Genomic DNA, 72089 nt, shown 5'->3' with positions numbered 1-72089 from the left:
AACACTCCTGTCCCTGAACCCAGGCAAAGTTTTCTACCAAATGGAAAAGGATCTGCAGTTATTATTTTTTTTATGTGAATGCATCATTCATGTTTGTCTCTTTGCGTATTTACTGCCTGTTTTTATCTCTTTACTACCTACTTGAATTTTTTTTTTTTCCTTTGCTTGCCAGAGTGCCCTTTATGGTTTCCTTTTAAGCCTCTCTAAACAAGCATGCCTCTGATCTTCTTCTTCAATGCATTCCTGTATTGCAGGCATATGAAACATGATAATTTATCTGTGACTCTAGAAATGAGTTGTCTAAGTCTGCAGGATACCAGTCTAATAAATGAAATAGTCTTTAACAGATTGTAAGTAAAGTAAAGGATTAAGCATGGTATATTAGTACGATTTCCTTGTCTACCTGGTTAGACATAATACACGCCTGTAGTCATGGGTCTGGTATTTTTGGATATACAGATAACTATAATTATATACTCCTTACCCAACATTACGAAAGCCAGTCTCTGAAACAGACTTCCTGACATGCCGCATACTGATTATCCTGTCACCCCAGACTGCATTTTTTCCTTCTACCATTCTCATTGCCATTTTATCTTAAAACATTAAATGAGATGCTTGGAAAATAGAGATTCTCTGAATGTCTTCCTGTATCAGCGATATTTTTTTCTTCTATTTTAGAGTCTTAACCAGTGACTGGTAACCCTTTTTAGTCAGCTAATCACGTACATAGAGATGGCAAACACTTTTCTATCCTGCGTACGTGTGTTTTATTGACTCACTTATATCCCACTCTCATTTAGTGCTGTTGCTCTTAGCGATAAGGAGAAAATGAGTTTAAAAAAAAAGAAAAAAAAAGGAGGCCTGCAAAAGCAAAGTAGAATGTTTGTTTTCAAGTATTTCAAGCACATAAAAAAAGGGTATTTATTATAAATATTTTCTGAGTAAGAAAAAATGGGCAGCATGTACCTTGAAACTAAACAGTAAAAGCTTTTTACATGAGTTTATATATTGACTCGACAGCACTGGGTATACATATATATACACATTTTTTTTAAACTCTCTGGGAAAAAAATAGAGGGAATCTATAACTTCTTTTCATCCTTCGACATTCGTTACCAAAAAATTTCAGAGACATCAATGTAGTGGTTTATAGCATTGACAAAAAACTTTATTAAGCACTCTTTCAGCCACTTACTTGGTATTTATAAGTTCATGTCAATCAGCATGTCTGCTTTGTTCTTCTCCCCTTAAAATTACACAACATATGAAAAGTCTGCGTTGCTATATTTTAAATTTTTCTTTGATTTTCTATACTCTAATTATGCTTGTTCAAATGATAGTACCGTAGAACAGAATATTTTATCAATGCTAGTTTCTTATTTTGACACTGAAACTTAACTGAGTCCTGTTGTTGCCATTAGTAGCCATCTAGCATTATACAAACGATGTGTTCCCCACTTCTTTGTGGCTCTTTTCCATTCCCTTTTCATATCATTTTTGCATTCTAGAAAGGCTCTTCTGTATTTCTAAACTGTCCAGATACCCCTTTTTAAAAGTTCATAGAAATAGTTCAAACCACTATTTTAGATATTTGTAAGAAAAATGAAAATAGTTGTCAATAAAAAGCATGATTTTTCTTTTCTTTTAGTGAAACTGGCTATATTGTCTGACATAATACATTTTGATTACCAAAAAGCATGAAATATGTTTATAAACTCCATACAGAATTAAATAGTCAAGGAATATGACATATGCTTGCAAACTCATCCCTCGAGGTCTTTTATTCCACTAGCCAGGAAAGGAAGTGTTTTGAAGATAGCTTCTTCCTAATGTATTTATGATGTTGTATTACCTCCTCCACTCATTTCTTGTGTCTCATCATCAACACTGTGATCATTCATTCATTTAACTTACACATATTTTAATCAGTTACTGTGTTTTAAGCCCTGGATATACAAGAAAAGACATGGCACGCCACCTTCTGCGATTTATAATCCAAAAAGGTAAATGGACAAATATTAGTATATGTTTACAATATAACCTAAAAGGGGAAGTAATTGTTAATGTAGGAACATATAAGAGGTGTAGATAAGTCTTGATAAATCAGAGAAAACTTATGAGAAATAATGCATATATAATCTAAGACTAAAAAGAAGAGCAAGATGTGGACGTTTAAGTGGAAGATGGGTTATAAGGAAGGAAAAAGAAATATTCCAAGCAGAGAAAACAGTTTATGAAAAGGCACTGTCATAGCACCTCAAAGTGAAATCTATGAGCTTGTGGTAGAGTAGTCCTAAACACTGGTTCTGAGAGAGTGCATTACAGGAACAGAAAGTAGAGAAAAGATACGGGAATGAGATTGAGAGATAAAGGGAGCCAAATTAGGATGGTTTTAATAAGACATATGCAGATATTGGAAGAGAATAACATCGGCCAGTGTACATTTGGGAAAGATTGTTCTGGCTGTAGTGTGGAGAATAAAGAGACACAAACTTGTCACAAGGGAGACTACTTAGCAGGTAATTATATTAAAACAGTTGAGAGATTATTGTTGTCTGAGTTAGGTCTTGGCAGTGAGAATGAACTGAAAGAGATGGAGATAAGAGATATGTAAGAGCTGGAAGACAGCACTAGGTGATTGACTGGGGGGATGAAAAGATAGATGAAAAAGAGAAAGGATTTGAAGATGATATCCTGGATTCTGGCTTGAAAAACTGGGTGGGTGTGGATTATTTCTACTGAAATAAGGTAAACAGAAGAACAATAATTTTAGAGAAGCTGATGAATTAAATTCAATCAATCTATCTATCCGTCCGTCCGTCCGTCCTTCTGTCCATCTATCTATCATCTATCTATCTCTATATAAATATATGGATGCAAAGTTTTTATTTTTTATTTTTAAGAATCTATCAATCAGGCAAGTGTAGATCAAATTTGAATATGTTTGGAAATTGGTGACTGTGAAGAATTCAAGGATAGATGATTAATACCCATTTTAATACATTGGTCCAGAGGTAAGGAGAGAGATCAGTGCTGTAGATATGAAATTGACCTAAAAATGGTACTTAAAGCACGTTATTGTTGTTGTTAGGTGCCATTGACTCATAGCAACATTTCAGATAACAGAACAAAATGTTTCCTGCTTCTGTGCCTTCTTCATGACCATTTCTTTATCTATATCTATTTTCATGGCTATTGTGTCAATCCATCTCACGGAGGGTTTCCCTCATTTTTACTGACACTCTATTTACCAATCATGATGTCATTTTCTAGAAATTGATCTTTCCTGATGACATGTCCAAAGTAAGCAAGCTGAAATCTCACCACCCTTGCTTCTAATGAGCATTCTGGTTGTACTTCAAAGTATAACAGAATATTAACTGAGTTTTTGTTGCTCTTGTTGTTGCTGTCTCTGAATTAAAGATGAGGACTCATGATAAATTATCATCAAGGGACTCCAAAAAATTCATTAGTTGAGTACTGGAGATACCTGATAGAAGGAGATAGTGGCATTTCATTTTCTATCTAGATTGTGTCTGAGCTGGGTAAACCTGAAAATCTTCCACAGTGTCACCATAGAACTACATGGAGAAGAAGTTCTTTGGAGAACTTGACATGCTGCCTCTTTTTTTCACTGAAGATTTCTTAAGATAGTAGTCTTGCTAGAGCAGGTCCTGTCAAGAACTGAAGAGGTTTAGAATGCCAGAAAATAAGATTCCCTTTGCTTAGCTTTCTGTAGTCCATTAATGCTATGAAAAAGGATGCCAGTGTTAGATGTGACAGAAGCTGTGGAACTATCCATTCAGCTTCTAGAAAATCAAGGTGACTCACAACATTCAGAGGCTTGGGACATTTCTCTATATCTTTGAGTTCATCCATTGAATACAAGCCATGAAATACTAGATTCTCTAGCTCCTAAGGAAACATGTATAGTGATGTCTAGGTCCTAAAGGAACATCCTAACACAGACAACCAATATAGAGTTAAATATTTTCACTCTGTCTTTTCAGAAAATTGAAAGATGAATATACACACAGACAAGGACATCAGAGGCAGAAGGAATAGCATGGTAGGAGCCATATAGGAGTAAGAAAGTATATGTTGTTGTTGTTAGCTGCCGTCAACTCAGCCCTCGACTCATGGTGACCCCATGCACGAAATGTTTCCTGGTCCTGTATTGTCACCATGATCATTTATGGATCAAATTGTTGTGATTCATAAGATTTTCATTGGCTGATTTTCAGAAGTAGATCACCAGGCCTTTCTTTCTACCCTGTTGTAGTCTGGAAGCTCTGCTGATTGCTGTTCAGTGTGAAAGTAATACACAAGCCTCCACTGAAACATGGGTGTTGATGCACATGAGGTACTTTGGTTGGGAATCAAACCTGCATCTACTGCATGGAAGGTGAGAATTCTATTACTGAGCCACCATTGTTCCCAACAAATCTTACAGAAGTAATATAATAAGTCTTCTTGGAGAATGGCAAAGTGCACAGCATGCCTAGAGAGGAGGAAAAATAAATGGGTAGGAATAAGTTCAGGAACTGCTACCCCTTTTCTCCTAGAGTCAAGAGTCCATATTTATCTTCAAGAATAGCCCATTAAATAATCCTAAGAAATGAATTGTTAATATTCACATAATATTTACAATTGAGAAAGAGTTCCCTGGAAATGTTAAAATGTAAAATCTGAAGCAGGAAATATTAAAGTCTAAGAGACCTCTGCAGAGAGGTAAAGGAGGCAGGGAACTATTGTAATAATTGTGGGAGAAAAGATAAATAGGTGGATTGGGTTGGCAGTGGGGAACAAGAGGAAAGAACAGAAAAAACAACCTTGCTGCAATGACCAAGTTGAGTAAGTGCGACCCCATGGCCTGCAAAACTAAACACAGGTTTTGCACTTCAAGAAAAAGTTTGTTGACCCTTGGTTAAAGCTAGAGTTGTAGAAATAGGGGTAGTAAGTAAAGTTGCTAAGTGCCATAGAGTTTGTTCTGATGCAGTTACCCTATATACAACAGAAGGAAACACCACCTGGTCCTGTGCCAAACTCACAATTGTTGTTATGTTTGAGCCCATTGTTGTAGCCATCTTGTCAACTCATTTTGTTGAGGGTCTTTCTCTTTTTCACTGATCTTTTTCTTTACCAAGAATGATGTCTTTCTCCAGGGACTGGTCCCTCCTGATAACATGTCCAAAGTATGTGAGATGAAGTCTTATCATCTTCACTTCTAAGGAGCATTCTTGCTGTACTTCCTCCAAGACAAATTTATTCATTCTTCTAGCCGTCTACGGTATATCCAATATTCATCACCAACACCATAATTCAAAGGCATCAATTCTTCTCCCATCTTCCTTATTCATTGTCCAGCTTTTGCATGCATATGAGGCAATTGAAAACACCATGGCCTAAGTCAGGTGCACCTTAGTCCCCAAAATGACATCTTTGCTTTTTAACACTTTAAAGAGGTCTTTTGTAGCAGATGTGCCTAATCCAATACATCATTTGATTCCTAGAATGCTGTTCCCATGGGCGTTGATTGTGAATCCAGGTAAAATGAAATCCTTAACAGCTTCAATCTTTTCTCTGCTTTTCATGTTGCTTCTTTGTCCAATTGTGAGGATTTTTGTTTTCTTTATGTTGAGGTATAATCCGTACTGAAGGCTGTGGTCTTTGATCTTCATCAGTATGTGCTCAAAGTTCTCTTCACTTTTAGCAATCAATGTTTTGTCATCTGCATATCACAGATTATTAATGAGCCTTCCTCCAATCCTGATGCTGTGTTCTTCTTCATATCGTCCAGTGTCTTGGATTATTTGCTCAACATACAGATTGAATAAGTTTGGCTAAAGGATACAACCCTGACACACACCTTTCCTGATTTTAAACCGTGAATTATCCCTTTGTTCTGTTTTAACAACTGCCCCTTGGTCTATGTATAAGTTCCTCATGAGAACAATTAAGTGTTTCGGAATTCCCATTCTTTACTATATTATCTGTAATTTGTTATGACTCACACAGTCGAATGTCTTTGCATAGTCAATAAAACACACATAAACGTCTCTTTTTGGTATAGAGAGAAGAATAACCTATGAGATCTTCTGTTTTAGAATGGGATGTCAGCCCTTTTGAATCTAGGAGAAGGAGATATTAAAGATATTGGAAAGAAAAGATAAATATGAAAAGAAGTTCTCAGAAATGACAGAAGATGGAAGAATTAATTTTGATAAAACCCATTGCCATTGCATCAATTCCAACTCATAGCAACCCTATAGGACAGAGTAGAACTTCCCCATAGGATTTCCAAGGAGGGGCTGGTGGATTCAAACTGCTGACATTTTGGTTAGTAGCCATAGCTCTTAACCACTGTGCCACCAGGACCATTTTTTCCACAGATAGAGGTAGCAAAGGTTAAGGCCTTGATTTGTATGGAAATACATTACCCATAGAACATTCATCAAAGCACCCATTTCTAGTGACTTTATTTTATGCAGTAAGAAACAAAGCCATTTGCTGAGAATGAGGTAGCTGCCTGGGAAGGAGCTTGGGAGAAAATGTGGGGTCTTTGAGTGTCTACCCTGGGGACTGACAGAAAGGGAAGAATTAGTAAATATCCTTGCCTTGGTTAATTGTCCCTGGTATAGGAGGAACCTGGAGACCACAGGCCCGTAGTGTCATTTACCAGCCCAGTTACAAGACAGCTATTAGTTTTCTTTCCATGTACCTAGAGGAATAGCCATGACATAATCCTACATTTAAATTTATTACAGTAAAAAAGATACATAAAACATTTACAAATTCAACATTTTTTTACATGTATAATTCAGTGATTACAATTACATTAATCATGTTGTGCAACCATTACCAGAATCTATTGCCAAGTATCTATTCCAACACCATAAACAGACACTCAGTGCTTTCGAAACAATGACTCCCACTCCCCCCCCCCGCCCCCCCGCCCTGGTAATGACTAAGAAACTTTGGTCTCTATACATTTGCCTATTCTAGATATTTCATATAAGTGCAATCATATGCTGCTACAGCATGGATGGACCTAGAAATCATTATGATGGTGATGTAAGTCAATCACAAAAGATAATCCTATTTTTTTACATGTTAAAATAAGTATTAACTCCAACCAATGATTTTAACGAGGATATGATTTTTTTATGATTAAAAGGATTAAAAAATTACAGACTAGAAATTATATTTATAAAGCCAAAATAAAATAATAATAATAACCAAACACATGCCATCAAGTCAATTCCAACTTATAGCAACACTATGCTACAGAGTAGAACTGCCCACCTCATGGAGTTTTCGAAGATATAATCTTTTACAGGAACAGATTGCCACATCTTTCTCCCATGGAGCAGTGGGTGAGTTTGAACCTTCGACTTTTCTGTTAGCAGCCAAGTACTTAACCACTGCACCACCAGGGCTCCATATATATGCTCTTGATTAAATATATATATAAGTAAATATATATTATATATAAATATATGTGTATTCATATATATATTTAATCAAGAATTTAATGACAAAAAAAAACTGAAAGTCCCTATTAAATCAACATGAGACTTTAAATTTATACCCCAAAACCTCCAAATGTTGTCTCTGACGATTCCATATAATTCTATGTCTGCATATATTTCAGATATACTTAAAATCTTACGTGCTTATTTAAATAAAATTGATTAATTTGAGTTCTTAGATTTCAATATTTATTTTCTAGATTATAACCTTTAGGTAACAGTAACACTGTCTTTTACATATTTATAACTGTGTATATTGCTTTACATAGAGAGTTTCAGAAATCATAGTTGAATTCATGATGCTTTTTTCTACTTTGATTTTTTCATTTTTCTTAATTGTACTAGAAAACATGTACAGTGAGATGTATTAAGAGTTCTAATTTTAAGTACCCAACTGGGTGAGCTATCCAGCTGTATAACCACAGCCCAAATCTAAAAATAGAATATTACCAACATTCAAAAGTTTCTCTAATGCCCCTTCCCAATCAATATCTCCCTCAGAAGTAAGCACTATTTTGATTCCTATTATACTGCCTTTAAGAGTACACTTTGATAGGAAATATTTTCTGTATAATTAATTTGGTAAAATCAAGTATTTATATTCTTAGATATTCATTGCCTTAGTAACCTAGTGCTGCTATAACAGAAATACAAGTGGATGGCTTTAACAAAGAGAAATTTATTCTCTCACAATCTAGTAGGCTACAAGTCCTAATTCAGGGCATCAGAACCAGGGGAAGGCTTTCGCTCTGTGTAGGTTCTGGAGGAAGGTCCTTGTCATCAATCTTCCCCTGGTCTAGGAGCTTCTCTGCAAAGGAATCCCGGATCCAAAAGATGTGCTCTGCTCCCAACACTGCTCTCTTGGTTGTATGAGGACCCCCACTCTCTGCTCACTTCCTTTCCTTTTATCTCTTGTAAGATAAAAGGTGGTACAGGCCACACTCCCTTTACATTGGATCAGGGTTGTGACCTTAGTAAGGGTGATACAATCCCACCCTAATCCTCTTTAACATAATTACAATCACAAAATGGAGGACAACTACACAATACTGGGAATCATGGCCTAACCAAGTTGACAAATATTTTGGAGGAACACAATTCGATCTGTGACATTCCACCTATTGGCTCCCCAAAATTTATGTCTTGCTACATGTAAAACAAGTTCATCGCATCGTATAGCAAAAGTCTTAACTCCAAGTCCAAAATTCAATAATTCCTCTTCATCTGTGAAATCTAGAATGTAAGCTATCTGTTTTCAAAGGTACAATGGTGCAACAGGTGGGCACAAGCTAGAAATTTCCATTACAAATGGAAGAAATTGCAGGGAAAGAAGGCATAGCAGGTACCAAGCAAGTTGGTAGAACACATTACATTAGCCCTCAAAGCTTTGAAAATAATCCTCTGTTCTCTGAGACCATTCATACAACAGCCCCACCCTTCAGACTCTAGGTATTAGCCACACTCTGAATTCTGAGTGGAGGCCCCTCAGCCCTGGTATTCAGCTTCACCTTCCAGACCTACTGGAAAAGCCAACTCTGCTGCCTTGGCTTTTGGTGGCCCCATTCTCCTAGTCCATTTGAGTGGTAACTCCACCCTTAGAAACACCAGAGGCCATGGCCCCACCATTTGAGACCCCAGTGGTAGAGGCCATATCTTTTGAGACTGAGGCAGCTCAGCTCCCTGTATTCCTTGCCTCTTCAGCTTCTGCTTCCTGGTTCCTTGGCCTCATACCCTCATCTGCCCTACTGGGGCAAATGTTCCAAAGCTCTGTAGATCCACCGATAACTGCCTGGAGGCAACCCTCTCTGCTGGTAAAGTTCAGCCAGAAGGCACTCAGCTTTCTTGCTATGTGGGCTGGCAAACCTAGCTCTGGTGGTAAGTGCCCAGAGGCAACCCATGCCATTAGGAAGCCTCCTGGGCAAAGGTACTCAGCTCTCTATCTTTGTGAGTTGGCTCCAGCACTGTCTCACACTGGCCTCCTGACTCTGCTGCTGCTGGTCCTCTGCAGCTGCCAGTCTTCTGTCCATTCACAGTTTCAAAACTGCTTTTACATTTTAGGTATCTGTTAAAGCAGCACTTCACTCTCTCAGTTCCAAATTCTGTCTTAGTCATTTAGTGTTGCTGTAACAGAAATACCACAAATGGATGGCTTTAACAAAGTGAAATTTATTCTCTCACAGTCTAGTAGGCTACAAGTCCAAATTCAGAGCATCATTTCAGGGGAAGGCTTTCTCTCTGTGTAGCTCTGGAGGAAGGTCCTTATCATCAACCTTCCCCTGGTCTAGGAGCTTCTCTGTGAAGGAACCCCGGATCCAAAGGATGCACTCTGTTCCCGGCACTGCTTTCTTAGTGGTATGAGGTCCCCCACTCTCTGCTTACTTCCTTTTCCTTTTATCTCTTGTAAGATAAAAGGTGGTGCAGGCCACACCCCAGGGAAACTCCCTTTACATTGGATCAGGGTTGTGACCTTAGTAAGGATGTTACAATCTCACCCTAACCCTCTTTAACATAAATTACACTCACAAAATGGAGGACAACCACACAATACTGGGAATCATGGCCAAACCAAGTTAATAAATACTTTGGGTGGGCACAATTCAATCCATGACATTCAGTCACAATAAAAGCAGAAGTTTTTAATGTAAATTTTTCAGTCTGACTTCCCACAATGACTAAGTTCACTAGTTAATTACAGCAAGCATCAGCTCATTTTACACTGTGTTGGGCGTACCAAGAATAAAAAGCTTCATTTGATGACAACGCTTCAAAGGCATTACTCGAGAGTCATGATTGTGTTCTAATTATTACAGCATGCATACTGAATCTCAAATAAATTCAGAGACTTTGAAGGCAAAAAAAGGCTACATTTCATGCCTTTAAGTTAATGAAGATAAAAATTCAGTGTTTGTACATTGATGGCAACTACAGAAGCTTTGTTAAAATAAAAGCTTTACTCTCTTCTCACGTAACAGTGATGCTTCTGTCAAAGAACTTTAGAGAAGCTTGACTAATTGAACAGAATTGACGAATATGACTTTCAGTCAGTGGTGCGAAATAGCAAAGCCATTCTCTTCATACCAGCATAGTTTGTCATACTTTCCAGAGTTTTTTTTTTTTTTTTAAGACCTCAAAACACAATCTTCATGTGTACTGTGTGACGTAGTATTACATTCTCATGGAACAAGTGCATGGATGGTGCTTTGCACGTAGAGAATGCAGCTCTTGAAATTCTTAACAGTAAATAGCAATTTTTACATAGAATCTACTTCAAGATTGAGAAATTTCAAAGAAAGGCAAATAGAATGAGCTTGGTTGGTTTTGGGGGAATTGTGTACAAGTGGCAGGCAAGAGGTTGTGACATTTGTATTGCTGGAATTGAATGGGACATTCGTTCATTCTGGAAGTATTTATAGAGCCCCTACTAGGAGGCACCGTGATATTTATATACCCTATGAGGGAAACAGAGCCCTGGAGACGTAGTGATTAAGAGATAGGGCTGCTAACCAAAAGGTCAGCAGTTCAAATCCACCAGCCATTCCTTGGAAACCCTATGGGGCAGTTGTACTCTGTCCTATAGAGTCACTATGAGTTGGCATTGACGCCACGGCAATGTTTTTTTTTAAGAGGGAAGCTAAGAAAATGAGACTTTCTGACCTCAATAATTTTGCAGTCTAGAAGGGAAGGCAACACATTCAAATAAGCATACACAATGAGGTTTTACCATACATCAAGGGACAGACGCTAAAATCACTATTTGTCAAAAACTGGATAGCAAAACTTGAAAGTACAATATTGGAATAGCAAAGAAAGTCCTGGTAAAAAGCACAGAAATATCCTTATCTTAGACTTCCTATGAGTCTTCATCATAATTCTTAATACCATCCCCTCTGCTGCCACCCTCTCCACCATTCCTAAACCACAATACCTTCAAACCTATTTGTCACTACTGCCCAACTAGACACATCCCCTCTTTGAGTGTCTTACATATCCCAGCTTCCTTCAATATGTCTTTCCCCTGTTTGGATAGCATTTGTTGCTCCTTTTTCTCTCTTTTCCTTGTTTCCATCAAGATCTGGCTCAAAAGTTAACTTCTCTAAGAACACTTTTCTAATATGTGCACCACATGTATTTATTCTTCCTCCATCAACATTTCCTTGGTATTTAAGTGTAAATCTCCTTTTACACTGTTGCTACCTGTTTAGGATTGCTTTTGTCTTTACAAAAATGTCAGAGAGAAGGACTAAGTCTTATTGGGTTTGCTATTCATTGGTATTTAATACTTTAAATAAGAACTACTCATTGCTGAATCAGTAAATAGTTGAATGGAGGGATAAATATCACTTTGGTGTAGAGGCGGCTTGGTGTAGTGCAAGTCTGGAGTGAGGGTGAAAACCTTTAGGTGTGACCCTCAGATCTATCACTGAGAAACCAACCCTGAGCAAACCAGGTATGAAGGTATGGATACTCAGAAGGTTAAAGAGTAATAATCTGAGGTAAATGATGGAGTTTAATTTGCTATCAAGTGATTACTATTTAATAGTAAGGAATTAAACTGCACTACAATTTTTTTTTTACAACATTGCTTAATGAAGAATAAGAAAGAAAAACAATATTTCCTATTACCATTACATAAAGATGATATAATCAAAATAATAAATTTTCAAAAGAGATTGGAATGTGATCAGCAAGGTCAAGAAGGACGAAAATTATGAAATAGATTATTGGATTTAGTTTTGACTTTAGAAGAGATTGATTTCTATGGCTCAGATTTTAATCTGTTGAGGAGTAGTTAGTTTAAGGAAGTAATGACCCTGACTGCAGTTTGTGTTTTCAAGGTTGAAGCAATGAAGACAGGAAACTATAAAGAGTTGCACTGTGAAGGTCTATAGGTAGGTTAAGTCAAGTTTTTGCTTTGTTTGGCTTGTTTTCATTTGTTTGGTTTTTCTGGATAGGGCAGACAATATAGTTGCTCCCAAAACTATCTTAAAAGAGCCATGCTGACATCACTTACTTTGCTTGTTCTAAATTTTACAACAGCAGAAATATGATTTTTCTATGCAATGCTTATGATATGCAATCTTTTATTCATGCCATACTCAAGAAATGAAAGCATTTTATACTGTCATTTTTAGTAAGCTGTTTATAAATAACTGCATTCTTTGAGTGACTTTGAACTATGTTTAGGAAAAGTTTTTCACACAGTGTGTTATGGCAATGGTTTGATTGTGTTTGATTGCTTTTGCTTCCTGTGCATATTAATATGTGGCTTCCATGACGCTAGAATGAAGTCAAAACTTCAAATCTATGCCCAGAACCGTCCAAAGAAGTCTGTATTAATATCAAGTGCATTACCCCTCTTGGTGTCAAAAAATAAAATGTCAACTACCTTTTTAACCGATTAGAGCAGAAGTTGAAAAACCATAACCTTCAGGGTAAACTTGGCCCACCACCTCTCTTTGTAATTAAAGTTCTATTTTTTATTTGTTAAATATAATTTATGGTTGTTTTTGCACTACAACTGCAGAATTGAATAGTTGTGACAGAGGCCACATAGCCCGCAAAGCCTAAAACATTTACCATCTGCCCCATTTCAGAAAAAGTTTGCTGACCATCCCTGCATTATAGGTCTATATATCTATTTTGAAGATAACTCTTAAATAATCTCTAAAATAGATTTAAGTTGTACTTTCCCAGATTATATGTGTACATATATACGTATATGCATGTATACTTGGAAAAAGTACAGCCAGACTGCTCTTTAGAAGTGAGGATGGCAAGACTTCATCTTACATACTTTGGACATGTTATCAGGAGAGGCCAGTCCCTGGAGAAAGACATCATGATTGGTAAAGTAGACAGTAAGTGAAAAAGAGAAAGACCCACAATGAGATGGATTGGCACGATGGCTCCAACATGGGCTCAAACATAATAATGATTGTGAGGATGGCACCTGACCTGGCAGTGTTTTGTTCTGTTGTACATAGGGTCACTATGGGTCAGAATTTACTTGACAGTACCTAACAACAATGAATATATACATATATGTATTTCTACATTTCTTTCCATTGATGCTATTGTAACCTGACCCTACAAAGCCAGTAAATTTCCATTGGTCAGAATAGACTGCCTTAAACGTGCCTAAGCCAGATTTGGCCTGCCTTGTAGGGGCAGAAGAGGCAGCTGTGAGTATTAATTGACCTCAACAGAGGACACAGCAACAGGTGGAATGAATAAGGAGGAAAATCATCACCTGGATCCCATTCTGGAGTGAGAGGTCTGACAAGAACCACGTCACCTCCTGTTTTCTGGCCACCATAAATCCTGCAACATCTTCCCTATGTATTCCTTCTAGAATTTTCTCTCCCCAGTACAGTTGTGCAGCCACCATCTTGCTGCCCAAATCACATATAAGCCCTGCTTCCCCATAGCTGGAGAATTGGATCTGAGGAGCTTCCTTCCGGTTCCGTGCTCTGGGCATTGCAATAATGTTACTTTCTCTTTCTCGAAGACTAGTGTCCAGATCACTGGCAAGTCTGAGCACTCTGGACAGGACCCACCTTCCCAGGTTTATTTCGGAAATGTTTATTTAGCATATTCTGTGAGGCAGGCTATGTACTGGAAATACAGTAGTGAATAAAACAAACCAAAATCCCAGTCCTTAGGAACAGCTTACATTCTAAGGCAAATAATAAACAGAAAAAGAAAGATGAAACATTTTTTTGAAGTATGACAGACATATATGCTATGGGTAAAACAAAGAAGAAAAGGGAATAGGGAGCATCAGGTATTGGGAAGATTAATAGCGAGCATACTTTTACCATTACACATCATTTATAATGTCCTAAGATTACCTTTTAACAAACTAAAGTTGTCAGTCATTATATATCGTAAAACAAGAACCACTCCCTTACTTGAATACCTGTGTCCTAAGTTTATTGTACTCAGTCCAGACATTCCTTAAAATACCTTTGCTGACCTTCACTTCGAATTTGTACACAATTCCCAAACAAGGAGAAGACCAGAAAATAATCAAATGAGGCGAATTCAATCTCTACAGAACAGGCCGTCAAATTAACCGACCTCTGTAATTCTTCACAAGTACAATCCTTAAATCCATTGCCAAACCCCTCTACAGTATTGTGTGAGAAAGGTAAATTCAATATAAAAATATTTGTGACACAATACTGGGAAGCCAGACACAACTTGTACAAGGCAAGGTCATGGAAGCTCCATAGACACATCCAAACTTCCTGAGGGACTCAATTGCTGGGCTAAGGCCTGTGGGGACTGTGGTCTCAGGGAAAATCTAGCTCAATTGGCATAACATAGTTTACAAAGAAAATGTCCTACATTCCACTTTGGTGAGTAGCGTCTGAGGTCTTAAAAGCCTGTGAGTGGCCATCTAGGATAGACCAATGGTCTTACCCCTTCAGGATCAAGGAAGAATGAAGAAAACTAAAGACGTAAGGGAAAGATTAGTCCAAGGGACTGATGGACCACATCTACAACGGCCTCCACCAGACTGAGCCCAGTACAACTAGATGGTGCCCGGCTACCACCACTGACTGCTCTGACAGGGATTGTAATAGAAGGTCCTGGACAGAGCTGGAGAAAAATGTAGACCAAAATTCTAACTCAAAAAGAAGGACCACAGTTGCTGGCCTGACAGAGACTGGAGAAACCCTGAAAGTATGGCTCCTCCTGGACATGCTTTCAGCTCAGTAATGAAGTCATTTCTGAGGTTCACCCTCCAGCCAAGGATTGGACAGGCCCATAAAACAAAATGAGACTAAAGGGGCACATCAGCCCTGGGGCAAGGACTAGAAGGCAGGAGGGGACAGGAAAGCTGGTATGGGGAACCCAAGATTGAGAAGCGAGAGTGTTGACATGTTGTGGAGTTGTTAACCAGTGTCATAAAACAATATGTGCACTGTTTAATGAGAAACTAGTTTGTTCTATAAACCTTCATCTAAAGTACAATTAAAAAAAGAAAAAAACTTGTGACAATCTGGCATATAATAATAACTCAATAGTATCTCAAGCCATTTAGAAGGGAAGGGGAAAAAACCGCAAGAATATTGCAAATTTTTTCTCTCAAAATATATGAAATGTATTAAAAAATTAATCATTAAATTAGCCTTTGAAATATTTTATAAGCAATATGAAATAGCTATAAACAACTATAATCCAAACATAATTTTACTTTATTTATTACATTGATATAGGAAAAGGTAATTTTATTTACTGCTGGAACTTTTTAAAATGAACTATTTAGATGATGCAAGATTGATGTAAAAAAAAAAAAATGTGATCCCCTTCAAATGTGCCCAAACCAAAAATACAAAAAAGGAAAAAGGAATAGTGGTTTATACTGGGATAGCTTGGATTTTCAAAGCCTTCTGCAGTTTATTAGTACAACAAGCCTGTTCTCCTTGATTCTGATTGTGTGTGTGTGTATGTGCATGCGTGTTTTAAATCATGCTTGAGGTGAAAGTTTACAGCTCAAGTTAATTTCTCACACAAAAAATTTATATACATATTGTTTTGTGACACTGGTTTCATCCCCACAATATTACAGCACACTCCCCCTTTCCACCCCAGGTTCCCTGGGTCCATTTAACAATTCTGGTCCCTTCCTACCTCTTCATCCTGCCTTCATACAGGAGCCTCACTTTTGGTCTGGTGTATCTGATTGAACTAAGTACACTCCTCATGTGTATTATTTTTCTTGCTTTATAGCCCTGTCTAATCTTTGAATAGTGGGCGTCTAGAATGGTTTCAGTTCTGGGTTAACAGTGTCTGGCAGCCATAGTTTTGGGGGTTTCTTCAGTGTCTGTCAGAACTCTAAGTCTGGTCTTTTTACAGGAATTTGAGCTCTGCTCCACCCTTTTCTCCTGCTCTATCTGGGACTCTCTGTTGGGTTCCTTGTCAGGGAGGTCATTGGTGATAATCAGGCACCATCCAGTTCTTCTGGTCTCAGGCTGGTGGAGTCTCTGGTTTTCGTGGTCCTTTATTCTCTTGGGCTAATATTTACCTTACGTCTTTGGTTTTCTTCATTCTCCTTTGCTCCAAGCAGAATGGGACCAACTGATGCATCTTAGATGGCTGCTAACAAGCTTTTAAGACCCCAGACTCCAGCACCAAAGTGGGATGCAGAACATTTTCTTAAAAAACTTTGTTATACCAATTGACCTAGATATTCCCTGAAACTACAGTCCCTAGGCCCCAGCCCCAGCTACTTTGCCCCTCAAATTGTTTGGATGTGTCCAGGAAACTTCTTAGCTTTCACTTTGGTCCAGTTGTGCTGACTTCCCCTGTAATGTGTGTTGTCCTTTCCTTCACCGAAGTTGATCCCTGTCCACTCTCTAGTTAGTAAATACCCCTTCCTCTTCCTCCCCATCCTTGTAACCATCAAAGAATGCTTTTTTCTATGTTAAATCTTTTCTTGAGTTCTTATAATACTGGTCTCACATAATAATTGTTCTCTTGTGACTAATTTCACTCAGCATAATGCTCTCCAGGTTCGTCCGTGTCTCACGGCTTCATCATTATTCTTTATCCTTGTGTGGAATTCAGTTGTGTATCTGCACCATCATTTGTTTATTCATTCGTTTGTTGAGCACTTGGTTGTTTTCATCTTTTTTGCTATTGCAAACAATGCTGCAACGAATATGCGTGTGCATATATACGTCTATTCTGTGACAGCTCTTATTTCTCCAGGATATATCCCTAGGAGTGGGATTGTCGGATTATGTAGTACTTCTATTTCTAGCTTTTTAAGGAAGCACCAAATCGTTTTCCAAAGTGATTCTACTATTTTACATTCCCACCAGCAGCGTATAAGTGTTCCAGTCTCTCCACAATCTCTCCAAGATTTATTATGTTGTGTATTTTGGATTAATGTCAGCCTTGTTGGAATGAGATGGTATCTCACTGTAGTTTTGATTGGCATTTTTCTAATAGTTAATGATCTCTTAGCTGCCTGAATGTCTTCTTTGGTAAAGTACCTGTTCATATCCTTTGCCAATTTTTTAATTGGGTTATTTGTCTTTTTGTTGATATATTTATCATATATTTAGCATTTAGTGGGGTGGGTATTGCAGCCAGTCCTTAAGCACTCAAACTTTTTGGCTGGAGGGACTGGGAGGCACCACTTATTTCAGACCCCTGTCATGAGTGGCTAGATGGAGCGGGTGATACTGCCAGCCCTCAGGCCCTTGATGTGGGTGGGTGAGGTCCTTGCTTAATGGGTAGGGCAGTATCAAATGTCACAAATCTGCAACTCCTCCCTGTCTGCTCTAGTTGAAAATAGGTTTCAGGTGTATGCCCTGTTGTTTTATGCTAATGAGGGCATGTGATGTTGAATTGACCCACACAGGTCTAGGCAGGGGTGAAGGGCACTGTAAGTCTATGGACCCCTTATGCCAGTGCCTAGACAAAGGGGCTGGCCTCCTGATCCTTCCTGAGTTCCTGCTTGGTGGATGTGGCAGTTGTTGAATACTGCCAGACTGGTGTCGGAGCAGAGTGGGGAGTAGGTGAAGGAAAAGAGGTACTTCACTGTGAAACTCTCAAAGGGGGGGGGATTATTTTGTCCCTACACAGTGGGTTAGATGCTTGCACTTAACTTTTGCAGTTCCAGCGAGGCTTCTACCCAGCTCCAGAGGCTTGTGCAGACTCGCTGCTGCCCAGCCTCACCCGATGTTGTGAGGCACGTCCTGAATGCTAATGTGTACCTCAGCCCATGTGCACTGGTCGACTCAGCCAGCAAAGTGCCAGCAACCTCATAACTGGCACCTCTTTGCTGGTTTTGGATTGCCTCTCCTTCCCCTTGCTGCTCAGTCTAACTCTTCAGCTTCGTCTTTGATGATCAGGGCCCCTACATTGTCAAATATAATCAATTCACTTGGTTTTTCAGGTCTTTGTTGTAAGAGGAATGATAGTAAGCATCTGACTCTTCTGCCGTCTCAGCCCCACCTCCCTCCTGTGTTCTTTCTTGAATTAGATACTAGTTTCTTGATGCTTCTATTTGTGGGAAAACTTACCATTGAAATGTTTAGGACAGCTTTAGAGTTACATATTAGGACAAAGGAAAGATTTTTTTAATAGTTATCGTTCTTAATTCCTCTGAGTTTGTTTTTTTTTTTTTTTTTGCTTTTTCATTTTTGCAATAATCTTTCATGGAAGGAAAAGCAATTATTCTATAAGATATTAATTAAATGGCAACCCCTGTTGAAATACCTTACAATACTGATGTTTTCTGAACTCATGTTCTGCAACCCATAAATAATATTGAACTAAAAGAGACCTAAAATGAAAATGAAATTTTCATTAAAATAGAAACTAACGTATTTTCAATTATTTCAGTTTTGAGAATGTACTTGTTACCTAAGTCTCTCACATTTTTACATATAATTTGCTTTAAAGGTGTTGCTGAAAGAATGATTTTTCTGGGGGAAAAAGTTTAGATTATCTTTACACTTTCTCCGGTTCTAACAAATGAAGCTCTAGACTATTTGCTCATTATCTCCTGAGTTCTGTAATATCTACTTTTTAAAGATGTTAACTGTTTCCAGGCCCTTGAAGAAACCATTCATTAGTAAGTGAAAAGCAAGGCAAATCTCCTGTAAAGTTACAAAAAATGAGAATCAGTCACTACGGTTGGTGTAATTTGCATTGCTTGGGTGAACAGTAATACTTGCCTTGACTCAACAATATATAACTTTCTCTAAATATCTAAGTGTCTATTCTCTAGTCAAAGCAGTGAAAAAAATGACTGAGCCCCTAAACCTAACAGTGTAACATGAAGATATTCCACAAAAAGAGGAATACGGTGCTGCTTCAAGATGAATTACGAGAAGTGCCCCAGAATTTCAAAGCTGCCATTGTCACTATTAGCAGTGAGATATCTGTTTACAGTAACCCTGAAGGCATCTTATGAAATGCAAACATCTAAGCAGGAGGGCAAGTAATAGGAAAGAGAAATGCAAGACATAAGAAAAAAAAAAAATCTCTTCTATTAAGAAGGGTTTATGTGTTGCTGATAAGATTGTACTTGTTTCCTACAGCATGATCCCCATATGAAAGCAAGTTAAAAGATAATGAATTGCAAGGGAAAATAAGAGATGTGTTTCTACTTATGTTGCAAATATCTTTCCTTGGGTGGAGAGTGGCATTTATGCTTAAGATTAAAACAAACTGCAAAACATGCAAATTGTTCATAAAATAAACATACTCAGGAAATAATGTTTTGAAGAGCTAAATTACTGAAATTACCTATATCAAGTGCTATATCAGTTAGGTTTAGAGCAAATCACACTTGGTATTCAAGCAGGAAGAGACTTGTTTTACGGGCTTCCAAAATCCCTGGAAGAGCTGGAGGAAATGGAATCAGGAGTTACCCCTAGACTGAATTTCAGGGTTATGCTGCCCTGACTGAGAGGCAGAGGTCAGGTAGCTGTTTCTGTTGCCACCTCTGCTGTTGCTGCCACAAGCTCTCACACCCACAGAGCTGGTATCTAGGCACAGGGATGCAGTGTGAGCAAAGCCAAGGCTCTCTTCTCTTTGACATGGCTTAGCCGAAGTCACCATCAGGAAGATGGGCTTTTTCAAAAGCTTGCACAGAACTTCAAGCTAGAGGGAAATATGGGCAGTTAGTGCAGAAGTCCTGGTGGCGCAGTGGTTAAGAGGTTGACTACTAACCAAATGGTTGACAGTTCAAATCCTCCAGCCGCTCCTCTGAAACCCTATGGGGCTGTTCTGTTCTGTCCTATAGGGTCTCAGTGGGTTGGAATCTGGTTTTTTGTTGTTGTTGTTAATGTAGAAGAGAAGTCCCTGGGTGGCACAATTGGTTAAATGCTGGACTACCGACCAAAAGGTTAGTGGATCAAACCCACCCAGAGACATCTCAGAAGCACAGCCTGGCAATCTGCTTCCAAAAGGTGACACCATCAGACACCATATGGAGCAGTTCTATTCTGAACACTTGGGGTTACCATTAGTCAGATTTGACTCGATGGCAACCAACAACAACAACAATGTAGACGTGTGGAAGAGACAATGAAAGAACTAATCTAGGTTTTGGTCCTTGTTATAGATTGAACTGTGTCCCCCCAAAATATGGATTTTAAAGCCTAACTTCTATGCCTGTGATTGTAATTCCACTTGGGAATAAATTGTTTTTGCTCTGTTAATGAGACAGAATTAGCTTGAGGTGTGTAGTAAATCAATCTCTTTTGAAATATAAAAGAGATTAAACAACCAAGCGAAAGAAGCTGAAACTAAAGAGACCTTCTCCCACAGCCAACACAGAGAGAAAGATTTTGCCTAGTGCCAACACTCTGAATTCAGACTTCTAACCTCCTAAACTGTGAGAAAATAAATTTCTGTTTGTTAAAGCCATCCTCTTGTGGTGTTTCTGTTACAGCAGCACTAGGTAACTGAGACAGTCCTCAAAGCTTTACCCATTTTTCTTAAATTCAAAAAGTTCTGGAAGATTTTTTTTAACAATTTATTTTGTAAGCCTGACCTGATACGACGTACAAACATTCCCTGACTGGCTGTAAGGTTATAGTTCATTTTTTTATTATTATTCTACTCAGTGTGAATATTTACATGATTCTTTGCACAAATATCAATGTATTTAATTATAGATTGCCTTAAACTTCTAGGGTGTTATGAACCATAAGGTAGACATTGCACGAAGTATCAGAATGTCAAATATTACATTGTCAAATCAGACTCAAATGAACTAGATGCCTTACTTAGTATCAATCTTTATTAATAGTTTCAGAAATCCATGTAATGCAAGACAAAGGAGAAGCAGAGAGTGGTTTAGAATCTTCAACATAGCTTGCGAATTCCTTTATTGCCACATCAGAATTTGTCCTGGACAGAGATTGACATAGCTTCGTAACCTCTAAACATGTGTGCAGCCACATATTTAAATCTTAAAATATGTCTAATTTAATCTCAAATTGTTAAATTGCTTACGTGACATTTTCTATCAAGTTTTCACACATTAAGTCCACATATTTCAGGTTTGTGTACAATAAGCAGTGTAGACAACTAGGTTCACCCTGCTAAAAGCGTTTCGTAGATAAGGATTCTTCCACTAGCAAATGCCGTTAGTTACCAAAAAGGTTGGTCATTAGTATGTTTACACAATATGACATCTTTCTATCCTGAAAATGGTCCCAAACCCCAATACCTCAATAAAGGAAGAGAATGGAATGTATGCCAGTTACATACTCATTTTTCCCCATGATATATACACCAGATTACCTTTTAAATACCTAAAACATACTCGGAATTCTGAAACATTGGTGGCCCTAAGGGCTTGGGCTAAGCAGTGTGAGCCTGTCTCTACCACAGGATGTTGCTTTGTCTTCCATATCCATTCTTCTACAAAGAGTTCATCTTCCAAACAGCAACCACTTTCTCCCATCTAACCTATTTAGCCTTTGTAAAAATAATATTATGCATGTTAGAGTAGAACTGTGCCCCACAGGGTTTTCAATGGCTAATTTTTCTGAAATAGATTTCCAGGTCTTTCTTCTGAGGTGTCTGTGGGTAGACTTGAACTTCCATCCTTTTGGTTAACAGCCAAGCATGTTAACATTTAGCACCACCCACATTCAGAATCGACTCCAAGGCAATGGGTTTAGAGAGTCTGTAAAAACAATAATCCTTTCGTAATATCATTCGGAGGGGATATTTAATGTTACATTGGTCTGTTACTGGGTCTATCCTTAAAGAAATCAAGCATTGCAATACAATTATAAACCTAGATTCCTCCTCTTACTTATTAGGAGCTCTTTCTACCTCAGTTTCTTTGTCAATGACTTCCCAGCTTGAGTTGCCCTTAATAAAGGTAGCAAGGAGAGTGCATAAGCTATTTCAACATTTCAGAAAGTTTACTATGGTATTTCTCAAGAGTTGTAACCTAAGGTGTCTGTTAAAAACTCAGCTTTCTGGGCTGCACTCTATCTAGTTCTTACTAAGTCAGAGAACTTAGTAAGGATGAGAAATAGATATTTTTATTAAGCTCCATAGGTGATACTCATGCACACTGTAATTGAAGGACCACTAGTATAATGGAAGAGCCCTGGTGGTACAGTTATTAAGAGCTTGGCTGCTAATCAAAAAAGGTCAGCACTCTGAATCCACCAGCTGCTTCTTGGAAATACTATGGGGCAGTTCTACTCTGTCCTGTAGAGTCACTATGAGTTGGAATTGAAGCGATGGCAATGGGGTTTTGGGGTTTACTATAATGGATCATGGTGACCCCATGTGTACAGAGTAGAATTGCTCCATAGGGTTTTCAAGGCTGTGACTTTTCAGAAGCAGATCCCCAGGCCTGTCTTCTGAGGTGCTTCTATAGGTTCAGACTGCCAATTTTTCAGCTAGTAGTTGAGCACTTAACTGTTTGAGCTACAAAAGGACTCTACAGTTGGAATAGACTCCATGGCAACTAACAACAACAGCAGCATAATGGGACCAAACAGCTCTAAAAATAAGGGTATAAAAATTCCCCCAAATAGTAATTAGGTTTGTTTTTAATTGAAATTATAGTAATTCTGCATGCTAAAGTCAGTTCATTTTGGTTTTTAACACAAATACTATTGTGCTCATATATGGCCAACTGTTCTAGGTACTAAGGATCTAGAGATGAGTAAACACTGCTTCTTTGCTCAAGTAGCTCATAGAATTGTGTGGCTGAACCAACAAGTAAATCAACAATGATCCACAGTAGCGTTAGAACTTTATCAGATGTGCGCCCTGGGTGATAAGAGGATACAGAGGATAGACTCAAAGCTAGATCTGTCTGGCAGTTCAGTGTGCCTTTGGGTAATAATATAAAAATAAGAAAATGCATGTCAAAATTGTAGATCTTTTAGTAAGCCAAATACTCTCTTTTCTAAACTAAGGGTTTTAATTAAATGAAAATAATTCTTAATGATAATATTTTCGCTAGCCACATAACTGTAAGTTCTTAGCAAAAGATCTAATATTCAATAATGGCAAGATTTGACATTTATCCTTATGAAAAAAAAAAAAAAAGAAGCACATGTTTATACTCTCCCACAGGAAATTGGTTTGCCGTTTAGTAGAATGGTTAGGTGCTTGTTTAGTTTATAGTTGGGTAATCTTTTTTTTTTTTAATCTTGTGTAGAGTCACTCAACTAATTCTGCCTTGCCTAAGTTTATCTTTGATTAAGAAAGGGGATCAATTATATCTACTGTGGGAAAAACTTACAGATAACTTTTTATACAATGCTAGATTCTTACTATTGCAGATTTTTCCTAAAAACTGAAAGTTTTGTGTTACCTTAATGAAAGGCACAAACTCAGTAGAATTCAGTGATACTTTTTTAACTCTGTCACAGGGTTGATTATTTTATATTGCTGAATTGACAGCTTTCAGAAGTATTTCCTTGTGTTTATATTGTGCACACACTAAACAGTAATAGAATAGGTTTTTTGATTGTTTTTTGCCTTTATTAATTTACTTTGTCGGTATATAAAATGAAGCTTTCTGGGGAACTTTGAATACAGAACTGTTTACCATTGAATGAGGTGTATTACACAGTGGCTAAAATAACCCTTAAATCATACATATGTTTGTTGTTAGTTGTCACATGTAATTTTGATTCATGGTGATCCTATCTGTGCAGAGTAGAACTGCTCCATGGGGTTTTCAAGGCTCATCACCAGGCCTGTCTTCTAAGGCATCTCTGGATGTGCTGAACCGCCAACCTTTTTCAGTCAAGAGCTTAAGCATTTGCTCCACCCTGGTACACCTATGTGTGTGTGTGTGTGCGTGTGTGTACTATTCATATACTAAGGATCCTTGGTTTCACAGTGGTTAAGCACTCAGCTGCTAACCAAAAGATTGGTGGTTTAAATCTTCCCACTGGCTCCAAGGGAGAAAAGACCTGGTGATCTGCTCCTGTACAGATTACAGCATAGAAAACCCTACTGGACAGTTCTACTCTATCACTTGGGGTTGATATGAGTGAATCTACTTGAAGCCATGGAACAGCAACATATATACCTTATTATATATAATTATTATATATGCATCAATTATTATATCCCACCTCAGTAACATCAAGGAGGTAGGATTTACAACACATTATTAGGAAAATCACATCAGATGACAAAATGGTGGAAAATCATGCAATACTGGTAATCATGGACTAGCCAAATTGACAGATATTTTGGGGGAACACGATTCAATCCATGACATATAATTATATAGACACGTATCAGTCAGCATATATATACAATTTCTGTTATAAGTCAAACACTGTGTTAGACAATGGGGATGTGGGAGGAAAGGTATCTACTACCTCTGTCAGAGTGTCTTACTTGTAGATCAGGAGTGTGTAGTGATTGCCTAAACTTTTTCTTTTGACCCCTTACTTTCTGTGAGCCTTCAGCGCAGCTGGTATTTTCTATTAAACTGGGCTGAACATCATAAACAAAGGGAATGACTAATCATTTACTGTTTCCTCTAACTGCTGGTAGCACCTGCTGGTCTCTGGCATTCCTGCTAGTTTTGAAGTGATAATACAAGGGTAGTATCCTGACAGATTCATGAAAGTCTATAATTTTCAAGCTAGAAAGGGCATTAAAGATCACCAGCCACTACCCTTTCATTACAGATAAGGAAACTGTGGTGCTAAGAGGCTAAATGACCTTGCACAGACTCCAAGCGTTGGTTAGTTTCAGCACCTGAACTAATGCTGAACTCTTATACTAGGCCTTCCCTTATGCCATAAAGGCCTCAGTGTGGTGAGTACATTTCTTCCTCTCATTCTAGGACAATCAGAGATCAAAGGGCCCACTTAGAATTGGCGATCACTTCTCCTTTAGCTCTATAACTTTCATAGTGATTAAACCAATTACTGTTTTCAGGACTAACCTCAGCTGGGGAAAGACTCAATAATAAAGAAGATACCCAGAGACGTGAAGTACCTCTCCCTCTTCCTCCAAACACCTGGTACATATTACCTGAGAGGCAATTTATTGTCTGGGAGAATGGAGGAGTTACACCATCTTTTTTTTTTTTTAAGAGGACATGATTAGTTATGGTTTATGGTTCATTAAAATTACAACCTGTGCTCCCACCACACTGATATATTTTGTAGAGCTTTAAAAAGAACTGATCCTCACCTATGGTTTTAAACAGCTTGTTACTTCCCTCTGGGAGACATTTTAGAAATGTGAGGGGGCATTTTTTTTTTTGCTGAAACAATGATTGGGAGACATTAAGTAGGCAGAGTTTTAGTGGGAAGGGGCCAGCAATGCTCTAAGATCTGTCACGTGGGAGAATGTCTCTTACAAAGAAAACCCATCCTGGGTTTTGTACAGCACTTCATCATGCAGCTGGACATTCACCTAGGTAAAACTTTGCTTATGATCGCTGAGCCTACCAAGTCCATTCAAAAGGGGAAGAAACAGTCTCTTTAATAAATGTGCTGCCAAGATTGGATATACACATGTAGAAAAATGAAACAGGACTCATACCTCACACCATACACAAAAACTAAAAATGGATTGAAGACCTAAATGTTAAAGCTAAAACTATAAAACTCTTGGAAGAAAACATATGAACAAACTATGGGGTGCTTCTTTTTTTTTTTTTTTTTTTAATAATCTCAGAGCCTAAAACATAACTCCATTTTAGGTACAATTTTTTTTTTTTTTTTACTTGTGAGATACACTGACTTTTTGGGAAATAAGACTATCATGTAAATCAAAGGATGATTCTGCTTTGTTTTATTCAGAAATCATTGAAATGTTTGTCATCGTTCCAGAAAACTTTGTTGTTTATGGTGATGCAATTTATATTAGATGAGTGGCCAACACAGCATAAGTGTATCAGTTGCCATTCATAGCTATTAGTGTTCATCCTAATTTTACATGGTTGTACCAGCATGTAACTATTTCTAATTCTGTGCAAATATACTTAAAATTTACATACTGAAATACATTTATTTTATTTGAAATTACTTTCCTTTTTTGTTTTATTGTAGGTGAAACATTATACTGATGCTTTTTAATTGCATATCTAGGTATGTGATATTATCCATGGATTTCATTCCCAATTAGTAAAGGGAATATAACAAAATATTTGTTTTAAGAAGGAAACACTGGGTCTGATTAGGTTAGTGATGGTCTAATGAGGTGGCCAAAATTTTATACCTGAGCATTTCATGAAAATCAGAATTTCATACCTAGTACAGAAGACTCCGAAGTTTTACTTTAACAATGCTTCCCCAACCGTAATGGAATACACTTACCTCTGAAAATACTAATTTTTCTTCTCTGTGTTAGAAGAGTTTAGTAAAGTTGCATTGTACAATTTTAAGTGATGTTCTATCAGGAAGAAAGATTGCAAATCTTCAGCAAAGTAGGTACATGAGACTTACAGTCTCAGTGTGCTGCTGTAGAATTCAGCAGTCTGGACAATTATTATAGCTTGTTTGAAAAGTAAATTATTTGCATTTCCAGATGCCAAGTCCTCTTCAGAATGTCATCCAAGATCACGTCCATTCCAAATCACATATATCAGTAATATATTTGTTAAAGAATCTCAGACTATAAGAAGGACTGATTGAATTGGTGGAATTCCCATGTGGAAGGTATTGGTATCTCACCTATTCATATCCAATTGTTCAAATGGTAAAGTTGGGAATAATACACATTATACTGAATTATTATATACCAAAATATGTATTTTTTTTTTTTTTCATTTGAAGTCTTTCTTCCCAGGATATTGCCTTTTTTAAAGTCATCTCCAGGCTTTATTGGTGTAGATTTTCACAGTGGCAGGTAAATAAATAACTGTGATTTCTTTCTCAGTTTTCATGGTCCCTCTGCTGATCAGGGTTATTGTAAGTGTGGAGAAGATGGCTGAAATATTTTAATGAAAATCTGGTACATTATAATACTAATATGGACTAAATTAATAATATATCCCACTTAAATGTAAGAATTACCAACAATATAAATTATATAATAGTACCCAGCATTCAAGTAAATTACTAAGTATTTGATTAAATCAAATAAACCTTTTTTTCTTTTTTATACAGTTTCAGGCAGAATCTTAAACAATCAAGGATACAACCCTGATGCACATCTTTCCTGATTTTAAGCCACGGAGTATTCCCTTGTTCTGTTGCAACCTCTGCCTCTTGGTCTATGTACAAGTTCCTCAAAAGCACAATTAAATATTCTGGAATTCCCATTCTTCTCAATGTTGTCTATAATTTGTTATGATCCACACACTTGAAAGCCTTGGCATAGTCAATAAAACACAGGTAAACGTCTTTCTGGTATTCTCTGCTTTCAGTCAAGATCCATCTGGCATCAGCAGTGACAGCCTTTGTTCCATAGCCTCTTCTGAATGCGTCTTGAATTTCTAGTAGTTCCCTGTGGATGTACTGGGGCAACCGCTTTTGAATGTTCTTCAGCAAAATTTTACTTGCATATTATTTTGTTCAATAATTTCTGCATTTTTTGAATCACCTTTCTTCGGAATGGGTGCAAATATGGGTATCTTCCAGTTGGTTGGCCAGGTAGCTGTCTTCCAAATTTCTTGGCATAGACAAGTGAACGCTTCCAGCATTGCATCCATTTCTTGAAACATCTCAGGTGGTATTCTGTCAATTCATGGAAACTTGTTTTTTGCCAGTGTTAAATGTATGCACTAGATTTTGAAGACTTAGCACGAGAGAAAGAATGTAAACTATCTCGTTAATGATTTTTATATTTATTATGTGTTGAAATGATATTTTGGATATGTTGGATTAAATAAAACATTATTAAAATTAATTGAACTTGTTTATTTTTTAGTGTGGCTAATAAAAAATCAAATTACATATGTGGCTTACATTACATTGCTATTAGATGATGCTGTTTTATCCATCTCAATTCTCATGAATTTAGTATCAGTGAAGTCCAAATTCTTTCCCTCTTATATTCTCTGGAATATTAAATGTTTCACTTATAAGCATAAATCTATAAATTGATTACATACTTCAAGGTACTTAAGCTTCATTTAAATGATTTTTTTCTCTAAATAGTGATTTTTAAAAGGAATGACTCTTTTGTTCCAAAGTATTTTTTTTTCTAAACTCATAAATTTGGAGAAATGAGGATGGATATTGACTTGAAGTATGTAAATAGTCCCATGATGTATTTCCATATTTAAATTAGTCTTATTCTAGGTTAAATTATACCTTCTATAATACATTTTCCTTATGTTTTTAAAGATATATATGTGTGTGTAGTTACATATCAAAAAAAAAAAAAAAAAAACATGGCCATCAAGGCAATTCCAACTCATAGCTACCCTGGACTATATATTAGGTATTTGTGTGTGTGTGTGTGTTCATATAAAGAAAGTTATGAAAAGTTTCAGAGGATAAGGAATGAAAAATTATATATATTATATATAAAAGATAAAAAAAAAAAATCCACTGCCGTCGAGTCGATTCCAACTCACAGCGACCCTATAGGACAGAGTAGGGTATATAATAATATATTATATATTTTAGCTTCTATGTCTAAGAATTCAAAACAGTAGGAGTATACACAATTATAAAAATAATTTTAACCTAGGGTATTTTATATGGTATAAAAAAGAGTTACAGAAGATGGCGGACTAGTCAGACGCTACCTCGGATCCCTCTTACAACAAAGACACAGAAAAACAAGTGAATCGATCACATACGTAACAATCTACGAACCCTGAACAACAAACACAGATTTAGAGACAGAGAACGATCTAATACGGGGAAGCAGCAATTGTTTTCAGAGCCTGGAGCCAGCGTACCAGTCAGGTACGGCACAAGCACAGAGAGCTGCTCCACCCCCCTGAACTAACCCCAGGAGGGGGACCAGCCGGTTCTGCGGGCGGCGTGGGACGCAGCCGGTAGGAGAAGTCCCCAGGAGGCAGTGACTGGTCTTGGAACGGGGAGAGCAGCGTCCCAGCCAGGGAACCACCCCGCCGGGATTTGGACTGGACGCAGGTACGGCATAAACACGGAGAGCTGCTCCACCCCCTTGAACTAACCCTGGGAGGGGGCCCAGTTGGGTCGCGCTGGCGGCGTGGGACGCAACCAGTAGGAGAAATCCCCGGGAGGCAGCGACTGGTATTGGAGCGGAGAGAACAGTGTCCCAGCCGGGACACTCGGTCAGGGCACAAGCACGGGGAGCTGCTCCACCCAGCTGAACTAACCCCGGGAGGCGGCCCAACCGGTTTACGGAGGCGGCACGGCAACGCGGCTGGAGGGACGAGAAGTCCCCGGGAGGCAGCGACTGATTTTGGAGTCGAGAGTGCACCGTCCCAGTAGGGGAGCCTTGACGCTGGGCGTGGGGCTGGAAGCGGAGGATCTGACCGTGACTCCAGCGGGCCAGACCCCCCGGGGGCAATCTCCACACAGCCAGCACACATAGGCGACGCGCCCGAGGGAATCTCAGATATAATAGTCATTCCAAGCAAGACAAGCAACTCTGGCTATATTCTGAGGTGCTACTCTCCTATCTCTCTGTTCCCTCCCCCACCCTCCCCAGGCGGCTTCATTAACATCCGAATAGCCTGAGCCAGAGGCAGAACTCTGATAGGGGTCTGACTGCATTTTGTTTTTAGCAGATTTTCTGGAAAAACTAGTTTCCCAGTGATGGCTCGTAGACAACAATCCATATCAAACCACTTAAAGAAGCAGACCATGACAGCTTCTCCAAGCCCCCAAACAAAAGAATCAAAATCTTTCCCAAATGAAGATACAATCCTGGAATTATCAGATACAGAATATAAAAAACTAATTTACAGAATGCTTCAAGACATCAGAAACGAAATAAGGCAAACTGTAGAAAAAGCCAAGGAACACACTGATAAAACGGTTGAAGAACTCAAAAAGATTATTCAAGAACATAGTGGAAAAATTAATAAGTTGCAAGAATCCATAGAGAGACAGCATGTAGAAATCCAAAAGATTAACACTAAAATTACAGAATTAGACAACGCAATAGGAAGTTAGAGGAGCAGACTCGAGCAATTAGAATGCAGACTGGGACATCTGGAGGACCAGGGAATCAACACCAACATAGCTGAAAAAAAATCAGATAAAAGAATTCAAAAAAATGAAGAAACCCTAAGAATCATGTGGGACTCTATCAAGAAGGATAACCTGCGGGTGATTGGAGTCCCAGAACAGGGAGGGGGGACAGAAAACAGAGAAAATAGTTGAAGAACTCCTGACAGAAAACTTCCCTGACATCATGAAAGATGAAAGGATATCTATCCAAGATGCTCATCGAACCCCATTTAAGATTGATCCAAAAAGAAAAACACCAAGACATATTATCATCAAACTCACCAAAACCAAAGACAAACAGAAAATTTTAAAAGCAGCCAGGGAGAAAAGAAAGGTTTCCTTCAAGGGAGAATCAATAAGAATAAGTTCATACTACTCAGCAGAAACCATGCAGGCAAGAAGGGAATGGGACGACATATACAGAGCACTGAAGGAGAAAAACTGCCAGCCAAGGATCATATATCCAGCAAAACTCTCTCTGAACTATGAAGGCCAAATTAAGATATTTACAGACAAACACAAGTTTAGAGAATTTGCAAAAACCAAACCAAAGCTACAAGAAATACTAAAGGATATTGTTTGGTCAGAGAACCAATAATATCAGATATCAGCACAACACAAGGTCTCAAAACAGAACGTCCTGATATCAACTCAAATAGGGAAATCACAAAAACAAACAAATTAAGATTAATTAAAAAAAAAAATACACATAACAGGGAATCATGGAAGTCAATAGGTAAAAGATCATAATAATCAAAAAGAGGGACTAAATACAGGAGGCATTGAACTGCCATATGGAGAGTGATACAAGGCGATATAGAACAATACAAGTAAGGTTTTTACTTAGAAAAATAGGGGTAAATAATAAGGTAACCACAAAAAGGTATAACAACTCTATAACTCAAGATAAAAGCCAAGAAAAACGTAACGACTCAACTAACATAAAGTCAAACACTATGAAAATGAGGATCTCACAATTTACTAAGAAAAACGCCTCACCACAAAAAAAGTATGTGGAAAAATGAAATTGTCAACAACACACATAAAAAGGCACCAAAATGACAGCACTAAAAACTTATTTATGTATAATTACGCTGAATGTAAATGGACTAAATGCACGAATAAAGAGACAGAGAGTCACAGACTGGATAACGAAACACGATCCATCTATATGCTGCCTACAAGAGACACACCTTAGACTTAGAGACACAAACAAACTAAAACTCAAAGGATGGAAAAAATATATATCAAGCAAAAAATAAGCAAAAAAGAAGAGGAGTAGCAAAATTAATTTCTGACAAAATAGACTTTAGACTTAAATCCACCACAAAGGATAAAGAAGGACACTATATAATGATAAAAGGGACAATTGATCAGGAAGACATAACCATATTAAACATTTATGCACCCAATGACAGGGCTGCAAGATACATAAATCAAATTTTAACAGAATTGAAAAGTGAGATAGATACCTCCACAATTATAGTAGGAGACTTCAACACACCACTTTCGGAGAAGGACAGGACATCCAATAAGAAGCTCAATAGAGACACGGAAGATCTAATTACAACAATCAATGAACTTGACCTCATTGACTTATACAGAACTCTCCACCTAACTGCTACAAAATATACTTTTTTTTCTAGTGCACATGGAACATTCTCTAGAATAGACCACATATTAGGTCATAAAACAAACCTTTGCAGAGTCCAAAACATTGAAATATTACAAAGCATCTTCTCAGACCACAAGGCAATAAAACTAGAGATCAATAACAGAAAAATTAGGGAAAAGAAATCAAATACTTGGAAAATGAACAATACCCTCCTGAAAAAAGACTGGGTTATAGAAGACATCAAGGAGGGAATAAGGAAATTCTTAGAAAGCAATGAGAATGAAAATACTTCCTATCAAATCCTCTGGGACACAGCAAAAGCAGTGCTCAGAGGCCAATTTATATCGATAAATGCACACATACAAAAAGAAGAAAGAGCCAAAATCAGAGAACTGTTCCTACAACTTGAACAAATAGAAAGTGAGCAACGAAAGAATCCATCAGGCACCAAAAGAAAACAAATAATAAAAATGAGAGCTGAACTAAATGAATTAGAGAACAGAAAAACAATTGAAAGAATTAACAAAGCCAAAAGCTGGTTCTTTGAAAAAAATAACAAAATTGATAAACCATTGGCTAGACTGACTAAAGAAATACAGGAAAGGAAACAAATAACCCGAATAAGAAACGAGAAGCACCACATCACAACAGAACCAAATGAAATTAAAAGAATCATTTCAGATTATTATGAAAAATTGTACTCTAACAAATTTGAAAACCTAGAAGAAATGGATGAATTCCTGGAAAAACACTACCTACCTAAACTACCACAATCAGAAGTAGAACAACTAAATAGACCCATAACAAAAAAAGAGATTGAAACGGTAATCAAAAAACTCCCAACAAAAAAAAGCCCTGGCCTGGATGGCTTCACTGCAGAGTTCTACCAAACATTCAGAGAAGAGTTAACACCACTACTTCTGAAGGTATTCCAAAGCATAGAAAATGACGGAATACTACCCAACTCATTCTATGAAGCCACCATCTCCCTGATACTAAAACCAGGTAAAGACATTACAAAAAAAGAAAATTATAGACCTATATCCCTCATGAACATAGATGCAAAAATCCTCAACAAAATTCTAGCCAATAGAGTCCAACAACACATCAAAAAAATAATTCACCCTGATCAAGTGGGATTTATACCAGGTATGCAAGGCTGGTTTAATATCAGAAAAACCATTAATGTAATCCATCACATAAATAAAACAAAAGACAAAAACCACATGATCTTATCCATGGATGCAGAAAAGGCATTTGACAAAGTCCAACACCCATTTATGATAAAAACTCTTACCAAAATAGGAATTGAAGGGAAATTCCTCAACATAATAAAGGGCATCTCTGCAAAGCCAACAGCCAATATCACTCTAAATGGAGAGAACCTGAAAGCATTTCCCTTGAGAACGGGAACCAGACAAGGATGCCCTTTATCACCACTCTTATTCAACATTGTGCTGGAAGTCCTAGCCAGGGCAATTAGGCTAGACAAAGAAATAAAAGGTATCCGGATTGGCAAGGAAGAAGTAAAGTTATCACTATTTGCAGATGACATGATGATATACACAGAAAACCCTAAGGAATCCTCCAGAAAACTACTGAAACTAATAGAAGAGTTTGGCAGAGTCTCAGGTTATAAAATAAACATACAAAAATCACTTGGATTCCTCTACATCAACAAAAAGAACACCGAAGAGGAAATAACAAATCAATACCATTCACAGTAGCCCCCAAGAAGATAAGATACTTAGGAATAAATCTTACCAAGGATATAAAAGACCTATACAAAGAAAACTACAAAGCTCTACTACAAGAAATTCAAAAGGACATACTTAAGTGGAAAAACATACCTTGCTCATGGATAGGAAGACTTAACATAGTAAAAATGTCTATTCTACCAAAAGCCATCTATACATTTAACGCACTTCCGATCCAAATTCCAATGTCATATTTTAAGGGGATAGAGAAACAAATCACCAATTTCATATGGAAGGTAAAGAAGCCCCGGATAAGCAAAGCACTACTGAAAAAGAAGAAGAAAGTGGGAGGCCTCACTTTACCTGATTTCAGAACCTATTATACAGCCACAATAGTCAAAACAGCCTGGTACTGGTACAACAACAGGCACATAGACCAATGGAACAGAATTGAGAACCCAGACATAGATCCATCCACATATGAGCAGCTGATATTTGACAAAGGACCAGTGTCAATTAATTGGGGAAAAGAAAGTCTTTTTAACAAATGGTGCTGGCATAACTGGATATTCATTTGCAAAAAAATGAAACAGGACCTATACCTCACACCATGCACAAAAACTAACTCCAAGTGGATCAAAGACCTAAACATAAAGACTAAAATGATAAAGATCATGGAAGAAAAAATTGGGACAACCCTAGGAGCCCTAATACAGGGCATAAACAGAATACAAAACATTACCAAAAATGATGAAGAGAAACCAGATAACTGAGAGCTCCTAAAAATCAAACACCTATGCTCATCTAAAGACTTCACCAAAAGAGTAAAAACACCACCTACAGACTGGGAAAGAATTTTCAGCTATGACATCTCTGACCCGCGCCTGATCTCTAAAATCTACATGATTCTGTCAAAACTCAACCACAAAAAGACAAACAACCCAATCAAGAAGTGGGCAAAGGATATGAACACACATTTCACTAAAGAAGATATTCAGGCAGCCAACAGATACATGAGAAAATGCTCACGATCATTAGCCATTAGAGAAATGCAAATTAAAACTAGGATGAGATTCCATCTCACACCAGCATGGCTGGCATTAATTCAAAAAACACAAAATAATAAATGTTGGAGAGGCTGCGGAGAGATTAGAACTCTTATACACTGCTGGTGGGAATGTAAAATGGTACAACCACTTTGGAAATCTATCTGGTGTTATCTTAAACAGTTAGAAATAGAACTACCATACAACCCAGAAATCCCACTCCTGGGAATATACCCTAGAGATACAAGAGCCTTCATACAAACAGATATATGCACACCCATGTTTATTGCAGCTCTGTCTACAATAGCAAAAAGTTGGAAGCAACCAAGGTGTCCATCAACAGATGAATGGGTAAATAAATTGTGGTATATTCACACAATGGAATACTACGCATCGATAAAGAACAGTGACGAATCTCTGAAACATTTCATAACATGGAGGAACCTGGAAGGCATTATGCTGAGCGAAATTAGTCAGAGGCAAAAGGACAAATATTGTATAAGACCACTATTATAAGATCTTGAGTAATAGTAAACCTGAGAAGAACACATACTTTTGTGGTTACGAGGCGGGGAGGGAGGGAGGGTGGGCGAGGGTTTTTTTTATTGATTAATCGGTAGATATGAAATGCTTTAGGTGAAGGGAAAGACAACACTCAATACATGGAAGGTCAGCTCAATTGGACTGGACCAAAAGCAAAGAAGGTTCCGGGATTAAATGAATGCTTCAAAGCTCAGCGGAGCAAGGGCGGGGGTCTGGGGAACATGGTTTGAGGGGACTTCTAAGTCAATTGGCAAAATAATTCTATTATGAAATCATTCTGCATCCCACTTTGAAATGTGGCGTCTGGGGTCTTAAATGCTAACAAGCGGCCATCTAAGATGCATCAATTGGTCTCAACCCACCTGGAGCAAAGGAAAATGAAGAACACCAAGGCCACACGACAACTAAGAGCCCAAGAGACAGAAAGGGCCACATGAACCAGAGACCTACATCATCCTGAGACCAGAAGAACTAGTTGGTGCCCGGCCACAATCCATGACTGCCCTGACAGGGAGCACAGCAGAGGACCCCTGAGGGAGCAGGAGATCACTGGGATACAGACCCCAAATTCTCATAAAAAGACCAAACTTAATGGTCTGACTGAGACTAGAGGAATCCCGGCGGCCATGCTCCCCAGACCTTCTGTTGGCACAGGACAGGAACCATCCCTGAAGACAACTCATCAGACATGAAAGGGACTGGTCAGCGGGTGGGAGAGAGATGCTGATGAAGAGTGAGCTAATTATATCAGGTGGACACTTGAGATTGTGTTGGCAACTCTTGTCTGGAGGGGGGATGGGAGGACAGAGAGAGAGAGAAGCTGGCAAAATTGTCACGAAAGGAGAGACTGAAAGGGCTGACTGAAGAGGGGGAGAGCAAGTGGGAGTAGGGAGTGAGATGTATGTAAACTTATATGTGTCAGACTGATTGGATTTGTAAACGTTCACTTGAAGCTTAATAAAAGTTAATAATAAAAAAAAATAGTTACAAATTTTTACTGTTTTGACTAGTTTTTGTCCTGGCTTATGATAACTCTTATGACACTTGAAAATATACTTTTTTAATTTCCTCAGCATTAATTTTCTCATCTGTACATTTGTTCGTGCTATGAAATGAAGATTAGCTATAAATAGATCCATCTGCACAGTTTGTTAGGAAGAATGGCTACCTGGAAACATATCAACCTCAAAAAACCTAACTTTCCATAAAACATTGGCTTTCTGCTATAGGCCCTTTTTTTGTAAATGTACCTAAACTTTTACAAACTTTTAACTCATATTTTTTTTGCTTACTCAGAAAAAAGAATGTTAATTTAGTAGTGACATTTTTCTCCTGCCATCATTTGAGTAATCACGCATCACCTCATTAGTATTAAGTACTTTTTCTTGTGTCTGTAATTTATAATGATAACAAGCCCTTCTGTGGCTAACATAATTTGGCCTCTCCTAACACATCATTGTTTTCTTCACCAGGTCAACCATTTACCTGGAGGCCACTATTTATATGTCCTTTGTCAATTGCTTATTTTGCGTAGGATGACCTGATCCCATTCTCCTTGTGACCTAGGAGAGCATTATCTCAACCCCCTTCTTCTGGTTTCCACAAGTTCAGGCTTTACGTCAATGTCTTTCATACAATTTGGGTAATACATTATGCTGATTACATCCACAGAAGGTTACCTGACCATTTAGTCATGTTATAGCTGGCCTTACCTGTTACATGACTGATTGAATTCTTGAGGCAATTCAATCGCACATTGAAAGTTGTGAAAAGGATAAGACCATTCACTTTCCATAAAATTGCACTGTTTTTAAGCCTTTAAAATTGACACACCTTGAAAAGTGCTCTATATTATAGATTTTCCTTTGTCCAGGTGCCAATTGTAACTTTGTATGCTTAATTCTGAGGGGGAAAGTAAAGTAGGTGAAAAAGAATAGCATGCATTTGGCAATCACATTGAGTGATTTTTCAGTTCATTAAGCCTCAGAATTTAAGCTGTTCTAAATAAGACAAATGTGTTCCCTTTCTTCCAATATACAAAGAATAATTACTTCAAATTACTTGCTTGGCTATTTAGTACATATTGTAAGATTATGAAAGGTGAATGAGTTAACATTTTGAATTTCAATTGTTAACTTTAATATTCCATCACATTTGGGGCCTAGGAGCATATGGGTACGTGTGCGTGTTGAAAGGGGGTGCCTACCTACAGGTAAAATCTTTGCTGTCTATAATCCCTTAAAATAATGCTACTAAGATTAGGCAAACACTGTCCAAGGAGTTGCTTTTCGCATGTTTAAATTCTATTAAAAATTCTTAAAAAATAATATTTCTTAGATAAAAAAAATTTTTACCCGTGAAGGATTACCTTTATACATATAAATTTATTCTATGGTAAGTTTTAGTGTAGATGGTTGCGATCTACACACAGTAATCAAAACAATATTATCATTTTAAAATTAACTGGCATCTGTATATAAGCAGTGACTCAATCGTTTCCTCACAAGCTAAAAATGTGAGGCCACAATGGACCCAAAACCAAACTAAACCCACTGCCTTGAGTCGATTCAGACTCATAGTGACCCTGTAGGACAGAGTAGAACTGCCCGATAGTGTTTCCAAGGAGCGCCTGGCAGATTTGAACTACCGACCTCTTGGTTAGTAGCCATAGCACTTAACCACTACACCTCCAGGGTTTCCCCACAATGGACAAGTTACTTTAATTAAGCAGCAGGAAAAGCAAAAAAAAAAAAGACAATCTAGTACGTGATATTCACGTGCCTGAAAACTCACTTCTTCAGTTAAGCACCTGACTTTCTCTCTTATCTACTTCAGATTTTTGCTCAGGGAAGCCTTTTTCATTGACCCTATTTAAATTACAACCTTCCAATCCTGAATCTTTCCCTGCTTCGTTTTTCTCCATAGAAGGTCCTGATATCTGACATACTATATTAATTTTCTCATTTATGTGCCTATGGTCTGTCTCTTCCCATTACCCAGGCAGTCAGAAAATTTTGTCTGATTTCTTCACCTCTGTGTCTCCAGAGCCCACACCACTGCCTTGTACATAGTAGGTGCTCAACAGATTATTTACTAAAAGAATAAAAAATATGTATACCCTTTTATTTCTTCTAAATAAATTAATATTTACTGATTAATTTTTTTCTTGAGCACACATCACATAGCGAAAACTTTTACTTACTTTAACACTTGGAGAGGTACCTTTATCTGCAAAATTTGGTGCAGCTCATGTGTGCACGTACATATTACACACACTGAAAGATCAAGAAAGCAACAAAATATATTTTTCTTCTAGAGTCCTTGCTGTGGGTCTTCCAGTAGTAAGCAACCTTCATAATGCTACACACTTTTGTTATAATCATCCTGACAGGATATTTTTTAATTAATGTAAAAAATAGAGAAGCTTTTTTTTTTTCCCAGTCTAACCAGAAAATGTTCCTTCATTTAACTTGTCATGAATGTTGTAGTGTTGTATTTCTAATTTTTCTGGAGTATTTTTAAGACATGTTCTTGACCTTCCATTAGGCTTCTTTCAGAGGTTTTGACACGTTTTCAGATTTGGGGATGTATCCTAAGCCTCTATACACATCTGTGTAATATGCATGAGGGGCATAAAATAGCAAATAAATGAACACTGAAGCTTATTCATATCTTTTGTGTGGAAAGTCATGGAAAACGGTGAGCAAATGTATGGCTGTACATTGATCTTAGTACTTAAAAATAAAAAATCACAGTGAATTTATTTTTTCTGGTTGCTAGGGGACCTCTGCATACACAGTACAAACATTTTGAAGCACAAATCTGGCTATGTGCTCTTTCTATTGACCAATTCTCAATTTGCAAACACAAAGAAGCTCTCAAGAGGGATTTAAAACAAAACTTTTAAAAAAGTGTCTTTATGAAGAACAAATCAGATCAGCCTAATCTAATTCTCCGTGTGACAAAGTGACAGACCCTGCAGTTAAGAGGGAAGGCATAGATATAAGATCTTTATTTCAGTCAGGCTTTTAATTCAGTCTCATACGACATTAATTAGGGAGCAGCAAAGCAGAGTTGAGATCCTGCTATTAGAGCATGAGTGTTCAACTGCTTGGAAGGTCACACTCAAAGTGTAGTTATTAATCGTTCCACACTGCCCTGAGGGATGGGGGTGGATATTGAGTGATGCTTCAGAATCTGTCCTAGGTCCATTACTATATTGGTATCAGTGACTGGGATGATGAAGTGGAGCTCTGACTCGTTAAGTTCATGGATAGCATCAAGTTGGGAGGGGTAATCGTCCTTGGAGAATAAACTTGAAAATTTAAATGACCTTCTCAAGATGAGGAAGTGGTTTGTGAAAACACAACAAAAGAAAAAGTATTAAGCCCTAGAAACAAATGTAAGAAACGTGTTCAAACAAAAATATCTCAAAAAACTGAAAATGGGAAATTGTTGGACAATTTTTAGGTAGCCACTACGGGAGAGAGCAGTTAAAGAAGCCCATAAAAAGGGTAATTTAAAAATACCTATAGTTAGTAATAAGAGGAAGATATGGAATTTGTGGCTAAATGCCTCCACAAACAACTGCCTCCTTTGCCATGAGGCTGGAAGAACTGGATGCTGCCTGGATCTCATTACTGAACACTTTGATCAAAGATTCCATAGATGAATCCTGATCAAAAGAGGAAAAATGCAGAACAGAATTTCAAATTCTCATTAACTCCTGACTTTCTGGAACCAAGGAGGCTGGGTGAAGCCCTGAAACTAATGCCCTGAGATAATATTTAAACCTTAAACCAAAAATATCCCGTGAAGTCATCTTAAAATTGAACAATAGTTTAGCTTTACTGGTAAAAATGATCGGCTTTGAGAATTACGCTCTTTTAAAAGCTATCTATATGGGATCAAATTGACAATAGCAACTCAAAAGATTACATAGGAACCTTAGCGGGCAGTGAATTTATGTTCATGAAGGAGAATCAACTCAGAAAAGGAGGGTGAAAATGATTGTACAATTCAAAGAATATAATCAATGTCACTCTATTGTACATGTAGAAATTGTTGAATTGGTTTATGTTCTCCTGTGTATATTCTCAACAACAACAAAACAGAATTCAGAAAAGAAAAAAAAAAAAATGTAAAGTCCTCCAAAAAATCTTCAGTGTGAATAAGAATGTGGAGGAGATCATTTTTTCAGGTAGAATTTGCTTTTACACTCTCCATTCCTGTCAGTTTAACTACTAATCACAAACTCAACTGTCATATATATTTCTACCTGATATCCTAGGCTGGTCACATACTGAGATCAATTTCCACTCTAATAACCAGTTGCTGTAAAGTCAGTTATGAATCATGGCAACCTCACGTGCATCAGAGCAGAATTGTCCTCCACAGGATTTTCAGTGGCTGATTTTTCTGAACTAGATTGCCAGACCTTTCTTCTGAGGTACATCTGAGTAGACCGGAATCTCCAACATTTTGGTTATCAGCCCAGGGCCTTAACCCTTTGCACCACCCAAGTACAACTCTGCTTCACTAGAAGGTGTAAAAAGGATTTCCTAGAAGATGAAGAAGACTTTACCCTTGCTGATATACTTGGATCTACTTGTTTGGCAAATGAAGTACACGTTTTTCTTCTCTATCCTCAGATGACCTTCCTTTGCCTCAATTACCTGTTTGAGTTTCTGTTCTCTTGCCCTCCCAATATTTTGCCTGAGTGTTGCCATTATAGATCTTCTTTGTATTCTAGGTCCCACGTTCCTGATAAGTAGGTAAGTAGTCCTACCTTGGTTTATGGGGTATGGGTACTCTGACCACTTGTTAAGTTTGATCACAGTCATGCATTGCTTTTTAGTGTCACTGTGCTTGCAGACTCCTGAATGTCTGCATAATTTGACCTCTAACCTCATCTCAGACAATGACTAGTCAGTTTTGACTGCTTGCGAAGACTTGACCCAACCTTGGTGTCTGGTGTTTATGTGTTCTCTTTCTCCAAACTGCTCACCAGCCTACAGATCTCTGACAACCCCTTGGCTGCCATCTTTAGCCTCCATGCACAGGGATGGTCTCTAGTCCCAGGACTGCTCCCTCTTCGGATATTTTAAATAATATTTATTGCTTTTTTTTTTTTTTTTAAGATTTCAGAAGTATTGCAAAATAAAAAGAATTATAAAATTGAAATGTACAATGAACATTTAACAGGTGTGGTGAAAATCCCCTGCATTTCCTCTGCCCATCCTCTTGTTCTAAGGAATTTTTGACAAGAGTCTAAAATTTTCCAGTTACATGTAGATATAAATCTTGATATTCGATGTTTATAAACAGGTTTAACAGAATGAGATTATAATGTTCCTACAACTTGCTTTTTCATTTTATATTTAACTAGTTCCCATTTGTTGAATAATTGAATATTTCTACATTTCTCAGATTATAAAAAAAAGCTATATCCACATTATCATGACGTTATGTGTATATTTCTACACTAAGTTTATTAAAACTTAATTGCTTTGCACAAATTAAGTAAGAAACCATGATTGTATCTTGATTACATAGCGTTTTGATTGCATTGTTGCCCTAAAATTGTCAAGCTTTAGGCAAATAAGCTACAATTTAAAATATGAACCATTCAAGTTTCAATCTTTTTAACAACAGAAAACTCTTTATTTCAAAAATAAACATTTAAGAGTAATAGTTACGTAGGTAATTTATATTGTGGAAAAAATAACCTTTTAATGATTTCTGAAACCTTTCTTTCTGAAACTTAATTATCATGATTAGCCTTGTAAGATAAAGAAGATAATTTTTATACTACTATTATTTTTGAGATAATTTTACTCTTCTCCAAAAATAACTTTCCTTTTTTTTTTCCTCAAATTTTGTGTACATTTTAATTGAATATTTCAGATTTCCATTAAGGATCTTCCTTTTACAGACTGCCTTAATTAAAAATACTTATTTCTTTCTGACGCTTGACCAGGTTTTTAAAACATTTGAAAATAAATCTTGAACAAAAAAGCTTTGGAGCATAAATATAATTTTTATTATTATTGAAAGCAAACCTTTACAAATGATCTTGGAACTCTAATATCATCCATTAGACTGCGGCATTTCAGATGCTCAGATTTAAATTTTCCACTTTAGCCTGCTTTTATTTTGAAATTTATTTTCTAAAATACCAAAGTTTTCCTTAAAGGCTAAAATATTAGGAACAACTTTCCTGCGGAATGCAGTGCTTGTTATAAAGCTTTGGCTTTTCCAGTTAAATAAAGATGTTTACCTGAAGTAAACATGATATAAGTCTGAAAGCTTGGAATGGGTTTCGAATTTTATTAGGTTTCCCCCAAAAGAACCATTTCCAGTAAGGTGGCTGATATAATCAGTATTTTTATTTATTTATTTTTTTAAGGAACAAAAGGTAAAATGTGCTGGAGTATTTTATTTGTACTTCACAAAAGTCACAGAAGAAAGAGTGGAAATTGTTTACAGATCACAAAAACAGATATCTAGGCAGTCAGAAAAGACACTGAAAAGTGACAGGGAATCACAGTAAAATGTACCCCCAAAAAGCCATTTTCAAAGTTACAGCATCATTATTAAGCATTACTGAGTTTTCCACAATTATAAAGGTGTATCTGATCATTGTTCTTCATTATCTTTCTGTGACCTAGTAAGACAGAACCTCAAGACAAATCACACTATATAGACAGAAAAACAAAAGGAACAAACCTGGATGGCTTTCTTTGAACGCCTGTGAGTAAGTGGGTAAACAAATACAGAGCAAGAACACTTAGAAGATTAACATAGTTTGGGATCAATTTATTCTTATATCCTGCTGGATTTTGAATTGTTATTACTGACTGAATTAAAATTAAAAAATTCCTAGTGGTTGCTATAATCCAGTTAGCATCTATGTTAACTCCTTTAGTTATCACCTTATCTGGAGAATAACACACTCTATAATGCATCCTGGAGACAGGGAAATGTCCCACGAAGCCAGTCTTCTGCAGAGAGCTAATAGTATATGAAAGATCAAAGAATACATATTTAAGGTAGAAGTTACAATAGTTCTGTGTTTAAAGAAGCAAGGTATATCAAGAAAAATATCTGAGTCAACAAATTCAAGAGTCTGCCTCCTGTAATATTTTCTTGGTCCTCTCCTGATTCTTCTGGTTAATAGCAATAATTTTCTTTCCTGAACCCCTAATGCATCTGCCTTAGTCATCTAGTGCTGCTATAACAGAAATACCACTAGTGGATGGCTCTAACAAAGTGAAGTTTGTTTCCTCACAGTACAGTAGGCTAAAAGTTCAAATTCAGAGCATCACCTCCAGGGGAAGGCTTTCTCTCTCTGTCTGCCTTTTCATCAATCTTCCCCCAGACTAGGAGCTTCTAGTCCAGATGAGGTGCTCTGCTCCTGACACTATTTTCTTGGTGGTATGAGGTCCCCAACTCTCTGCTTGCTTCCCTTTCCTTTTATCTCTTGTAAGATATAAAGTGTTGTAGGCCACATCCCAGGGAAACTTCCATTACATTGGATCAGGGATGTGATCTTAGTAAGGATATTACATCCCACCCTAATGCTCTTTAACATAAAATTACGAACACAAAATGGAAGACAACCACACAATACTGAGAATCATGGCCTAACCAAGTTGACACATATCGTTGGGGGACACCATTCAATCCATGACAGTTTCCTATAAACAAATCTTTCTGGGTACACATAACACTTTATTTTTTATATATCTAACTCCTTGCTTTCAACTATAAGTGCCTCCACGGCAGGTGTTATATCTTATTATGCTATCCATGGTGTGTGTTACAATACCCAACACATTAACCAAAAACCCCAAACCCATTGCTGTCAGGTTGATTCTGACTCATAGCAATCCTAAGCACTAAATAAATGTTGTCGATTAATTGCTGAATCTTAACCCTTTGGTGACCCAATTATTTTCTGCTTTAAAGTTTTTGTTGGTACATGTGTTTTTGTCAATGGAAGCATGCTGAATCATTGAGTGTGTCTGAATTTTCGGCAGGTAGTATGAATTTTTTTTTTCTTGCTCCCTCCCACAAGCCTACCCTAAGTATTTAGTGGTACACACGAAGTACCACTAATTATACCCCAGAGTCCCCACCAGGAATACATAGGTATACCCACTGCCGTTGAGTCGATTCTGACTCATAGCAACCCTACAGGACAGAGTAGAACTGCCCCACAGAGTTTCCAAGGAGCACCTGGTGGATTTGAACTGCCGACCTCTTGGTTAGCAGCTGTAGTACTTAACCACTACGCCACCAGGGTTTCCACATAGGTATAACAAATAAAAATTTTGAAAATTTCTATTTTTCCTACCAAAAATTCAGACCTTATAATACCCTGTAAAAACAGTTTCATGCCCATTTCATCACTTTTGAACAGTCATAAAGGCCTCTTCCTTGTGGCAGCATGCTCTGTCAGTGGTACAGCAGCTTCCCAATAAACCTTAGATGCTGAAAAATTTCATTATCACTGTATGTACCACCGGGTACGAAAAGGTAAACTTTCTTCTGAGTAAATCAGGTCTATTTGTCATTATAATTATTGTCATCAAATCATATATCCGAAACTGCAACTACTTAGTTAAGGCTTATTTTGTGTAAAGCAAAAAACCAATTGCCTATGAGTCAATTCCTACTCATGGTGACACCAAGTGTATCAAAGTAGAACTGTGCCACATAGTGTTTTTCACAAGTAGATCATGAAGTCCTTCTTCTGAGGAGCCTCTGGGTGGATTCATGCTCCAATTTTTGAGTAGCAGTTGAGCACATTAAACAGTGGTAGAATTCTTGCCTTCACAGCTGGAGACATGGGTTCAATTCCTGGCCAATGCATATGCATAGCCACCATCTATCTGTCAGTGTAACTTGTATGTTCCTACGATGCTGAACAGGTTTCAGCAGAGCTTCCAGACAAAGAAAGGCCTGGAGATCTACTTTCAAAAACAAGTCAATGAAAATCCTATGAATCACAACAGTCCAATCTGCAACCAATTATGGATAGTGCAGGACCAAGTAGCATTTTGTTCCATTGTACACGGAGTTGCCATGAGTCAGGAAAGGATTGAAGAGCAGCTAACAACAATATGTGTAAAGCAACAATGAAGGTTTTTTTAGGGCATGTAGAGAATATTACCTGTTATACAAAGCAAATGGGATAGCTGTTATTTTTTCTAATAGATACCTTTTTGAATCATAAAATTAACAACACAGACATATATAAGCACATAATATATGCATACATGTGTGTTTATTATACACACACAAACATATATATAAACCAAAAAAACCCAAACTCATTGTTGTTGAGTTAATTTTGACTCACAGTGACCCCATAGGACAGACTAGAACTACCTCATAGGGTTTCCAAGGGACAGCTGGTGGATTTGAACTGCCGACCTTTTGGTTAGCAGCTGAACTCTTAACTCTGTGCCTCCAGGGCTCCAGACACACATATATTTAGTTAGAATATTAAATATGCATATAAAAATGTGGCTGTCTATATAACAATATGTGCAAAGTGTGGGCCACGAACTGGCTGCCAATTCTCAAACTGTTTGTACTGGTTTGCAATGAGATAAGGAGTTTGAGCCAAAAAGTAAATCAGATATAGAATTAAGCATGTTTATTTCAACTTTTCTTTTTAATTTTATATATATATGTTCTTGATGAAGAAAGCAGTGCCTTGATTTACATGCTGGCGGAAGTTCCCCATCTTGTCAGAGACTGGCATTTGAAGAAGGGCTGCAGTATAAAACTAATGCATTTAGTCTGCATGCAGAAGGAGCTGTGCTCTATGAGAGATTTTACTAGTTTAACAATGCTGACTGTGCAGCTAATTGCAAAGAAAAATGACCCACTGCACTTGCAATATTTTAATAATATACCCACATTGAAAGAATATTCAACTCTGTGATAATATAAAACACTAAAATAGGCATTATATAAACTACTTAATGGAAAGATGGATAAAAGGAACAACTGGGATTTTTACATGTGCCTAATAACACTGTTTTTATTTTTTTATAAATAGGGTCGCTATGAGTCGGAATTGACTGGACGGCACTGGGTTTGGTTTGTTTTTTTTGGTTATAAATATGGTAAACATAAAATTTACTAACATTTCTACATTTCCACTTGTAATGTTCCCTCTACCTGGAATGTTCTACCTCTTGCTTCTACTTGTCATCCTTCAGGACTCCTCCCTATAAAGTATACACCATTTTCCACCATGCTCTTTATAATCAAATAAATGCAAAGTAAAACTGTAACAGATATCATTTCTTACCCACGGAATTGCCCCTAAAAAATGTCAGTTGGATGGTATGAAGTTCTGACAAGGAATTAAAGCACCAAAAATTCTCATCCACTGCCCGTGGATAAGAGAGTAAATATGTATACCCACTTTGGAAACAGTGTAGTGTTAGTTAATAAAACAACAAGTATGCAAATCTCCCAACCCAACACTTCCACTCTTAGCTATATAATCTATAAGCTCTCTTGCTTTTTGCACCAGGAAACCTGTACAAGAATGTTTATGGTAGTATTTTTGAAATATCAAAATGCTAGAAGCAAAACAAATGTCCACCAACAATAAAAGATAAGTTGTAACATATGGTTGCAAAGCTACAGAGCTGTAAAGATAAATCTACCTGCTTGAATATAATTTACTATTGAGCAAAAGAGGCAAGTCAAGGATACTAAATAAAGCCTGATTCCTTTTATATAAACCTCAACAATACTCAAATTAACCAGTGTCCTGTAAAAATGAGGAAAAGAAAGGACAGATAGACACAAAATATGGGCTAAAAGCTCTATCTAAGGGGAAGGTAGGGAGATGTGATAGGGGACCAGACAGTGGCTTCTAGGATACTGGTGATATTCTATTTCTAGCTCTCTCTCTATATATATAGTGTGGCCAGAATGCTCCTTAGAGTCAAGGATGGTGAGACTGCATCTTACATACTTTAGACATGTTGTCAGGAGGGATCAGTCCCTGGAGAAGGACATCATGCTTGGCAGAGTACAGGGTCAGCGGAAAAGAGGAAGACCCTCAACGAGGTGGATTGACACAGTGGCTGCAACAATGAGCTCAAGCATAACAACGATTGTAAGGAAGGCGCAGGACCGGGCACAGTTTCGTTCTGTTGTGCATAGGGTCGCTACGAGTCGGAACCGACTCGAGGGCACCTAACAACAACAACACTTTAATTGTGATGATCCCTCTATCTGGAACACTTTTCCACTTGTTTCTGCTTGTCATTCTTCAACATTCCCTCCAATGAACCATACACCATCTATCCCACCATTATCTTCCCCCCTTATCCCCCTTGACTGCCTATTCGATTCAGTCTCTTATTACTGTCTAGTTAGTATCCACTTGCCTTGAACTACTCTATAGCCCACCTTATGTTGTTGTTATTGTTTCTAAAACCTCATTCTGTGCATTTTCTTCCTCACTTTTCCAAATAGGTTGTAAAATCTTTAAGGGCAGGGAATATGTTTTGTACATGTATTTTATACTTTGTTGTCCTTCACCACTTTCAGAATCTGGCACAATGCTTTTTACATAGTACATGAGTTAAATTCATATTTGTAAATAAGCTGAAGGATAATGATGCATTATGCTAATTGGGGTGAAGGGAAATGGTGAAGAATAAAGGAAGGTTTTTACTATCTTTGCTTAAATTTACTCCACTTTTTTTAAAATTATATATAACCATATACATTCCCATTAGATGAGCTTAAAGGAAGTTATGAAAACCATTTAGATACAGTTTAAGGTCCCTGGACAGCACAGACGGTTTTCATGTGACTGCTAACCTAAAGGTTGGTGGTTTGAACCCACCTGGCAGTATAATGAAAGGAAAGCCCTGCCATCTGCTTCTGTTTAATTTCAGCCAAGAAAACCCTATGGAACAGTTTTACTCTGTAATGCATAGCATCACCATGAATTGGAATCGACTTGAGGGCAACTAGAAATGACAACAAAAAATCTTCAACTTTGTTCTTTCTGTAGAAATATATGGTCCATTTTGAAAGGCAGATAAAAGAAACCTATGAACTCAGTATTATTTTATAATGAACAAAGTTGCAATCTGTGGCAAGATATTGCCCATATTTTGACTTAAAATTATTTTGAAATCATTCTAGACAATGTGACATGTACACCTTTTTGCGTGGTGTTGCAGGCTATTTTCGAAAGCCGAAGTGGCACTGCTCAGGGAGAACTAATTCTTTTGTAAGCCTTGTATCTCCCATAATTTTGTTGGGTGACTTCAAGGAAATAATTTGCCCTTTCTGTTCACTTTATTTTTTGAACTGAAAAATACTTGTGGTCAAAGCGTCTTGTGGAGCTAAGTCAGATAAGACACAACAAGACTTTTTGCCTTTCAGATGATACCAAAAAAACCAAATCCATTGCCGTCGAGTCAATATCGACTCATGGTGACCCTACAGAACAGAGTAGAACTGCCCCATAGGATTTCCAAGGTTGTAATCTTTATGGAAGCAGACTGCCACATCTTTTTCCTGTGGAGCTGCTGGTGGGTTCAAACAGCTGACCTTTCAGTTAGCAGCCAAGCACTTAACCGTTGCGCCACCAGGGCTCCTTCTTCAGGTGATAGATGCTATATAAACACAAGCTACGGACAACAGTAAGCACTTAATAGAATATTGCTGTGATGACTCTAATTACAGAAAGACGTATTTGACTATTTAACTTTGTCAGTGGTTGAAACATTTATTTTAGAAACGAACTTTTCATCTGTGATGTTATCATCTACTCAGTGTGACAGACTTGACCTTCGTGAGCTAGTCTTCTTATCATTCCTGTGAAGAATGAGTTGTGGAAACTCTGTTTCTCTATTCATTTTTAAAATAAGCAGTTGCGAGATATTATCTAACCTCATTTACTGAGTGAGGCACAGACAACCAGCCTATATTTACTCCATTTGAGAATACCATGAGATTGACTCAGAGTCTGAGTCAGGGTTGTATATGTTACAGTATTCTTTTAAAAAATTGTTTATACTTTATCTACAGATCACATAGCATGTTGTATGTAATTGAAACTCTTTCTCACATTCAGCATAGTCTTCACTATTGGCTCTTTTGTGGGAGTGACTATTACTACTTTAACAAATAAAACTATTTAAAAAAAAGCTTTCTTTTTAAAACAGAATTATCTAAGAGTCTTATAAATTTCAGTAGGTTCCTAGTCTTCTTAGAAATATTCCAAAGTGTACGTTTTGCATAACACATAAGACGCATTGACCTTGTTGCTAAGGATTCTTCTAAAACAAATATTTTTCAGATTTGAAAATGTAAGTGTGTACATATGCATTCTTATGCTTTTCATAGTCCACATTTTATGGGAGGATGTAGGAAGCTAAATCTATAATAAGATTATGGAATAAAAGAGCATAAGTGAATTGGCTAAGCTAATTATTAGTATAACTATGTTTTTTTTTAATACAACCCTTTGAATACAGTAAGATTCTAATAAATTGTTTTCTTAGTGTCTCTTTACTCCATGTGTTTTTAAAATTCTTATTTAGATAGCCACAGGAGAGAAATGATATTATAAATAAAGATCTTTTTTAGATAATTAGGATTAATCTCGTATTTTGAACCCCACTCCCAAAGAAAGGAACTGTTTTCAGGTGTTTGTAGTTTATAATTGAATCTTCAGTATCATGAGAAACCTAGAATATGCAAAAATCTTGGAGCCTTTTTAAACCAACTATTTACACCTGGTTTTAAAATCATTGGTTCATATTTACAGGTTGATACACAAGATCTTTGATATCATGTCTGGCATAAGTGAAAAATCAGAATGCTTTTCTGGGTTCAGAAAGGAGAAATATTATGTCTCTCAGGTCAAGGATGAATCTCAGATTGGTTTTGCTATAATAACACCCATTATTTCTGGAGGTACCAACATCCCCTAGCATTAAAATAGCCAGGAAATTTTTCTCTCAAAAGAACACTAGGTTCAGGTAAGGGGTGATCCAAGACAGCAGAGTGGTCAAAAGCTTCGTAACATCCCTCTTACAACAAAGACCCGAGAAAACAAGCTATATGGCTATAGATGACATTTTTGGAATCCTGCATATCACAGACAAGGCTGAAGAATCAGACCAAGTGCCAAGTGGAAGCAAAGACAGTATAAAAACTGTGAACACAAGGAATGACAGAGTGATGGTGCCCTGCTAGTCGAACTTGCACAAGGCAGCCATATTGACACAAAGAAAGTAGCTTTCCCAGCCAAAACCCTCATCAGCTGGTGCAGCCAAGCAGGAGTGAACCTGCATTCATGTTCAGAGCCAGGCAGGAGTTCTTCCTGCCCTCCAAAAGTTAATTGCATGCACCCCACCCACAGTGACACCCCAGCCACCCATATCAGAGGTCCACAGTCCACTCTCCTTACCTATCCCCCTCCCAGCATGTGATCACAGACTGGCATCAACCACCACTGCCCTACCCCCTAAGCTGGAAGCCCATGAACTGGAGGCACCTGCCCCTTTGCTCAGCCACTCATGCCAGGGGCCCACAGTCCTGCAGTGCCTCCTACAGCACTGGTGGTGCCTTCTGCTCCCTCCAGCCACCCACACTGGGGCCCTGAGGGCTGGAGGAAAATCTCATTCCAGCCAGTCCTCTGTGCTGGGGTTCTGAGAGCTGGCAGTCCCTCCCACTCTATTCAGCCACCTATGCAGGGGGCCTGAGGACTGATGGTGCCTCCTGTTCCCTCCATCCACCCATGCCAGGGATCCGAGGACCAGGGGTGCCTCCTGCTTCCTACAGCCACCTGTGCCAGTAGCCTAGGGACCAGCTGCACAACCTCTTCCATGATGCACTCTAGTAGAAAGGGGCACCAGTGGACAGGTAACATCACCCTGCCTTGGTTCAGCATCACCCTCCCACAGCAGGAGGCTTGTGCCCACTCCAACCACCTCCATGCAGCCCTGCCCACCTGGGGCCAACAGTGAGAGTTTCTGCACCATCCACCAGTTACCAACAACCTGGGCACTCTCACACCAACCACCTGGCAATCAACAGAGTACACACATCACCCAACCCAGTGACTAGAGGGAATGTCCCCTGCACCTATGGCCAGGTGTCCAGCTGGACAGATACCTCACCAGAAATGTCAGCTATATCCTCAGCAGCCCTGCAAGACCAGCAAACAGAGCCTCCGCTCACACACCCAGTAGCTGCCCCAACCACCCATAGACAGGAGATGAGAGGTCAATGCAACCAGATTAATGACCAGAATAGCACACATGCCCACCCTACTTGGTTATATCAAAACAAAACAAAAACTCAGGACTTAGTAAACAAACGTACGATAAATAAATATAATAACTTCTTAATGCCTTGGAGACAACAGAATGTCACATCACATAAAGAAGCAGAAAAAAATGGCTCCATCAAGTTAACAAGATAAAGAACCAGGAAAACTTCTGGAGGAAGAAATGGCAATGGAACTACCTGTTAAGGAATTCAAATGACTAATACACAGGGTTCTCTAAGAGATCAAGAAAGAGATCAAGGAAAAAAAAGAGACACAGTAGAAGAATTCAGGAAAAAAATACAAGAAGAAAGCAACAAAATAAACAGACAATTAGAAACCATATAAAAAAGCAACTAGAGGGGGCGGAGCCAAGATGGCGGACTAGGCAGACGCTACCTCGGATCCCTCTTACAACAAAGACACGGAAAAACAAGTGAATCGATCACATACATAACAATCTACGAACCCTGAACAACAAACACAGATTTAGAGACGGAGAACAAACTAATACGGGGAAGCAGCGATTGTTTCCAGAGCCTGGAGCCAGCGTACCAGTCAGGTACGGCACAAGCACAGAGACCTGCTCCACCCCCCTGAACTAACCCCGGGAGGGGGACTAGCCGGTTCCACGGGCGGCGTGGGACGCAGCCGTTAGGAGAAGTCCCCGGGAGGCAGTGACTGATCTTGGAGCAGAAAGAGCAGCATCCGAGCCGGGGAACCGTCCCGCAGGGATTTGGACTGCACGCAGGTACGCCATAAACACGGAGAGTTGCTCCACCCCCTGAACTAACCCCGGGAAGGTGACCAGCCGGGTCGCGCAGGCGGCGTAGGACGCAGCCGGTAGGAGAAGTCCCCGGGAGGCAGCGACTGGTATTGGAGCGGGGAGAACAGCGTTCTAGCCGGGACACTCGGTCGCGGCACAAGCACGGGGAGCTACTCCACCCATCTGAACTAACCCCGGGAGGGGGCCCACCTGGTTCACGGGGGCGGCACGGCCACGCGGCTGGAGGGACGAGAAGTCCCCGGGAGGCAGCGACTGATTTTGGAGTCGAGAGTGCACCGTCCCAGTAGGGGAGCCTTGACGCTGGGCGTGGGGCTGGAAGCGGAGGATCTGACCGTGACTCCAGCGGGCCAGACCCCCTGGGGGCAATCTCCACACAGCCAGCACACGTAGGCGACGCGCCCGCGGGAATCTCAGATATAATAGTCATTCCAAGCAAGACAAGCAACTCTGGCTATATTCTGAGGTGCTACTCTCCTATCTCTCTGTTCCCTCCCCCACCCTCCCCAGGCGGCTTCATTAACATCTGAATAGCCTGAGCCAGAGGGAGAACTCTGATAGGGATCTGACTGCTGTTTTTTTTTAGCGGATTTTCTGGAAAAACTAGTTTCCCAGTGATGGCTCGGAGACAACAATCCATATCAAACCACTTAAAGAAGCAGACCGTGACAGCTTCTCCAACCCCCCAAACAAAAGAATCAAAATCTTTCCCAAATGAAGATACAATTTTGGAATTATCAGATACAGAATATAAAAAACTAATTTACAGAATGCTTAATGATATCACAAATGAAATTAGGATATCTGCAGAAAAAGCCAAGGAACACACTGATAAAACTGTTGAAGAACTCAAAAAGATTATTCAAGAACATACTGGAAAAATTAATAAGTTGCAAGAATCCATAGAGAGACAACATGTAGAAATCCAAAAGATTAACAATAAAATAACAGAATTAGACAACACACTAGGAAGTCAGAGGAGCAGACTCGAGCAATTAGAATGCAGACTGGGACATCTGGAGGACCAGGGAATCAACACCAACATAGCTGAAAAAAAATCAGATAAAAGAATTAAAAAAAATGAAGAAACCCTAAGAATTATGTGGGACTCTATCAAGAAGGATAACCTGCGGGTGATTGGAGTCCCAGAACAGGGAGGGGGGACAGAAAACACAGAGAAAATAGTTGAAGAACTTCTGACAGAAAACTTCCCTGACATCATGAAAGACGAAAGGATATCTATCCAAGATGCTCATCGAACCCCATTTAAGATTGATACAAAAAGAAAAACACCAAGACATATTATCATCAAACTCACCAAAACCAAAGATAAACAGAAAATTTTAAAAGCAGCCAGGGAGAAAAGAAAGGTTTCCTTCAAGGGAGAATCAGTAAGAATATGTTCTGACTACTCAGCAGAAACCATGCAGGCAAGAAGGGAATGGGACCACATATACAGAACACTGAAGGAGAAAAACTGCCAACCAAGGATCATATATCCAGCAAAACTCTCTCTGAAATATGAAGGCGAAATTAAGATATTTACAGACAAACACAAGTTTAGAGAATTTGCAAAAACCAAACCAAAGCTACAAGAAATACTAAAGGATATTGTTTGGTCAGAGAACCAATAATATCAGATATCAGCACAACACAAGGTCACAAAACAGAACGTCCTGATATCAACTCAAATAGGGAAATCACAAAAACAAACAAATTAAGATTAATTAAAAAAAAAAAAATACACATAACAGGGAATCATGGAAGTCAATAGGTAAAAGATCACAATAATCAAAAAGAGGGACTAAATACAGGAGGCATTGAACTGCCGTATGGAGAGTGATACAAGGCGATATAGAACAATACAAGTTAGGTTTTTACTTAGAAAAATAGGGGTATATAATGAGGTAACCACAAAAAGGTATAACAACTCTATAACTCAAGACAAAAACCAAGAAAAACGTAACGACTCAACTAACATAAAGTCAAACACTATGAAAGTGAGGATCTCACAATTTACTAAGAAAAACGCCTCAGCACAAAAAAGTATGTGGAAAAATGAAATTGTCAACAACACACATAAAAAGGCATCAAAATGACAGCACTAAAAACTTATTTATCTATAATTACCCTGAATGTAAATGGACTAAATGCACCAATAAAGAGACAGAGAGTCACAGACTGGATAAAGAAACACGATCCATCTATATGCTGCCTACAAGAGACACACCTTAGACTTAGAGACACAAACAAACTAAAACTCAAAGGATGGAAAAAAGTATATCAAGCAAACAATAAGCAAAAAAGAAGAGGAGTAGCAATATTAATTTCTGACAAAATAGACTTTAGACTTAAATCCACCACAAAGGATAAAGAAGGACACTATATAATGATAAAAGGGACAATTGATCAGGAAGACATAACCATATTAAATATTTACGCACCCAATGACAGGGCTGCAAGATATATAAATCAAATTTTAACAGAACTGAAAAGCGAGATAGATACCTCCACAATTATAGTAGGAGACTTCAACACACCACTTTCGGAGAAGGACAGGACATCCAGTAAGAAGCTCAACAGAGACACGGAAGACCTAATTACAACAATCAACCAACTTGACCTCATTGACTTATACAGAACTCTCCACCCAACTGCTGCAAAATATACTTTTTTTTCTAGCGCACATGGAACATTCTCTAGAATAGACCACATATTAGGTCATAAAACAAACCTTTGCAGAGTCCAAAACATCGAAATATTACAAAGCATCTTCTCAGACCACAAGGCAATAAAACTAGAGATCAATAACAGAAAAACGAGGGAAAAGAAATCAAATACTTGGAAAATGAACAATACCCTCCTGAAAAAAGACTGGGTTATAGAAGACATCAAGGAGGGAATAAGGAAATTCATAGAAAGCAACGAGAATGAAAATACTTCCTATCAAAACCTCTGGGACACAGCAAAAGCAGTGCTCAGAGGTCAATTTATATCAATAAATGCACACATACAAAAAGAAGAAAGAGCCAAAATCAGAGAACTGTCCCTACAACTTGAACAAATAGAAAGTGAGCAACAAAAGAATCCATCAGGCACCAGAAGAAAACAAATAATAAAAATTAGAGCTGAACTAAATGAATTAGAGAACAGAAAAACAATCGAAAGAATTAACAAAGCCAAAAGCTGGTTCTTTGAAAAAATTAACAAAATTGATAAACCATTGGCTAGACTGACTAAAGAAATACAGGAAAGGAAACAAATAACCCGAATAAGAAATGAGAAGGACCACATCACAACAGAACCAAATGAAATTAAAAGAATCATTTCAGATTATTATGAAAAATTGTACTCTAACAAATTTGAAAACCTAGAAGAAATGGATGAATTCCTGGAAAAACACTACCTACCTAAACTAACACATTCAGAAGTAGAACAACTAAATAGACCCATAACAAAAAAAGAGATTGAAATGGTAATCAAAAAACTCCCAACAAAAAAAAAGTCCTGGCCCGGACGGCTTCACTGCAGAGTTCTACCAAATTTTCAGAGAAGAGTTAACACCACTACTACTAAAGGTATTCCAAAGCATAGAAAATGACGGAATACTACCCAACTCATTCTATGAAGCCACCATCTCCCTGATACCAAAACCAGGTAAAGACATTACAAAAAAAGAAAATTATAGACCTATATCCCTCATGAACATTGATGCAAAAATCCTCAACAAAATTCTAGCCAATAGAATCCAACGACACATCAAAAAAATAATTCACCCTGATCAAGTGGGATTTATACCAGGTATGCAAGGCTGGTTTAATATCAGAAAAACCATTAATGTAATCCATCACATAAATAAAACAAAAGACAAAAACCACATGATCTTATCAATTGATGCAGAAAAGGCATTTGACAAAGTCCAACACCCATTCATGATAAAAACTCTTACCAAAATAGGAATTGAAGGAAAATTCCTCAACATAATAAAGGGCATCTATGCAAAGCCAACAGCCAATATCACTCTAAATGGAGAGAACCTGAAAGCATTTCCCTTGAGAACGGGAACCAGACAAGGATGCCCTTTATCACCGCTCTTATTCAACATCGTGTTGGAAGTCTTAGCCAGGGCAATCAGGCTAGATAAAGAAATAAAAGGTATCCGGATTGGCAAGGAAGAAGTAAAGTTATCACTATTTGCAGATGACATGATTATATACACAGAAAACCCTAAGGAATCCTCCAGAAAACTACTGAAACTAATAGAAGAGTTTGGCAGAGTCTCAGGTTATAAAATAAACATACAAAAATCACTTGGATTCCTCTACATCAACAAAAAGAACACCGAAGAGGAAATAACCAAATCAATACCATTCACAGTAGCCCCCAAGAAGATAAGATACTTAGGAATAAATCTTACCAAGGATGTAAAAGACCTATACAAAGAAAACTACAAAGCTCTACTACAAGAAATTCAAAAGGACATACTTAAGTGGAAAAACATACCTTGCTCATGGATAGGAAGACTTAACATAGTAAAAATGTCTATTCTACCAAAAGCCATCTATACATTTAACGCACTTCCGATCCAAATTCCAATGTCATATTTTAAGGGGATAGAGAAACAAATCACCAATTTCATATGGAAGGGAAAGAAGCCCCGGATAAGCAAAGCACTACTGAAAAAGAAGAAGAAAGTGGGAGGCCTCACCTTACCTGACTTCAGAACCTATTATACAGCCACAGTAGTCAAAACAGCCTGGTATTGGTACAACAACAGACACATAGACCAATGGAACAGAATTGAGAACCCAGACATAGATCCATCCACGTATGAGCAGCTGATATTTGACAAAGGACCAGTGTCAATTAACTGGGGAAAAGACAGCCTTTTTAACAAATGGTGCTGGCATAACTGGATATCCATTTGCAAAAAAATGAAACAGGACCCATACCTCACACCATGCACAAAAACTAACTCCAAGTGGATCAAAGACCTAAACATAAAGACTAAAACGATAAAGATCATGGAAGAAAAAATTGGGACAACCCTAGGAGCCCTAATACAAGGTATAAACAGAATACAAAACATTACCAAAAATGATGAAGAGAAACCCGATAACTGGGAGCTCCTAAAAATCAAACACCTATGCTCATCTAAAGACTTCACCAAAAGAGTAAAAAGACCACCTACAGATTGGGAAAGAATTTTCAGCTATGACATCTCCGACCAGCGCCTGATCTCTAAAATCAACATGATTCTGTCAAGACTCAACCACAAAAAGACAAACAACCCAATCAAGAAGTGGGCAAAGGATATGAACACACATTTCTCTAAAGAAGATATTCAGGCAGCCAACAGATACATGAGAAAATGCTCTCGATCATTAGCCATTAGAGAAATGCAAATTAAAACTACGATGAGATTCCATCTCACACCAGCAAGGCTGGCATTAATCCAAAAAACACAAAAGAATAAATGTTGGAGAGGCTGTGGAGAGATTGGAACTCTCATACACTGCTGGTGGGAATGTAAAATGGTACAACCACTTTGGAAATCTATCTGGCGTTATCTTAAACAGTTAGAAATAGAACTACCATACAACCCAGAAATCCCACTCCTCGGAATATACCCTAGAGATACAAGAGCCTTCATACAAACAGATATATGCACACCCATGTTTATTGCAGCTCTGTTTACAATAGCAAAAAGTTGGAAGCAACCAAGGTGTCCATCAACGGATGAATGGGTAAATAAATTGTGGTATATTCACACAATGGAATACTACGCATCGATAAAGAACAGTGACGAATCTCTGAAACATTTCATAACATGGAGGAACCTGGAAGGCATTATGCTGAGCGAAATGAGTCAGAGGCAAAAGGACAAATACTGTATAAGACCACTATTATAAGATCTTGAGAAATAGTAAACCTGAGAAGAACACATACTTTTGTGGTTACGAGGGGGGGAGGGAGGGAGGGTGGGAGAGGGTTTTTTATTGATTAATCAGTAGATAAGAACTGCTTTAGGTGAAGGGAAAGACAACACTCAATACATGGAAGGTCAGCTCAATTGGACTGGACCAAAAGCAAAGAAGTTTCCGGGATAAAATGAATGCTTCAAAGCTCAGCGGAGCAAGCGCGGGGGTCTGGGGAACATGGTTTGCGGGGACTTCTAAGTCAATTGGCAAAATAATTCTATTATGAAATCATTCTGCATCCCACTTTGACATGTGGCGTCTGGGGTCTTAAATGCTAACAAGCAGCCATCTAAGATGCAGCAATTGGTCTCAACCCACCTGGAGCAAAGGAAAATGAAGAACACCAAGCCCACATGACAACTAAGAGCCTAAGAGACAGAAAGGGCCACATGAACCAGAGACCTACATCATCCTGAGACCAGAAGAACTAGTTGGTGCCCGGCCACAATCAATGACTGCCCTGACAGGGAGCTCAGCAGAGGACCCCTGAGGGAGCAGGAGAGCAGTGGGATGCAGACCCCAAATTCTCATAAGAAGACCAAACTTAATGGTCTGACTGAGACTGGAGGAATCCCGGCGGTCATGCTCTCCAGACCTTCTGTTGACACAGGACAGGAACCATCCCTGAAGACAACTCATCAGACATGAAAGGGACTGGTCAGCGGGTGGGAGAGAGACGCTGATGAAGAGTGAGCTAATTATATCAGGTGTACACTTGAGATTGTGTTGGCAACTCTTGTCTGGAGGGGGGATGGGAGGATAGAGAGAGAGGGAAGCCGGCAAAATTGTCAAGAAAGGAGAGACTGAAAGGGCTGACTCAAGACGGGGAGAGTAAGTGGGAGTAGGGAGTGAGATGTATGTAAACTTATATGTGACAGACTGATTGGATTTGTAAACGTTCACTTGAAGCTTAATAAAAGTTATTATAAAAAAAAAAAAAAAAAAAAAGCAACTAGAAATCCAAAACATTAACAATAAAATTTCAGAAATAGATAACTCAATAGAAGGATACAGGAGCAGAATTGAAACAGTGGAAGACAGAATCAGCAAATTTCAAAACAAATTTCTTGACACCACTTTGAGGAAAACTTAGACAAAATAAAGAAGAAAATGAAGAAAGCCTAAGAATTATGTGGGACAATATCAAGAGGAAAAATTTGTGTGTGATAGGAGTTCCAAAACAGAGGAGGCAATGGAAAACACAGAGAATAGACAAAGATTGTTGTTGTTGTTATTAGGTGCCATTGAGTTGGTTCTGACTCTTAGTGACCCTACAGGTTAGAGTAGAACTGCCCCATAGGGTTTCCAAGGAGTAGCTGGGGATTTGAACTGCTGACCTTTCGGTTAACAGCCAAGCTCTTAACCACTACATCTCTAAAAAAAAAAAAGCTGGCAAAAAATCTTCCCTAATATGAAAGATGAAAAAATATCAATCCAAGAAGCTCAAAAAACCCCATACAGGATAGACCCATAAAGTGGTACCGAGACATATTATAATCAAAATTGCCAAAATCAAAGACAAGAAAGAACCCCAAAAGCACCTCAGAAAAAACCAAAAGTCATCTAAAAAGGGGAACCAATAAGACTAAACTCCGATTACTTGGCAGAACCATGCAGGCAAGAAGGCATTGGGATAACATATATAAAGCCTTGAAAGAAAAGAATTGTCAACCAAGGATAATACATCTAGCAAAATTGTCTCATATACAGTGGTGAAATTAGAACATTTCTAGATAAACAAAAATAAAGAGAATTTGTAAAAAACAGACCAATCTTACAAGAAATATTAAAGGTAGTCTTTCAGACAGTGAACCAACAACATCAGACAACAACCCGAGATTAGGATACAGGACAGCATCAACCAGATACCAAATCAAATAAAGAGTTCTCAAAAAAACACTAAAAGACTGAAAAAGGGAATCAGACATGCCAATCTGTAAATGATGAAAATGTCAAAACAGAAAAAGGGAGGAAAAAAGGTGCGGTTACTGAACTTTCACATGGAAAGAAAGTCAAGGTGATATCAAGAAATAAAAAGACTGATTCAAACTTAGGAAGATAAAGGTAAATTTCAAGGTAACCACAAAGAAAATTAACAAACATACTCATCAAAAGTAAAAAGAAGAAGAACATAAAGATTCAGTAAACACAAAATCAACAACAATAAAACAAATGAAGAGAAAATCCACAAACAAAAATAACTCAGCACATATAACTAAGTAGAACAAAGAAAAGATCAACACCACAAAAAAAGTACAACAAAACGATAGCAATAAAATCATACCTATTGATAATCACACCGAATGTAAATGGCTTAAATGCACCAGCAAAGAGACAAAGCATGGCAAAGTGAATTAAAAAAAAAAAAAAAAAAAAAGCATGACCCATCACTATACTGTCTTGAAGAGACACATCTTAGACACAAAGACATAAACAAACTAAAGCTCAAAGGATGGGGAAAAAAATGTAACAGACAAACAATAACCAAAAAAAAGCAGGAGTGGCAATATTAACCTCTGACAAAATAGACAGGGAAAAAATAATTGGCTACAACACTGACAAGGGTCTAATTTCTAAAATTTACAGAAAATTCAAACAATGAAAAAGACAGACAATACGATTAAAAAATGGGCAAAGAATATGAACAGACATTTCACTAAAGAAGAGACCCAGACAGCTAATAAACAAATACTGCTGGTGATCATTAGCCATTAGAGAGATGCAAATCAAAACTGCAATGTAATATCATCTCATCCCAACATTTCTGGCACTAATTTAAAAAAAAAAAAAAAAAAACAGAAAATAACAAATGTTGGAGAGGTTGCAGAGAGATTGGAATTCTTACACACTGCTGGTGGGAATGTAAAACTGTACAACCACTATGGAAAATGGTATGACACTTAGCTAAAACGGGTAAAAAAGAAAAAATGGTTAAGGGAAAGAAAATACACAATATGGCGGAAGTCAGCAAAACATGACCAAGGCATAGGAGGACAGTGAGAGGAACACAAGAACAGAGGGTAACAACGGTGATTACTATAACATAGACAATCCTGCAACAATAGTATTAACAAACACTAATTTACAAATAGATGCATAGATGGATATGTATGCCAAGAGGTGTGGGAGGGTGTAAGGGAACATACCCACCTGCAGACACAGGTTTGGTGGTGAATATTTCTACACGCATAACTGTAGGTGCTGCGTATATATTAATATAGACAATAGAGCACACAAAGGCCATAATCAGGGCAACTTCTTAGACTTAACCAACTACCTCGTGGAATGACGTTCTGAGCTCAAAGATGAAGGACCGTAGACTCTGAGGACATCTATGTCAATTGGTGTAACACAGTTCATAAAAACAAAATTCTGCGTTCTACTTTGGTGAGCAGCATCTGGGGTCTTAAAAGATAGTGAGCAACCATCTAAGACACAGCTGTTTTTCTCTTACCACCCAGAGTAAAAGAGAGTGAAGAAAACCAAAGACAAAAGAGCAATTATTTCAAAGGACTAATGGATGACATGAACCACAACCTACACGACCCCGAGACCAGAAGAACTAGACGGTGCCTGGCTACCACTACCGATACCACTCTGACTGGGAGGGCAACAGAGGGTCCCAGGCAGAGCGTGAGAAAAATAGTAGAACAAAAAGTGAAATTCACAAAAAGACCAGACTCACTGGTCTGACGTAGACTCGAGGAATGTCTGAGACTATGGCCGTAAGATATCCTTCTTATCTGGAACTGAAACCATGTCCAGAGACTACCTTTCAGCCAAACAGTAGACAGGATTATAAAATAAACAATAACTCCCTAGATGAACGTGCTTCTTAGGACAATCAATTATATGAGATCAAAAGAGCAACATTTGCCCAAAAGCAAAGATGAGAAGGCAGGAAGGGATAGAAAATTAGGAAGAAAGGAAATGGGGAAACTAGAATGGAAATGGACAGAGTGCTGACACGTTGCGGGGAATGAAATCAATGTCATGGAACACCTCTTGTGCAAACTATTGAATGGGAAACGAATTTGCTCTGTAAACACTCACCTAATGCACAATAAAAAATAATGAAAAGAAAAAAAAAGAGCATTGTGTTCACAGTGGGATTAAACAGCTCTCAGGATGAAAAATGCCACATATAGATGCATAGTTGAGCATAGATTGGTATACCACTCAGACCAGCTGCCTTCCTCTACCAGGAAGATGGCATGTCAGTCATTCTCTAAAGCAGACTGAATAAGGCTGAGAAGTTGTATGCCCTTGGGAAAATAGACTTGAAATAAGTACAGTAATACTAAGGACTACCTTGTACTGAAGATTTGAATTCTTTAGGTAACTTTGTAACGCTCTTTCTAAAGAGTTGTGAATTTAGTATGGCCTTACAGTCTTTATGTTATCATTTTATATTTTCTTAATAAAAGAGCCAGAGATATAATTCTTATCAAGTACAATATTTTTTTTTTTTTAAGTTCAGAAAACTGTACCATGGTGCCTCCTCTGCTCCAGTTCTCAGGGATGTGCATGTTAATACCTCTCTTGAAGCTACAGAAAGGCATAGCATCAGTACCCCAGGACCTATTATTACACCAATGTACCCAAGGCACAGAAATCACTTTTTCCACCTCAAATACTGGTATTGTCTTAATGTGTCAGTGGCAATGTCTTCCGGTGGCCTCACTGAACTGAAGCCACACTATGTCTAATCTTTTTACATACTTCTTTCAATATGTTTTTCAGTATTTTATTTAAAATGTGTTAAGATCTTACTACGTACTGCTCGTATTAGAGACATGGAGGATATGACTGCTAAATAGACCTGATTCTTGTTTTAATGAAGCTTAGGGAGTCTAGCAGAAGGTTAGTGCAAGTAAATTAGTTTATAATATAACAAAGCACCTACAGCTGCTAGAGACCCAGCTATTGTTATTTTTAACTCTTCTTTGAATACATCGTCTACCTCTTTCCCAGTATCAGTTCACTGTAATTTAATGACTCCCTTCCCCCCAAAAAAAATCCAAACCCATTGCCATTGAGTCGATTCCGACTCATAGAAAGAAGGGTAATTTAATTTTGAAACTCAGAGAGGAGGCTACAATATGAGCATACACAAGTATAGGAATCTGGGAGAAATTGCAAGATTGAAATCTACATATATGTTCAATTTTATTAAAGGGTATGAAACAATTTTCCCAAGTTGATTTTACCAATTTATCTTCCCATAGTAGTGCGTGGATGTTTAGTTTGTTTTGCTTCCTTATCAAGACTTGGTATTATCCATTTTCATTCTTAGTATTTGTCAATCTGTGGAAAAGGCGTACTTTTACAATTTATATGTATATGTATGCATATGGTGTTGTTGTTAGGTGCCTTCCAGTTGATTCTGACTCATAGCAACCCTGTGTACAACAGAACCAAACACTGCCTGGCCCTGCATCGTTCTCACAATTGTTGCTGTTTGAGCTCATTGTTGCAGTCACTGTGTCAACACTTCTTATTGAGAGTCTTTCTCGTTTTCACTGGCTCTCTACTTTACCAAGCATGATGTCCTTCTCCAGGGACTGATCCCTCCTGATAACATGTCCAATGTATGTGAGACGTAGTCACACCATCCTTGGTTCTAAGGAGCATTCTCTCTGTACTTCTTCCAAGACAGACTTGTTCGTTCTTCTGGCAGTTCATGGTGTTTTCATTATTTTTTACTAACATCATAATTCAAATACATCAATGCTTCTTTGATCCTCCTTGTTCATTGTCCAGTTTCTGCATTTATTTGAGGCTGTTGAAAACACCATGGCATGGGTCAGACGCACCTTAGTTCTCAAAGAGACATATATGCATATGCATATATACATACACACCTATATGAGATTTTATATAGAATAGTTTATAAGACATTACTATAGTTTACTAAATTATTATAAGGCAACACCCATGCAGTTAACACCTAACTCATGATATAGATCATTTCCAACAGCCTAAACCTTTCACGCTCCTTTGCAATGAAAATGCACTTCGTTTTAAGCACCACGTAATACTGTCTCTCAAGGAGAAACACTCATAAGAGCGGCTAATTTTGTTTTCCACATGATTCTTCTCCATTCCAAGTTTTTAACTGATCCAGTTATTTTAAGTAACAAGATTTCTAACCCTGAGAATGATTTTTCCCATTTCCAGGATTATAAATAAGGAGTTTATTTGGATTTTGTTTCATTTGTGTGATTGATAATTGTTGCTCCTTAAGCTTTTTCTTTACCTTTAAACTTTCTTTCACTCAAATATTTACTGAAAGGGCTGACAAATTCTGCCTTCTAAAGACAGTGAAAGTGAACATTATTTATTCCAATGCTATTCCTGTAATATTTAAACACCTCCACCTCCACATCCATGAGTCTTATAAGGATGCTACATAGGCAGAAAAGTCTTTTCATTTTCCCAGCAGCATTTGGCATACACAGGTATTATATGCAGATAATAAAAATAAAGCAGCTTACCCCAAAGAAAGAACATATTACTAGTTGTTTGAGAGGCTCTCTTTGTAGTGAAAGAAATTTGCTGCTATGTGCAGGGTTTCGTAGAATCATATTGCTAGGAGGGAACTAAGAAGTCATCTAATCCAATCCCTGAAATTTTAGGGAGGAAAAGTGGTGTATTGGCAATCCCGTTTATTTGTGACTTTTCCTTGCTTAGTGACACATGACAAGATATGTGAGAAAGCTTTTAGCTTAATTTTTTTAATTGAAAAAAAAGTTAGATGTAGGCAAATAAAAAAGTACAGCCAACTAAGCTAACTTTATAATGAACACCCATGTAAGCAACACCCCGAACTGATAATAAATACTTGTCTTATCCACTTAAAAGGTTAATAAAGGAAATATTATAAATAAATTTAAACTTCCTCTTGTTTTCTACAGCCAGTTCACTACACAGAGGTAACAACTATCATAGATTTAGTCTGTATCTTTCGCGTTCATTTAAAAATATTGCATTTTTATTTTCCCATTTTGATGTTTTATATGTGTATGGATGTAACTATTTTGTGTATGTTCTCTAAAAGTTACATTTTCCTATTTAATGCTGTTTTTTGAGACTACAGGTGTATCTACATATAATTTATTCGTGTAAGTACTGTATTAACGTGCTAAATTTTATTTATCCATTTCTTCTATTGGTGGCCGTTTAGATGGTTTATGAAATTTTATATATTTCAAACTCTCTTGCCTGCATATTCTTGTACATGTTTCTTTGAGATTATTTTTGATAGGTTCTTGAGAAATTGTCTGGCTGGGTCGTAGATCATACACACTTTATATTTTACTCAAGACTGACAAATTGCTGTATAAAATGTTTGTACTGAGTTTTACACTTTACCCTCACCTAGTATTATTAAGATTTTTAAATTTTGCCAATATTGTAAGTAAGGAAATTATCTCATTGTTTTATTATGAATTTCCCTGTGAGGATGAACATCTTTTCATATATATATATATATATATATATACATACTCACACATGCACACATATATGTATACGTTGGCCATTTGTCATGACCATATAGTGTTATTTAATTGAGCTCATTATTAAAAATGTACAGGATTCTCAGGTATTCTGAATAAGATTCCTTCTTTTTTGTATGGGGCAAATATATTTTCCAGTCTCTGGGCTGTCTTTAATTTTATTTTGCCATTTATCAAACAAATTTAAGATTCTGTTTAGAAGAAAATATGCCATTGTGCAATTAAAAGATTATGATTATACAACATAGAAAAAGTAGTATATTAAGTGAGTCCAAATTCTCAGTCTGTTATTTGTGAAAAAATGAAATTTTTTATCATTTGAAAATTTATGACTATCAATATAATTTATTTATTATCAATAATTCAAGTTTTTCCTTGCATTAATTTTTGATAATTTGTTTTTTTCTGAATGATGATTTATTAATTTTTTCTACTAAATACCTAAGATATTTTACAAGCTTTTTAACCACAATTATTTCTTCTTCAATTTCTAATATTGTTTGATTTATAAATGCTCTTACTTTTCTTATACAGTTTTTCAAAGAACCATCTTCTCTGGTTGCTATTGCTAACCTGATTGTTTGTTTCCTAATTTTCCATTCTTACTTTTTTTTTTCCTTTGTTTTTGTTACTTTATGGATAGTACTTCTGATGTTTCCTAGCTTTTTACTTGCAATGCTCAAATTTTGATTTTTTTGTTTTCATTGTCTTTTATACAAATATTTTATATATGTCTTTCCACTTTGATTTCTTATGTATTTCATTAATTTAAACAAGTTTTTTTTCTTTTAACATTTCTAAACTTGTGCTACTTTGTGGAGGAAACTGTCAATTTTATTTTGTTGAGGTCAGAGAACATGTACTTAATTGAGAAATGTTTTATGAGCCAGTTAGTCTTTGTAAATTATCCATACTTGTCTAAAGAAATCTTTATATGAATAGGAATAAGTTTCTATATGCATCTGTTAGATCAAGCTTGGTATTAGTGTTGTTCACATTTTCTGTTTTTGATAATTTCTAATCTATTTGAATATCAGTACCTAAGTAAATGTATTATGGATGTATCATTTTTTAATATTTCTGTCGTATTTGCTTAAAACAGTATGAGTCTACTATGTAAGATGTATAAAATCATATAATTGCTTTATGTTTTTAGGGGATTATTTATTCTTTTATCCTCAGGTAATATTCTTTTATTTTTACTGTTAGTGCTTTTTGCCTTAGTTTTTATTTTCCCTGATATTAATATCACTGCTCCAGATCTTTCCTAATTAATATTTTTTTTTAATTTTTATTGTGCACTAAGTAAAAGTTTACAAATCAAGTAAGTGTCTCACACAAAAACTTGTATACACCTTGCTATGTACTCCTAATTGCTCTTCCCCTAATGAGACAGCCCACTCCCTCCCTCCACTCTCTCTTGTCGTGTCCATTTCACCAGCTTCTAAGCCCCTCTACCCTCTCATCTCCCCTCCGGGCAGGAGATGCCAACATAGTCTCAAGTGTCTAACTGATCCAAGAAGCTCACTCCTCACCAGCATCCCTCTCCAAACCATTGTCCAGTCCAATCCCCGTCTGAAGAGTTGGCTTTGGGAATGGTTCCTGTCCTGGGCCAACAGAAGGTCTGGGGGCCATGACCACCAGGGTCCTCCCAGTCTCAGTCAGACCATTAAGTCTGGTCTTTTTATGAGAATTTGGGGTCTGCATCCCACTGCTCTCCTGCTCCCTCAGGGGTTCTCTGTTGTATTCCCTGTCAGGGCAGTCATTGGTTGTAGCCAGGCACGATCAAGTTATTCTGGTCTCAGGATGATGTAGTCTCTGGTTTATGTGGCCCTTTCTGTCTCTTGGCCTTGTAATTACCTTGTGTCCTTGGTGTTCTTCGTTCTCCTTTGCTCCAGGTGGGTTGAGACCAATTGATGCAGTTACAGGGCTACTTGCTAGCATTTAAGACCCCAGGCACCACTCTCCAAAGAGAGATGCAGAATGTTTTCTTAATAGATTTTATTATACTAATTAACTTAGATGTCCCCTGAAATTATGGTCCCCAAACCCCAGCCCCTGCTATGCTGGCCTTTGAAGCATTCAGCTTATTCAGGAAATTTCTTAGCTTTTGGTTTAGTCCAGTTGTCCTGACCTAGCCTGTATAGTGTGTTGTCTTTCCAGTCACCTGAAGTAGTTCTTATTTACTATCTGATTAGTGAATACCCTTCTCTCACCCTCTCTTCCTCCCCCCTCTCGTAACCATCAAAGAATATTTTCTTCTCTGTTTAAACTATTTCTCGAACTCTTACAATAGAGGTCTTATACAATATTTGGCCTCTTGCAACTCACTAATTTCACTCAGCATAATGCCTTCCAGATTCCTCCATGTTATGAAATGTTTCACAGATTCATCACTGTTTTTTATCGATGCATAGTATTCCTCTGTGTGACTATACCATGGCTTATTTATCCATTCATCTGTTGATGGGCACCTTGGTTACTTCCATCTTTTTGCTATTGTAAACAGTACTACAATGAACATGGATGTGTATATATCTGTTCATGTAAAGGCTCTTATTTCTCTAGGATATATTCCAAGGAGTGAGATTGCTGGATCATATGGTAATCGTATTTCTAGCTTTTTAAGGAAGCTCCAAATTGATTTCCAAAGAGGTTGTACCATTTGACATTCCCACCAGCAGTGTATAAGTGTTCCAATCTCTCCACAACCTCTCCAACATTTATTGTCTTGTGTTTCTTTGGATTAATGCCAGCCTTTCTGGAGTGAGATGGAGTCTCATAGTAGTTTTGATTTGCATTTCTCTAATGGCTAATGATCGTGAGCATTTCCTCATGTATCTGTTAGCTACCTGAATGTCTTCTTTAGTGAAGTGCATGTTCATATCTTTTGCCCATTTTTTAATTGGGTTATTTGTCTTTTTGTGGTTGAGTTTTTGCAGTATCATGTAGATTTTAGAGATCAGGTGCTGATTGGAAATATCATAGCTGAAAACTTTTTCCCAGTCTGTAGGTAATCTTTTTACTCTTTTGAAGTCTTTGGATGAGCATAGGTGTTTGACTTTTAGGAGCTCCCAGTTATCTAGTTTTTCTTCTGTATTGTTAGTAATGTTTAGTATACTGTTTATGCTATGTATTAGGGCTCCTAACGTTGTCCCTACTTTTTCTACCATGATCTTTATCCTTTTAGATTTTATATTTAGGTCTTTGATCCATTTTGAGTTAGTTTTTGTGCATGGAGTGAGGAATGGGTCTTGTTTCATTTCTTTTGCAGATGGATATCCAGTTATGCCAGCACCATTTGTCCAAAAGACTGTCTTTTCCCCATTTAACTGTTTTGGGACCTTTGTCAAATATCAACTGCTCATATGTGGATGGATTTACGTCTGGATTCTCAATTCTGTTCCATCGGTCCATGTATCTGTTGTTGTACTAGTACCAGGCTGTTTTGACTACTGTGGCGGTATAATAGGTTCTAAAATCAGGTAGAGCGAGGCCTCCCACTTTGTTCTTCTTTTTTAGTAATGCTTTACTTACCTGGGGCCTCTTTCCCTTCCATAGGAAGTTGGTAATTTGTTTCTCCATCTCATCAAAAAATGTCATTGGAATTTGGATCGGAATTGCACTAAATCTATAGATTGCTTTGGTAGAATAGATGTTTTTATAATGTCTTCCTATCCATGAGCAAGTTATGTTTTTCCACTTACGTAGGTCTCTTTTGGCTTCTTATAATTTTTTTTCTATAAGTATTTTACATCTCTGATAAGATTTATTCCTGAGTATTTTATCTTCTTGGGGGCTACTGTAAATGGTATTGATTTGGTGATTTCCTCTTCAATGTTCTTTTTGTTGGTGTAGAGGAATCCAACTTATTTTTGGACATTTATCTTGTATCCCGATACTCTGCTGAACTCTTTTACTAGTTTCAGTAGCTTTCTTGAGGATTTCTTAGGGTTTTCTGGGTATAAGATCATACCACCTGCAAATAGAGATACTTTTACTTCTTCCTTGCCAATTTGGATGTGCTTTATTTCTTTATCTAGCCTAATTGCTCTGGCAAGGCCCTCCAGCACAATGTTAAATAAGAGCGGTGATAAAGGGCATCCTTGTCTGGTTCCCCATCTCAAGGGGAATGCTTTCAGGTTCTCTCCATTTAGGATGATGTTGGCTATTGGCTTTATATTAAAGCCCTTTATTATATTGAGGAATTTTCCTTCTATTTCTATTTTGCTGAGAGTTTTTTTCATGAGTGGGTGTTGAACTTTGTCAAATGCCTTTTCTGCGTCAATTGATAAAATCATGTTATTCTTATCTTTTGTTTTATTTATATGATGGATTACATTGTTTTTCTAATGTTGAACCATCCCTGCACACCTGGTATGAATCCCATTTGATCATGGTGAATTTTTTTTTTGATATGCTGTCCAATTCTATTGGCTAGAATTTTGTTCAGAATTTTTACGTCTAAGTTCATGAGGAATTTTCTTGTTTTTTTTTTTTTTGGTGTCTTTACCTGGTTTTGGTATCAGGGCTGTATATGCTGGCTTCATAGAATGAGTTTGGGCATATCCCATCCTTTTCTATGCTCTGAAATACCTTTGTTAGTAGTGGTGTTAACTCTTCTTCAAAAGTTTGGTGGAACTCTGCAGTGAAGCCATCCGGACCACCACTTTTTTTTGTTGGGAATTTTTTGATTACCTTTTTAATCTCTTCTTTTTTATGGGCCTATTTAGTTGTTCTAACTCTGGATTGTACTGGACAATGGGTTGGAGAGAGATGCTGGTGAGGAGTAAGCTTCTTGGATCAGGTGGACACTTGAGACTATGTTGGTATCTCCTGCCTTGAGGGGAGATGAGAGGGTAGAGGGACTTAGAAGCTGGTGAATGGATATAAAAAGAGAGAATAGAGGGAGGCAGCAGGCTGTATCATTAGGGGGAGAGTAACTGGGAGGACATAGCAAGGTCTATATAAGTTTTTGTGTGAGAGGCTGACTTGATTTGTAAATTTTCATTTAAAGCACAGTAAAAATTATTTTTTTTAAAAAAAGAATAAAGCTGCTCACCCCTACCCTCTCAAAAAAATTATAATCTTTTGTACTTCAAAGGACACCATCAAGAAAGTGAAGACAACCCACGGGAAGGGAGTATCTACTTGCCCATCCTATATTTGAAAAAAGGAAGAGGTGTAGGATGACATCAAGAACAGCATACATGAAAAAAGAGAAAAGGTCTTTAAAAAGACAGGAAAGAAAATACCAAAATGTATATCAGAAGAGACTCTGAAACTTGCTCTTGAACGCAGAGTAGCTAAAGGGGGAGGAAGAAAGGATGAAGTAAAAGAGTTTAACAGAAGATTTCAAAGAGTGGCTAGAGGAAACAAAGTAAAGAATTATAATGAAACGTGCAAGGACCTGCAGTTAGAAAACCCACAATGAAAAATATGCTTGGCACTTCTCAAGTTGAAAGAACTGAAGAAAACATTCAAGAATTCTAATATTGAAGGATTCTATGGGTAAAAAAACTGAAAGACAAAGGATGCATTAAAAGAAGATAGACAGAAAGGAATGCGGCCACTGTACTAAAAAGAATTAGCCTACGTTGAGCCATTTCAGGAGGTAGCACATGATCAAGAACTGATGGTACTAAAGGAAGAAGTCCAAACTGCACTGAAGGCATTGGCAAATAACAAGGCTCCAGGAATTGATGGGATACCAACTGAGATGGTTCAACAAACGGATGCAATTCTGGATGCACTCACTCATCTATGCCAAGAAATTTGGAAGACTTGGCTGGCCACCTGGAAGAGATCTGTATTTGTGCCCATTACAAAGAAAGCTAAGCCAAAGGAATGCAGAAATTGTCAAAAAATATCATTAATACCACATATAGAAAAAAATACTGAAGATATTTCAAAAATGAATTCAGCAG

The sequence above is a fragment of the Elephas maximus genome, chromosome 6, assembly GCF_024166365.1.
Source record: "Elephas maximus indicus isolate mEleMax1 chromosome 6, mEleMax1 primary haplotype, whole genome shotgun sequence".
Lineage (NCBI taxonomy): Eukaryota > Metazoa > Chordata > Mammalia > Proboscidea > Elephantidae > Elephas > Elephas maximus.
Note: the sequence above shows the minus strand (reverse complement) of the source record.